The following is a 59422-nucleotide window of genomic DNA, read 5'->3' as shown; positions in this document are numbered from 1 at the left end:
ATAAAACTGTAGTGTGGGAGTTGCCCAGGGTTAACTCTGCTTTTGAGCGTGAGCTCCTTTGTCAAACTGTTTGCAAACAATAAAATCGAGTTGGACCAGGCCTGAAGTTGACTCTCCTCTTTGGGGCAAATTGGACTAGCCTCCATGGAGTGAAACTAGCATTTTGTGCAACAATCTGGAGAGCATCCAGGAGTCCCCTTGGACCACTCCAGGGTCGAACGACAAGACCGGCGAAGGTGCCTGTGGGGCATGCCGGACCGCCTTTGAGGTCTGCCACGGCACCAGAGAACAGGTGTCAGGACACCCGGGAGATTAAAGGCGTGGACTCCATTGATTGAGTCAACCAGGCTGAATGGGTCCAAAGGGATGGCGCCAGGGTGCTGGGTGGAGTAAGTATTGGATCTCCCTTGTGTCTTTCTGTTTGAGTTGCCTTCGGAGCATCTGAGGTTTCTCAGGCTCTGTGTATGGTTTTGAATAGAGGCAGGCATAATGGGGTCGGGTAGCTCCCGTTATGAAAACTCTGCAACCCCACTGGAATGCATGCTCAAGAACTTTAGGAAGTTCAAAAGAGATTTTAGAATTAAGATGGCCAAGGGTAAATTGACCTTCTTTTGCCAACTGGACTGGCCAGCATTTGGAATTAGGGGTGGACGAAAGTCACTTACCTTTTCTCGCAGCTTGTTCGCGGTGGGGGGGAGCGCTTCGCTGCTCCCCCCGCGAAGTTCAGGCCAGGGGGGGAGGCTTCCCGCCTCACCTGGCCGAAATTCAGGCCGGGGGGGGAGGCTTCCCGCCTCGCCCGGCCGAAATTTAGGACGGGGAGGAGGCTTCCCGCCTCGCCCGGCCGCGAACACGGAAGTAAAAAAAAAAAAAAACAACGTCCCCTGATAGGCTACGTGATGATTCACGTAGCCTATCACGGCTAGATCTGGAAAGTCAGCCGTGATAGGCTACGTGAATCGTCACGTAGCCTATCACGGGTGACTTTAAAAAAAAAAGCGCGTACGCGAATGGCGGCCCCCATAGGGAGCCGCCATTCACGTTCCTTATTTAGTTGCTGTAGTCTACGTCAATGTTTACGTAGACTACGGCGAAAATAAGGGCAACGCAAATAGCGTTGCCCTTATTTTCGCCGTAGTCTACGTAAACATTGACGTAGACTACAGCGACCAAATAAGGAAGGGGAATGGCGGCTCCCTATGGGGGCCGCCATTATCCGTACACACTTTTTTTTTTTTAAGTCACCCGTGATAGGCTACGTGACGATTCACGTAGCCTATCACGGCTGACTTTGCAAATCTAGCCATGATAGGCTACGTGAACCATCACGTAGCCTATCAGGGGATGGTTTTTTTTTTCCTTTCATTGCAATGGCGGGGGCGGCAGCCGGTCGAAAGACCGGCTTATGCTCCCGCCCCGCTCGAACACCGGATGAACCGCCAGCCGGACCCGCCGCCGGGAGGGACATTCAGGGAAGGTAAGTTCCGTCACGGGGGGGGCGGGGGGCGGGGGTGTGCAGAGGATTTCTCCCCAAAACTTTTTCGGGGGGCCGAACACGTTGGCGCTCGGCCCCCCGAAGTTTCGGGGAGAAATTCTCCGCCGTCCCTATTTGGAATTAGTGGGCCAGACATAGGATCCTTCGATGTAAATCTTATAAATGCTATATATAAAAATGTGGTGAATAATGGGCAATGGGATCAATTCCCCTATATTGATTGTTGGTTGAATTGGTGTGGAAAGAATCCCCCTTAGTTAGAGAAGTGTAAATGTGTAAATGTGTTACTGGCAAAGGACCTCAGGGGCAAGAGACCCCGGGTGCTGTCTGAATCAAGTAGTGAGATAGATTTGCCTCAAGGAAAGTGAGGTTATCGGCATTTGGATAAGTGCTGACCAAAATCCACTGAAGGTGAGAAAAGGTTGAATATAAAGTTCAATATTGTAAAGTCATGATGGTATGCTCCGAGGTAAAGCCCAAAGCCCCTGTTCTCCCCAATTCAAGCACCATGGAAGGAGCTTGAAGATTGGGAGACCCTGCCCAACGTGCCCTGAGCTCCCCCCCATCTTATTTGGTTTGTTAGGTTGGGAGGAGAGGTTGTTGGGGGAGGGAGGGGGCCTTCCAGAGACAATTTGTCTGCCACCATATCCAAGTTTGTTAGAAGAAGCAAAAGCAGTTGAAAAAGTTGCAACTGCTGAAGAAAGAGATTTGTTTAAAGACTGTGGCAAAATCAAGAAACAAAGAGCAAGTTCTTAAAATATCAGAGTCTGTGTAAGCTTATCTCTGTCAGCCTGCTCAGAGCAGAGCCAAAGGGGAGTTACCTAACCCCCCTCACTGATGCTGGTTTAGCCTTAGCAAGCAGAGAGGCTGGAAGGTGTCTGTGAGGACCTGACAAAAGAGTGAGATTTGTAAAAAAAAAAACAAGAAAAGCATCACAGCTGGAAAGCTGAGAAGCACTGCTCTGTTCTTATCTGTGGAGGAATCTAGAAGAGGTGTAAGGTTACACCTTCCCCATTTGAACTGATGAAGAGACAGACAGGTTTTGTTAAAAACATCCCATTTTTATGGCCCAAAGCCTTCTTTGTTTAGATCTATCATCGTTCAGACTTTTGAGAGGCACTCTGCACATGGACTGGAACTTTGGAAAGTTAAAGACTTGCCGTAAAAAGTACTGTGAGGCTTGTCATAGCCTTAAACTCCCGTTGTTGTAGATGGTGTGTTTGTCTGTGATCAGCTCAGTGTACAGTTTGATTTGTGATTTCAACAACCAGATAAAAAGCTGCATTTGACTGAAAGAACTGGGCATATTTAGCCTTGAGAAGAGAAGACTGAGGGGAGATAGGATAGCGCTCTTCAAGTACTTGAAAGGTTGTCACACAGAGGAAGGACAGGATCTCTTCTTGATCATCCCAGAGTGCAGGACACGGAATAATGGGCTCAAGTTACGGGAAGCCAGATTCCGGCTGAATATCAGGAGAAATGTCCTGACTGCTAGAGCAATACAACAATGGAACAATTCCCTAGGGAGAAGGTGGGCTATCCCATGCTGGAGGTATTCAAGATGAGGCTGGACAGCCATCTGTCAGGGATGCTCTGACTTGGATTCCTGCACTGAGCAGGGGGTTGGACTCGATGGCCTTGTAAGCCCCTTCCAACCCTGCTATTCTATGATTCTATGATTTCCAAGGCTTTGATTTCATTTACCTTGCCAATCACCTTGACTCGAGTACGGTGCACCCCCAAGGGAAGTATTAAATTGACAGCCTTTAAACATTATATAAGCGCCCACCTCAGATATTACCTATGGCTGATAGCTTAAATGTGAATTTAGAAGTAAGAGTTTTAAGATTCAAGAGCATGTTACTGCCTTGCAGTCTGTTTTATTTTCACAGGTTTGCAACACCTCACCAATCCTGGACTTTAGATGCTCCAGTGCATAATCTCAATCCCAGTGACTGGGTGCTAATCCAGTCCTAGAAAGATCCACTACCTATTGAGAAGCAGAAGGGTCTGTTTCAGATCCTACTTACGACTCCCATTGCTATAAAAGTCACTAAAGGGAAGAAGTGGATTCATCACACTGAATAAAGGCATCACCTGCACCAGAGAGGATCACACTGGAAGCTGACCCACCTGAAGGCAGCCGCTGGAATAATGAACCCCTGGAGGGACTCAACTATTTGTTCCTGAGAGAGCTTTCTCCTAACGCTTACACATGCACATTATTCTCTCCTTCTTAAGTTTAGTTGTCTCAACACTCCCCACTCAAGTAAAAAACAACAACGAACAATTAGTTTAAGAGGCATGTTGACCTCATGTTTAAGCAGAATAGAGATAATTTTGCTCTCTATTACGAACACCCATCAACTGTCAGAAACTTTACTTTGTTGCCTGCCTTAATTAGAGAACCACAGGTAGCTCTACGGAAAGAGGGCGCTCTCGTTTCAAGGGTTCCCGATGAACGGAACAAAGCTGAGTTCCAAAAGTTCAAATTCCAGACTTACACCAAAAAATGTGTTTTTGTTGTCAACATTCTAGTAGGGATGTACGAAACACCTACCTGGTTCTATGCTGGGGCATCTGTGGGGGGGGAGGCACTCGGTCCCTCCCACTGGAATCCTCCCCGGCCAGCTCCGCTGCACAGCAGGTCCGCAGAGCCACTGGCTGGGGCCAGGCGCAGCCAGAGTTCCGGCCATGGATGGGCAGCTGTGGCCGCAAAGAGTGGCCGTCATAGTGGCCACCATTTGTGTCCTTCCAGGCTGCCATGATAGGCTATGTAAGTATTTATGTAGCCTATCACGGCAAAGAGCAGGGATGCAAACAGTGGCCGCTACGCTGTTTGCACCCCTGCTCTTTGCCGTGATAGGATATGTAAGTATTTACGTAGCCTATCACAGTAAAGGCCGCTACAAAAACAGTGGATGCTACACCATTTGCGTGGCTACCTTTACCGTGATAGGCTACATAAATACTTACGTAGCCTATCACGGAAAGAGCAGGGGTGCAAATAGCGTAGCGGCCGCCGTTTGTGCCCCTGCTGTTTGCTGTAAATGCTTACATAGCCTATCATGGCAGCCTGGAAGTACGCAGATGGCAGCTTCTACGACGGCCGCCATTTGCGGCTGCAGCAGCCAGCCGAGAGACCAGCCTCCGCTGCTGCCGCCAGAGCTGCCACTGGAGCCACCGCCATCTCCACATCTGCTCCAGGTAAGCTTCGTCCCTGTGGGATTCAGCGGGGTGTCAGGGGGTGGGAGGCCATTCCACCATGGGTTTCAGGGGGCTGAATGCCAGTGCATTCGGCCTCATTGAAATCCGTGGCAGAATTCTCCATCATCCCTACATTCTAATTGCTAAAACAAAGGTTTCCTAGGCCTCACTTGCTGTTTAGAGAAATCCGTCAATGCCACAGCAATAATAGTTTGTGTCTTTAAGTGTGTAGTCCACCCCTGGACCAATGAGAGTATAAATTTCAGAAAAGCCTTTTGAGGGGGGAATTGTAGTAAAAATGTAACCTAAAAGCCATTGTATGTGCCTTAAGCAGCACGTAGTATCGTAAGAGCTGCACATGCCTGGAATGAGTGAGCAGTAACCCTAAGATAAGGTAGCTAGGCAAACTGCTAGCAAGCAACCAAAGTGACATGCTAGCTAAGAAATGCAAGCTGAGGTGATAAAACTGTAGTCTTGGAGTTGCCCAGGGTCGACTCTGCTTTTGAGCGTGAGCTCCTTTGTCGAACTGTTTGCAAACAATAAAATCGAGTTGGACCCAGCCTGAAGATGACTCTCCTCTTTGGGGCAAATTGGACTATCCCGCAGGGGGTGAAAATAGCATTTTGTGCAACAGTTCCTTATTCTTCTCTACCTGTTTGGGGTATAATAGGCCTGGTGTGCCACATTTCAGAGTGTCCTGCATTGAGATAACAGCTTGGGCCAGACTCAATCCAATGCCATCACATAGAAGACACTCTCCTTGGTCTGTGGGTGTATCATACGAGGGGTCTCAAAGCTTATTGTGGGGTTGATACCTCCATTTCCTTATTGGTCATTGTCATTACCACACATTAATCTCTGTTGCACAGACGTGATGGTTTTGATTGGAAGGCATTGTTTACCTTGAAGGGGACAGTCTCCCCATCATGGAAATGTATCATATGGGATGGTCCTAAGTTAGGTTTTGGTGCAGGGCCATTTTCACTTCAGGACCTTATTCAGTTTACTGATTGAGCTCGCTTTCTAAGTTTTCCACAGATAAGGAACTGGGAACTACGAACCAAGTTCGCCATCATTTCTCAGCCTGAGATGTTATGGAACTGTTTCCTCTTGTAACAGACAATATTGGCACAAGGTGACTCCACTCAGTAGAAGGACATTTCATCTGTTGACACAGGACAGGCCACAAGTGCATGGAGTTGTGTGCCTCTTATGATGGTGCTTCTCTGGCAAAGGCCTGGCCAAGCTCAATCATCCAATGACTGCCTCCCTAACTAGGATATGGTGCAGCTCCAGTGACTTTGCACAAACAACTTTTCCTCCATCCATACATCTGTACTTGGAGTCACATGGAATTGAAGAAGTTGCAGAGCAGAAGTTTCCTTCCCTTAGAATGATCAGATTCAGTGACTTATTCTTGTTCTTGCCAAAGTTTAAGGGGATCCCCCCAAAGGTTGTCTTTCGGGATGTACAAAACACTTACCTGGTTCAGCCCTGCGGTGGGGGGGAGGCGCTCCATCCCTACCCCCGGAATCCTTCCCGGCTGGCTCCACTCTGTGCCAGGTCCGTGGAGCCACCAGTCAGGGCCAGCCGCAGCCGGAGTTCCAGCCACGGCTGGGCTGCTGCAGACGCAAATGGCGGCCTTTGTAGTGGCTGCCATTTGCGTCCTTCCAGGCGCAAATCCAGGCGCAGATCATCAGGGAAGGGAGCAGGGCTGGGAAAGTGTCCCAAGTTGTGTGCACATCCACTGACATCAGGGATGGGGAAGGTGTGGCCTTCTGGTGTTCTTGGCCTGGAACTCCTATCATCCATCACCATTGGCTATGGTGTCGAGGGCTTGCAGCCCAATAATCTCTGGAGGCCCACATGTTCCTGACCATTGGTATACATCAAAAGTCATTTTCTTGATCCTGGCTCTTTTGTACATCTTTCTTTAAGAAAGGTCAGGCCAAACTCACCTTCCCCCCATCGCTGACCCTTGTCAGAAGATGGAGCCACATCTGGACTTCTTGCAAACATGTTTTTCTCCAACTCGGCACCTGCGTCTTGAGCCACACGGAGACTTCATGAAGTTGCAGAAGTGACACTTCCCCTCATAATTATCACAAACATAGTGTTTTGTTCTGGTTCTTGCCAAAGCTCAAGAGATATATTTTTTTTTATTTTTACCAGAGATTGCCTTTGAGACCGATGACCTAAACATTAGAATTGAACATAACATAATGTAACTTCTAGCACTATGACTGAAAAAAAACACTGGTGCATATAATATCTCATGTGCCACGGAGAGCTTGGGCTGAGATCCCGGGCAGGCTGGGATGACTATGCTTGTGGTGTAGTACAGAACTCCCCTTCTGCTCGGCACTCGCTGTATTTGGAGAGACTCAGCAGCCTCGGCTTTGCATGAGATTTGTGCCTTCTTCTGACCAGCTGGCTTGGGAGGTGTGAGGAAGGGTCCCAATGGTGGTTTAGCAGGGAAACCCAAAATGATATCACTGCTTCTGCTGCTGGTGCTCCTGCTGCTGCCTCCTGCAGCCTGTGAGATGCAGAGTTCAACGTGTCCCCCAAATCTGATGAGACATCAAAAGGGAGCATCGAATTACTACCGGCCAGGAGACATCCTCATTAGTGGAGTCATATCTTCACAAATGTTTGAGTATCACGACCCTTACATCTTTTCAGAGTCCCCTTTAAACAGGCGTGATTGGTAAGTAATGATGATTTCTTTGCTCCCAACTTGCAATCCAATTATCCCCATTTTTTGGAGACCATCCCTGGGAAATCACTCTCCCTGCTTTCCCCACTTCTGTCTTCTGAAGGAGGATTGGGAGCTCAGTTAACATGAAGGCAACATTTAAGTATGATTGCCCATGATTGGATAATAAGGGTTTCCTTGCATGGGGTCAACCAAAAGAAATAAAAGATCCCATATCTAATCAATATTAATGTTACCTTGACTGTCTTCAAGTTAATATTATTTTCTTTATGAAGGTCATAATATTTTTAGTCATTATCAATAAACTGATTGATTTCTTGCAATTGAAATGTATGGGTCTGTGGACTTTTATGCTGGTCTGTAACCCGCAGGTGTGATGTATGCCTCCTTCAGGTCTGCCTGCCTCTGCTTTGGGACAGCTGTCCTCACTGTCCCACCAGCTTCAGCCCCCAAATTCAGCAGGTAAAAGTGACACCTATGCCTAGCTGGTTCCCTTTACCCAACCAGGAGAAGTACCCAGGAAATATGAATGCTATCGGTAGCACAGAAAGATGTACAAGATGTGTGGTTTTATCATTTAAAACAAACCATTTAAAGTTTATTTAATACAAGATAAGTTATATCTTATCATTAATCACGCAGTTGTCAGCCTTATCCTGCCCCTTCTAACTCCTATTCCCGCAACCCCACTATCTGGACGTAGATCCCGAAGGCCTGTCTCCAAACCCCATCTAACCAACCAACCATCTGCTCCTGCCTTATATAACCTCGGTCTCCCCTCACACACAAGCCCCTCCCACCTTTCCCTCACTTTCTGCCAAACAATTCACCTGAGCTCCCCTGGTTTCTGTTTAACACAGCAAACACATATAAACATCACTATACACTCGACATTGTGATTCTGGCACAGCACTCTTTTTGTTTAATGAATGTCATGGTTTTGTGAAATGGGCAGCTTGATATTCTCCAGTTCACAACCAAACCTGTGGCAACCAGGAAGTGACAACGTGTCAACGTCTAATATAAAAACAAGGGCAGGTTCATGACTTCAAAGTCATTTTTAGATGAATAAATGACCCCCAGAACTTGTGGTCTGCCTGCCTTGCAACTTGATGATGCTCATTTGAACTTTTCTGTAGCCAGTGTCAGAAGGAGATTTTGGAAGGAGCATTTAGATTGTGCCTCATAAGAAGGAATCATTTTTCCCTTTGTGTATGAGTTTAGAGATGCTGAGATTATTGTTGTCCTGGAATTAGGGATGGCAGAGAATTCTGCCATGGTCTCCAATGAGGCTGAATTCCAGGGAATTTGGCCTCCGGAGTCCCTGGTGGAAGATTCCCACTCAGCTCCACTTCCTGCCGGATTGTTGCAGAGCCCAATCATCCTTGCCGGCAGCTCCATTCCTCAAGCAATACGGCCGCCATTGCCATCCGTATCACTGCGGATGAGAAAGAGGAAGTTATCCGGATGCAAATGGCATCCGCCATGTCATTTGCGTCCCTGTTTCTTCTTGCGATAGGCTAGGTGTCTGTCTTTACGTAGCTATTTATGTAACCTATCATGTGAAAAAATAGGGACATTTTTTCACGCAATTTAGATGAATCTATAGCCCATGAAAAGGGCTATAGATTTAAAAAAGAAAGGAAGTGACATTTTGTTTACTTTGCATGAAGGATGACGGTGTGACACATATCTGTTAATTTCTATTTATTGTTTTCCAGTCGTGTACGTCTGAGGTACTGGCACAGCTTGTCCTTCTTGTTTGCCATCCAGGAGATCAATCAGAATCCCAGGCTCTTACCCAACATCACCCTGGGCTACAACATCTATGAGAGCCATTATTATGGAAGAACCACTTCCTATGACATGCTACACCTGCTTATGGGTGGGGAAAGCAATCTTCCGAATTACAACTGTGGAAGAAGGAATAACCCGCTGGTCCTTGTTGAAGGGGTTGAATCAGACCTCTCCATCCTGATTTCAGTCATGTCAGGCATCTACAAAATCCCACAGGTATGAATGGGGAGGGGAGGGGAGGCCAGCTGCATTTCAATGGGAGCTGGCCTCTGTCAGCTTGGACTCCATTCCAAAGCATCTCTGCTCACTGGGGAAGCAGGTCCTCTGGAGTGTAAATTGGTGGGAGGGCGCTTGCCAAGACCTCATGGGCTCAGAGCGGTCCATCCCCCAACCCTGTCCATTCCTGCTTCTCTCTTTTTGGCTGTGATTGAATGGAGGTGAAGCAAAGCAGAACTTGAACGCAGGGAAGTCGGCACAAGCCAGATGACGACACAGGTGTTGCTCAAACAGGGGTGGGCAAGAAGCAGCCTGCAGGCCATATACGTCTCCCCTGGCAATTGTTGTTAATTGTTGGCCTATGAGGTCATTGAAATTGGGCTCTGGCAAGTGGGCCAAGCCATTCTTTGGCAGGCTAAGGGGAGCCCAGTTCAACTGGGAAGTAACATGCTCTCTCCCTGCACAACGTGTTCCCAGCACTCTGGGATTTGAGTGCTGTGGCCATATGTGGTGGTATCGGTGGGGTGCAGCCACTGCACCATTTGAGGGATGGCAGTGTACCCACCAGACCTATGAAGCTGCCCACTCCTGAGCTAGAGGCACAGACCTGCTATCAATTCTGCTCATGTTGCCCCTTCTTCTCTCTGATTCCTGAAAAAGGCTCCAGTGTGCCTCAAAAACAGTATCTGGAACACTCTTGGGAGGGGAGCTTACATCTTCCCATTCTGGTGAGCTAACTCATGGCAGGGAGCAGGATTAACCTTTATCTCAAGGTGTCCTCAAGTGAACTGCTCTATGGTACTTGGAATATCTGGAAGGTTTCCATTCACTCCTATGGGGAAAAGAAAAGCATTGCCTTTGGGGTGTGCTTTTCATATGGGGTAGCTTTGCTTGTGTCTCAAGTCCCCCCACTGTCAAGGACCCCACTGTACCTCCTTGAGCAAATCACACAAAGAATGGAAGCACCACAAAGGATCCTTTGGATATTTTAGGATTCCACCCCCATTTTTGTTAGAGATTAATGATTTCAGGTTAATAAAAACCTGATCTTATCCTGAAAACAAATCAGTGTAAACTACCAGTTTCTTCCTTTCCTCACTAGATCAGTTATGGTGTTGCAAGTCATGTTCTTAATGATAGAAGTCAGTTCCCTTTCATCCACCGGATGGGCCCAAGGGAAGAAACCCAGTACCAGGGGATTGTCCAACTGCTCCTGTTTTTCAGGTGGACATGGATTGGTCTCTTTTCTCCAGGCAATGACAATGGAGACAGGTTCATGAGAGCCATGACACCTCTGTTGTCCAGGAGTGGAATTTGTGTTGCTTTCTCAGAAAGACTACACATAAGAATCAGACACGAGAGTAAATTGTCTGTTGTGTGGAGACAAGTCAATGTAGTTGTACTGTATGCAGATGTTCAATATGTATTTCAACCAGTTATCAATATGCAAAGAATGCTTGAAAAGAAAGAAAATGGAGTCTGGATCACAACAACATTTCCAGACATTAACTACAACCTGTTTGCTATTCCTCATAACTTCAAGTTCATCCATGGTTCTTGGACCTTCAAAGTGACTACACAAAAAAGGACAAAATATGATTACTATCAACCATTTACCTCTCCTCTGCATCTGTTTTGGGATAAATCCTTTGATTGTTTGTCTTCAGCCCATGTGTTTTCCAAGAGAAGCTGGAAAAGATGCACAGAGAAAGAGAAACTGAGCACTCTGCCGCTGAAGGAGGTTGAGAGGGCCCTGTCCCAAGACAGCTTCAGTGCCTACAACAGTGTTCAAGCAGTGGCCCATGCTTTAAATGCTGCATATTTATCCTGACCAAAGCAGATGATGCTGATGGTGGGTGGACGGGACAGGCTGAAACATCGAAAGTTGCAGCCATGGCAGGTATTGAATTTTTATTTTGCAACACCACCATAGTGGTGAAAGACGCTGTGTGGAGATGTAATGTGCACATAATCATTCTTCGTGCATTACTGAATGGTTTCTGTGCCTGAGAGATAGCTTGGTATCCTGTTCTAGACAGGCTACATTCTGTATGTAGGACCAGGTTCATAGTCTGTGGTACTCCTACATCCATTATTGTTGCTGGAGTTCTCAGTGACCTCAGTTGCTTGTGGGGCCTTTTACAGCTTTGTCTGCTTTTCCAGCTGCAGCCACTCCTAGATGGGTATAGTTTGGCCACAGTGGTACCGATATTGGAGACTTCAAATCTGGGCTGCCAGCTCTATGTGAGGATACCCCTAAGACCAGTCCAGAAGGTACAGGCAATGCAGAGTGTGACTGCCTGACTGTTGTCATGTGCCACTCCAAGACAGCATGTAACCCTTCTGCTGAAAGCATTGCACAATGCCTATTTGATACCAGGCCTGGATTAAGGTTTGATCAAGGTCTGTAAAGCCAAGAACAACTTTGGACCAGGACACTTGTGGACATGCCTTCTTCCTTATCATCCTGCTCGTAGGGATGTACGAAACTCCTCTTACCTGGCTCCGCCGGGTTCTGCTGGACGGCTCCGCTCTACGGGGATTCCATAGAGTCGCTGGCCAGCTCCTCCAGCAGCCAGACATCCGGCCGCTGGCTAGCAGGGACACAAACAGTGGCGGCCGTAGCCGCCGCTGTTTGTGTCCCTGTATCAGCTGTGTTAGGCTACGTAAAGACTTACGTATCCAATCATGTCTGGCTTAAAAAACAAAACAAAACATGCATAGGCAAATGGCAGCGGCTACAGCTGCCATTTATTTATTTATTTATTTATTTCTATACCACCCAATAGCCGAAGCTCTCTGGGTGGTTCACAAAAATTAAAACCAAACAACACACAGTAAAACAATTTAAAATATATAGAACATTAAAACCATAATATAACAATACAACCACAATCAAACCTAGCAGCAGTGCAGAAGTTTAAAATATAGATTTCAAACAGCAAAGATAAAAATTTAGAAGGCTAAAATGCTAAAATGCCTGGGAAAATAAAAAGGTCTTCACTTGGCGCCGAAAAGAATACAATGTAGGCGCCAGGCGAACCTCACTAGGGAGCTCATTCCACAGCCGGGGTGCCACAGCAGAAAAAGCCCTCCTCCTAGTAGCCACCCTCCTCATTTCCTTTGACAGGGGCTCACGGAGAAGGGCTGCTGACGATGATCTTAAGGTCTGGGCAGGCACATATGGGAGGAGGCGATCCTTCAGGTAACCTGGCCCCAAGCCATTAAGGGCTTTGAATGTTAACACCAGCACTTCGAATCGGGCCCGGAAATGGACTGGCAGCCAGTGCAGCTGGAAAAGTACTGGCGTAATATGAGCTCACAGGCCAGTCCGTGTTAACAATCGTGCTGCCCTATTTTGGACCAGCTGAAGTTTCCGGACCGTTTTCAAAGGCAGCCCCATGTATAACGCATTGCAGTAATCCAGTCGAGAAGTTATCAGAGCATGAATCACTGTAGATAGGCTATCTCTGTCCAGATAAGGGTGTAGTTGGTATACCAGCCTAAGCTGATAAAAAGTGCTCCATGCCACTGAGTTCACCTGTGCCTCAAGTGACAGTTCTGGATCCAAGAGCACCCCCAAACTATGAACCTGATCCTTTAGGGGGAGTGCAATCCCCTCCAGAACAGGTTGAATATCACATAGCCGGGCAGACGAACCACCCACTAATGGTACCTCCGTCTTGTCTGGATTGAGTTTCAGTTTATTGGCCCTCATCCAGTCCATTACTGTGCCCAGGCACTGATTCAGAACAGCCACTGCCTCACCTGGTTTTGATGAGAAAGAGAGGTAGAGCTGGGTGTCATCTGCATATTGATGGCACCTCAGCCCACACCTCCGGATAACCTCCCCCAGTGGTTTCATGTAGATGTTAAACAGCATGGGGGATAAAATTGAGCCCTGTGGAACCCCATGGCACAATTGCCATGGCACAGAGCAATAATGTCCCAGCACCACCTTCTGGAATCGGCCATCCAAGTAGGAGCAGAACCACTGCAGTGCAGTGCCTCCAACTCCTAACCCAGACAACCTATCCAGAAGGATACCATGGTCGATGGTAGGGATGGACGAAAGTCACTTACCTGATCCCAAAGCTTGCTTCACGGTGGGGGGGAGCCGCCCCGTCCCTCCCCGCCGAAATTCTGGCCGGGGGGGAGGCACCCCATCCCTCCCCACTGAAATTCTGACCGGGGGGGAGCGCCCCGTCTCCCCGACCGCAAATCTCGTCTCCTGCCGGGACGCAAATGGCAGCGGCCATAGCCGCCGCCGTTTGCGTCCCAGCAGTCAGCCAAGATAGGCTACGTAAATCCTTAAGTAGCCTATCACAGCTGACTTTGGGGGGGGGGAAAAGCGTGTACGCAAATGGTGGCACCCATGGGCGCCACCATTTGCGTTCCTTATTTGGGCACGGGTAGTCTATGTAAATATTTACGTAGACTACGGTGAAAATAAGGGCAACACTATTTGCGTTGCCCTTATTTTCGCTGTAGTCTATGTAAATATTTAGGTAGATTACCCGTGCCCAAATAAGGAACGCAAATGGTGGTGCCCATGGTTGCCGCCATTTGCATACACGCTTGTTTTTTTTTCCCCCAAAGTCAGCCGTGATAGGCTACGTAAGGATTTACGTAGCCTATCATGGTGTTTTTTTAAAATCTAGCCATGATAGGCTACGTAAATCTTTATGTAGCCTATCAAGTTTGTTGGGTTTTTTTTTTTTTTCACTTGGAAATGGTGGCGGAGGCAGCTGGTTGGAAGAGCGACTGCTGCTGCCGAAATGCCACCGAAACGCCGCTGGAAGCCGCCACCACGAGGGACAATCGCCAAAGGTAAGTCTCATCCGGGGGGGTGGGGAGGTGGCGGACCGTTTCCCCACCAATTTTGGGGGGCCGAATGCATTGGCATTCGGCCCCCCGGCGATTTGTGGAGAAATTCTCTGACATACCTAGTCGATGGTATCGAAAGCCGCTGAGAGGTCCAGAAGAATCAACAGGGTCGCACTCCCGCTGTCCCTCTCCCGGCAGAGGTCATCCCACAGGGCGACCAAGGCAGTTTCCATTCCAAAACCAGGCCTGAAACCTGACTGAAATGGATCTAGATAATCTGTTTCATTCAACAGTGCCTAGAGCTGTCCTACAACCAGCCGCTCAGGCACCTTGCCCAGGAAGGGGATGTTGGCCACTGGCCTATAATTGTTAACATCCTCTGGGTCCAGGTTAGGCTTTTTCTGGAGTGGTCTAATTACCACCTCTTTTAAAGCGGCAGGCACCACTCCCTCTCTCAAGGAGGAATTTACAGCCTCCTGGACCCAGCCAGACATCCCCTCCTTGTTTGATTTAATAAGCCATGAAGGGCAAGGGTCAAGCACACAAGTGGTCGATCGGACTTGGCCAAGCACCTTGTCCACATCCTCAGGCCTCAGTACCTGAAACTCATCCAATCAAACTGGACCAGACGGTGCTCTGAACACCTCTACCAATGGAACTGCATTAATGGTGCTGTCCAATTCATGACAAATCTGAGCGACTTTATCCTCAAAGTGCCATGCAAACTTGTCACAGCATGCTACCGAGGGTTCCACCATCTCTCTCCCTAGCCCAGAATGTAACAGGCCACAAACCACTTGGAAAAGCTCTGCTGGACGACACTGAGAAGATGCAATGCTGGTGGAAAAGAACTGTCTCTTTGCCACCCTCACCGCCACAGAGTAGGCTTGATAGTGGGCTCTTACCTGTGTTCGGTCAGACTCAGCACGAGTTTTCCTCCACCTACGTTCAAGCCATCTCCCCTCTTGCTTCATTGCCCTCAGCTCAGGTGTATACCAAGGAGCTGGCCAGGCTCTGCTAAGAGGGAGAGGGCGCTTGGGCATAGTCATGTCAACCGCCCGAGTCATCTCTGCATTCCACAGAGCGACCTGGGCTTCGACAGGAGCACCAGCCATACCAGCAGGAAAATCCCCCAGAGCCCTCTGGAATCCATCGGAATCCATTAATCTCCGGGGGTGGACCATTTTAATAGGTCCCCCACCCTTGCAGAGGGGGAAGGCTGCCAGGAGTCTAAACCTCAGCTGGAAGTGATCTGTCCATGACAAAGGGACAGATGTTAATTCCTCCACTTTCAGATCACCATCCTCCTGCCCAGTCGAGAAAACCAGATCAAGCGTGTGTCCTTTTATATGCGTTGGTCCGATGACATGTTGGGACAGCCCCATGGTTGTCATGGCAGCCATGAAGTCCTGAGCCACCCCGGATACAGCGGCCTCAGCATGGAAGTTGAGATCCCCCAGGACCATCATCCTAGGGGTCCTCAACACCAAGTCCGAGACCACCTCCGTCAGCTCAGGCAGGGAGTCTGATGGGCAGTGGGGTGGGCGGTACACCAACAGAATCCCTAATCTGTCCCGGGTACCCAACACAAGGTACAAACACTCAAGATCTGCACTCGAATGAGCAGGAAGCCTGGAGAGGGAGATTGAATTCCTATAGACCATGGCAACCCCCCCTCCCCGACCCTCAAGTCGGTGTTGGTGCTGCACCGAGTACCCAGGAGGGCACAGCTGGGAGAGAGTGACCCCTCCCAGTTCCCCCACCCAGGTCTCAGTAATACACGCCAGGTCAGCCCCCTCATCCACAATCAAATCATGGATGAGAGAGATTTTATTTTGGGCCGACCTGGCATTCAGCAGCAGCACCACCAGACCCGAGGGCAGACTGGTAAGGCCGCCAGGAACCATCAGGTTGGGGGAAGAACCAGAAGAGGGGACAGCTGTAAGGTGTCTAGCCCCTCTTCTCCTCGGCTGGCCTGTTAATCCCCCAATGCCATACCTCCCCCTGCCCATGACCACAGTTATAGTGGCACCTCCCCGCCCCCCTGAGTTGCCCAATAGTCCTCCCAGGCACATATTAAAATGTTAGAGTATAAAATGCCATTTGCATTCCTTGTTTTTGGCCATCTAGTATACGTAAATATTTACGTAGACTAAGACGGCCAAAAATAAAGAATGCAAATGGCGGCATTTTTTGTCTTTTTTTAAGCCAGACGTGATAGGCTACATAAGTCTTTACGTAGGATATCACGAATGGGGGGGGAAACAGACTGTAAATGGCAGCGGCGGCAGCCATTTGGAAGACCAGGCACCACCACCGCCGCCGCCGAAGCCACCACCGTCCAGAACATCCGCCGCAGGTAAGTCTCATCCTGGGGGGATCCGCGGGGTTGGGGCGAGGGGACAGGCCATTCCGCCATGGAGTTCGGGGGGCCGAATGCACTGGCTTTCAGCCCCACTGAGATTCGTGGCGGAATTCTCTGACATCCCTACCTGCTTGATCATTGCTGTTTTAGGCACAGGCCCTCCAGAGGGGCCCACTTGGGTTTGGTATCTGCTTGGAAACCACCAGGAGGAGATTCTTTGAGTGTGTTGTCTCCCAAATAGAGGAATTGCCTTCCAACTATCAGGCATACCCAGACAGCACTTTGTTTTCAGCAGTTGCTGAACACTTTAGCTTGGAAAAAAGGAAGAACTTCTCTAGACAGCACATAGTGAAACTATGGAATTCACTACCACAGGATGTAATGATGGCCACCAATTTGGATGGCTTTAAAAGAGGTGTAGATACATTCCTGGAGGAAAAGGCTATTAATGGCTACTAGTCTTGATGGCTACGTGCTACCTCCAGTACCAGAGGCAGTGATCCTGTTTGCACCACTTTCTGTGGAACATGGGCGGGAGGGTGCTGTTGCAATCATGCCCTGCTTTTCGGTTCCTGGTCAACAGGTGGTTGGCCAATGTGTGAACAGAATACTGGACTAGATGGGTCCTTGGTCTGATCCAGCATGGCTCTTCTTATATTCTTATGTTCCTATGTTTTCTTTTCAGGCAAGCATTTTGTGACAAATGAGCTTCTACTCAGACCAGATGAGGACAAATCCAGCCTTTTTAACTGAAGTTGGACTCTCTTCTGCATCTCTCTCTCTCTCTGTCTCTCTCTGTTGGTCCCATTGCATAGGCTTCCCTATTCAGAAAGGGCCCATCTACGCAGGGGTTCTCTCAGACAGGGGAGCTCTCTCTGGTTCTGTCTGTCCTTTCTTCCTCCTTGCTCATATAACCCTTGGGTCCAAAGACATGGCAGTGATCCAGACCAGTTTGATTTATTTATTTATTTATTTATTTATTTATTTATACACCGCCCAATAGCCAAAGCTCTCTGGGTGGCTCACAAAAATTAAAACCACAAAGCACGGCATAAAACAATATAAAATATGAAAGCTTAAAACCACAATATATAAATTTATTCTAGGTTTTATTCTGGTTTAAAACCAGAAGAAAACCTAGCAGCAATGCAGAGATTTAAAAATAAAAATTTAAAACACCAAAGCTAAAAGACCGGGAAGCTAAATGCTAAAATACTGGGAGAATAAAATAGTCTTCAACTCTTACCAGAAGGAGTACAATGTAGGTGCCAGGCAAACCTCTCTAGGGAGCTCATTCAACAACCTGGGTGCCACAGCAGAAAAGGCCCTCTTCCTGGTAGCCCCCGCCTCACTTCCTTTGGCAGGGGCTCATGGAGAAGGACCGCTGAGGATGGTGTTCAGACCCAGGCAGGCGCATATGGGAGTAGGCGATCATTCAGATAAGCTGGCCCCAAGCCGTTAAGGGCTTTGAATGTTAACACCAGCCCTTTTATCAGGCCTGGAAAAGGACTGGCAGCCAGCACAGCTGGGAAAGCAGCCACCCCAGAGCGTATCAGGGAAAAACCCGGATTTCCAGAGACTGGTTAAAGTCTGATTCTTTTCCTTTAGTTGGGTGCTACTCAGGATAGTTGTTGTATGCCCCACCCCCTGCATTTACCTTGGGTATGCTAGCCCTCTGCAGCAAAGGAGATCATTACCTTGTCGTAGTGCTGGAGCTTGAGCACCTCAATGACGTCAGGAGATAAACCATGAAGGGACATCCAAGACAGGAAAGTCATAGCAGAAAGGTCAGACTGAATACGATCCCTGGGGAAGGAAACGGCAACCCACCCCAGTATTCTTGCCATGAAAACTCAATGGATCAGTACAACCAGAGATATATCAGTAGATCGGAAGATGGGACTCCCAGGTCAGAAGATGGTCAAAATGCTACTGGGGAGGAACAGAAGATAAGTTCAACTAGCCCCAGATGTGATGACGCAGCTAGCTCAAAGCCGAAAGGACGGCTAGCAGCCGATGGTGCTGGTGGTGAATGACAAATCCGATGTTCTAAAGATCAACACACCATAGGAACCTGGAATGTAAGATCTATGAGCCAGGGCAAATTGGATGTGGTTAATGGGGAGATGTCCAGATTAAAGATAGACATTTTGAGTGTCAGTGAACTGAAATGGACTGGAATGGGCCACTTCACATCAAATGACCACCAGATCTACTACTGTGGACAAGAGGACCACAGAAGAAATGGAGTAGCCTTCATAATTAATCATAAAGTGGCTAAGGCAGTGCTTGGATACAATCCAAAAAATGACAGAATGGTCCCAATTCGAATTCATGGTAAGCCATTTTACATCACAGTGATCCAAATATACGCCCCAACCACAGATGCTGAAAAAGCAGAAGTAGATCGGTTCTATGAGGATCTGCAGCACCTCCTGGATAGTATGCCAAACAAAGAGGTTATTTTCCTTACAGGAGACTGGAATGCTAAGGTGGATAGTCAAACGACACCTGGAATTACAGGCAAGCATGGTCTGGGAGAACAAAATGAAACAGGACATAGGCTGATAGAATTTTGCCACGACAACTCACTGTGCATAACAAACACTCTCTTCCAACAACCCAAGAGACGACTTTATACATGGACTTCACCAGATGGTCGACATCAAAATCAGATTGACTACATCCTTTGTAGCCAAAGGTGGTGGACATCTGTGCAGTCGGTAAAAACAAGACCTGGAGCTGATTGTAGTTCAGATCACAAACTTCTTATTGCTGAATTTAGAATCAGACTCAAGAGAATAGGGAAGACCCACAGCTCAGTTAGATATGAGCTCACGAATATTCCTCATGAATATGCAGTGGAGGTGAAGAATAGATTTAAGGGACTAGATTTAATAGATAGGGTCCCAGAAGAACCATGGACAGAAGTTTGCAACATTGTTCAGGAGGCGGCAACAAAAAATGTCCCAAAGAAAAAGAAAACCAAGAAGGCAAGATGGCTGTCTGCTGAGACACTGGAAGCAGCCCAAGAAAGAAGGGAAGCAAAAGGCAACAGTGATAGGGGGAGATATGCCCAATTACATGCAAAATTCCAGAGGTTAGTTAGAAGAGATAAGGAATTATTTGTAAACAAGCAATGTGTGGAAGTGGAAGAAGATAATACAATAGGAAGGACAAGAGACCTCTTCCAGAAAATTAGAAACATCGGAGGTAAATTCCAGGCAAAAATGGGTATGGTCATAAACAAAGATGGCAAGGACCTAACAGAAGCAGAAGAGATCAAGAAAAGGTGGCAAGAATATATGGAAGATCTGTATAGGAAGGATAATAATATTGGGGATAGATTTGATGGTGTGGTCAGTGAGCTAGAGCCATACATCCTGAAGAGTGAGGTTGAATGTGCCTTAAGAAGCATTGCTAATAACAAGGCAGCAGGAAATGATGGTATATCAGCTGAACTGTTTAAAATCTTGCAAGATGATGCTGTCAAGGTGATGCATGCCATATGCCAGCAAATTTGGAAAACCCAAGAATGGCCAACAGATTGGAAAAAATCAACTTATATTCCCATACCAAAAAAGGGAAGCACCAAAGAATGTTCAAACTATCAAACAGTGGCACTTATTTCACATGCGAGTAAGGTAATGCTCAAGATCTTGCAAGGTTGACTCCAGCAATTCATGGAACAAGAATTGGCAGATGTACAAGCTGGGTTTTGAAAAGGCAGAGGAAATAGAGACCAAATTGCCAATATCTGCTGGAGAATGGAGAAAGCCAGGGAGTTTCAGAAAAACATCTATTTCTGTTTTATTGACTATTTTAAAGCCTTTGACTGTGTGGATCATCACAAATTGTGGCAACTTCTTGGTGAGATGGGGATACCAAGTCATCTTGTCTGCCTCCTGAGGAATCTGTATAATGACCAAGTAGCAATGGTAAGAACAGACCACAGAACAACAGACTGGTTTAAGATTGGGAAAGGAGTACGGCAGGGTTGTATACTCTCACCCTACCTATTCAACCTGTATGCAGAACACATCATGCAATGTGCTGGGCTTGATGAAGCCAAGGTTGGAGTTAAAATCACTGGAAGAAACATTAACAATCTCCGATATGCAAATGATACCACCTTGATGGCTGAAAGCGAGGAGGAGCTGAGGAATCTCATTACGAAGGTGAAAGAAGAAAGTGCAAAAGCTAAGTTGCAGTTAAACCTCCGAAAAACCAAGATTATGGCAACCAGCTAGATTGATAACTGGCAAATAGAGGGAGAAACCATGGAGGCAGTGACAGACTTTGTCTTTCTATGTGCAAAGATTACTGCAGATGCTGACCGCAGCCAGGAAATCAGAAGACGTTTACTTCTTGGGAGGACAGCAATGACAAATCTTGATAAAATAGTGAAGAGCAGAGACATCACACTGACAACAAAGGTCCGCGTAGTTAAAGCAATGGTGTTCCCCGTAGTAACCTATGGCTGCGAGAGCTGGAGAGCCATAAGGAAGGCTGAGCGAAGGAAGATAGATGCTTTTGAAGTGTGGTGCTGGAGGAAAATTCTGAGAGTGCCTTGGACTGCCAGAAGATCAAACCAATCCATACTCCAGGAAAGAAAGCCAGACTGCTCACTTGAGGGAATGATATTAAAGGCAAAACTGAAGTACTTTGGCCACATTATGAGAAGACAGGATACCCTGGAGAAGATGCTGATGCTAGGGAAAGTGGAAGGCAAAAGGAAGAGGGGCCAACCAAGGGCAAGATGGATGGATGATATTCTGGAGGTGACGGACTTGACCTTGGGGGTTGCGACGGCTGACAGGAAGCTCTGGCGTGGGCTGCTCCATGAAGTCACGAAGAGTCAGAAGCAACTGAACGAATAAACAACAACAACAACAACATGCTAGCCCTGCCCAGGGGTGTTTCCTCCCATTGTGCTTAATGAGGCTTGCTTTCTTAAGGCCCACAGGACTTACAGAGATCCCCCTTCAATTGACATGGCATAGTTTAAAGCCCAATTAACTAATTTCTGTAAAGCATGATCTCTATGCTCCAATTCTCCTTTGTTTGGTTTCTTGCCTAAGGAAGAAATTACTTCCACCCTTTGTTATGGAGATGCTGCAGGTTAAATGGGCATTGGTTTCCATCTTTGTGTTTACTGCTCACTTTCCCAGCATAAGCATATGTGTGTCTACTCCCACTGTGGTCTATGAGGCTTGCTCCTGAAATGCAGGTGCATCTGGACTTTCAGAGGAAGGGAGAATGGGGGGGGGGCAGAGGAGGAGAGGGGAAGCCTCTCTTATTGGTTGAGCAGCCCTTGCCAGTCAGATGATGTTCACTCCAAGCCCCCAAGCCCCACCTGGAAGTATGTTCTGTGAAGAGATTTTTATTGCTCCGGTGAACCTGCTCGTGGAGGCCTGAATAGACCTCATTGCAGCAAAATTGATTCCTTTAAAAAAATCTGGGACTCCTTCATAAGCTTCTCCTTCTGTTGTCATATAAACAGCGCCCCTGTTAACAATCTTGCTGCCCTGTTTTGGATCAGCTGAAGTTTCCAGTCCGTTTTCAAGGCACCCCACCTATAATGCATTGCATTAATCTAGACAAGAGGTTATCAGAGCATGGACAACTGTCGATAGTCTGTCTGTCCAGATAAGGGTGTGGTTTGTATACCAGCCAAAGCAGATAAAAAGCACTCTGTGCCACTGAGTGCTTTTTGCTTTACTCACAGGTAATCCAAAGAAGGAAGCTGTTATTGGGTTGATTTCTTTATTACATTTATGTCAAGAGGGAAAAATTGAGTGTGTTACAGGAGATGGTGCTTGTGGTTTCACTTGGTCGAAAAAATGAACAACAAGAACCCTGAGTGCACTGCAGTATATTTTGGTCCAGTAAGTAGGATGGAAGTTGTAGTCCAAAATGTCTGGAGGCACCAGGTTGGAGAAGGTGACCAGATTGGAGACCTGGTAGGAGAAGGTGGCTACCTGGTTCGAGAAGGTGCAGCTTAATGACTCTGGACTTCCCCAAAATGCTGAAGCAGAAAGAGGAGACTCAAGAAGGTATCTCAACTGTGACTGAAACAAAAGACTGTCATCCACTCTGAGTTTAGAGGGGATGTGTGTTGGCCCCATTTTGTAGAGGATTAGAGCTCGAAGAGAGAATGACTAAGGTATTGAATCTGCTTCCATGTTTTCTAAATGCTGTTTGTTTTCTCTGTTGTTCTAGTTTCACACTTTCTTAAGAGAAGGATGGCTTTCTAATACTTCCATGGAGGGATTGTATTTGGATGAGAATGGGGAGCTGGAACCTGACTTTGATATCGTGAATTGGGTGCTATCTTTCAATGACGAAAAGGGTAGAGTGAAAATTGGGAGTATACATAGACAGGCATTCACAGACATAAAGCTCACCATGAAACCAGAAGCCATTGTGCTGCCCAGGCATTTTAACAGGGCAGGGGAAATTATTTGTGTCACCTTACTGATGTGTTAAATTCTAATACTATGTTGAATATTACATGGAGACTTCCAGTACAATTCTATGCACAACTATCTTATTTGAGCTGGCAAAGAGGAGCTGGCGGAGTAGATCTAAGAAGTGGTGAATGTGTCTTTGCATGATGGAGTGGTGCCTGCCACCTTGAAGGAGGTGTTGGTGTGTCTCCTGAGAAAACCCTCCCTAGAGGTTTATATGAATATATATGAGCCACTAAACCCCCGTTCTGGATAAGGTGCTTGAGAGGGTGGTGGCTGGGCAATTGTAGATGTTCTTGGAGGATACTGATTATCTCACCCCATTACAGTCGGGGTTAAGGCCTGCTTTGGGGAAAGAGTCACTTTTTGGTCACCCTGGTGGCTGACCTCTTGTGGGAGAGTGACAGAGTTAGTACAGCCCTGTTGATCTTGCTTGAACTCTCAGTGGCTTTTGATACCCTTGACCACAATAGTCTTTTGGATCATCTCCATAAGCTGGGAACTGTGGGCATTGTTCAACAGTTGGTATGCTCTTACTTGCATAGACAGTTCCAGAAAGTAGTGGGTTATCAATCTATCAAATAAGTAAGTAAGTAAGTAAGTAAATAAATAAATCCTTGAGACCGCTTAATATCTCCCAAAACTTGTCTTGCTCCTCCTCAAACTTTGCCACTTGGACCTCCATGTCTCATTCTTCCCTATTTCTTGCCTGTTTGTCTCTCCAATGCCATTTATATAGCAGATTATGTGTGTGGCTTTACACACCTCTCCAGAATGCCATAATCCTATTCAGATGGAGCAGCATTAGGAGCAAACCCATCCAGGTCTCCATCCACACTCAGACTCTCATACTTTCTCCTTGCCACCATGCTCTGCACTGCAATAGTACAGGAGGTTTCACGTTACTCTAAACTGGAGTACTCCAGAGATCAGACTGGAAGCTTGGAGGGGCCAGATGGGGCCACCTTTGAAGGTGGGCACTGGGGCAGGTCATAAAGGCAGCATCACATCTATTTTAGAAGCACTTCATTGGCTCCCACTCAACTTCAGGATGCACATCAAGGTGCTGAAACAATTGAAGCACTGCACAATTTAGGGTCAGGGTAGTACAAGGGACGTCTTCCGTATAACTCATGTATGTGTTCTCTCAGAACAAGTGATGAAGCCCCCTCCAAGTAGCACAACCATGTGAGGTTTGGCTGGTCATTCCAGCATTTCCACCTTCCCCTCCCCTGAATGCCTTGTTCTGGCTGCTCCGTGCTCCTCTTGCGAGCATGGGGCTGTTCCATGCAAGGCAGTGTGAAAGGTGGGGGGGAAGGCAAGGTCCCAGAATACCAGATATCCTGTGGCGATCTAGCTGCTGATTAGCGGCCATAGGAGTAGTCCCTAAACAAATAAAATCAATACATCTAGATTTCAAAGGGGCTTCCAGATGAAGCTTTTATTGTGCAATTCCCCTGCCTGACCCAAAGAAATGGGGGGGGGGGTCCGTCCACATGATGGCATCTTCTATTTAAAAACAACCCCATGTTTTCCTAACCATTTCTTCTTCCTTATTTTGTTTCACCTGGGGCTGCTCTACATGAGGTTTGATTTTTTTTACCAACATTGTATTGCATAGCTGACTTGCGTATCACGCAACATGCACCCGAAACAGTCCTCCTCATGCTGTTTCTCCCTCTTTGACATTCTTTTCTATCTGCTTTGCCACTGAGGATCAAAAGTGTCACACAAAGAAGAGAAGGGTGTTTCTGTAGTAGCCATATTTAAGGCCAGACTGAGGGGTCTTATATTTCTGCAACGTTAGTATAGTTTAGCAACAGATCAGCAATGAAGAAACTGCCCTTTGTCAGCAAGCTTGATTGCACAACCTAGTCATGCCTGTAACATTTTGCTTACTGCAGGCTGTAACCATGTCTTAAGATAGAACATCCTGTGGCCCACTTCCTGTACTGTAAACAACTGTGCTAACTGCAAAACCACGAAAGAGGGGACGGGAGAAAGGGTCGCATGTATGTCATCATTACTATAAAAGAAATGTGTAACCATAGTTCAGGGCTTCTGGCTCTTTGGAAACGATTCCAGCCTTAAGCCCGCGCGTTAAATAAAGAAACTCTCATTTTCCTTCACTCCGTGGTCTCTCTGACTTTGATTTCTGCTACATAAATGGTGCCGTGACTCGGATGTGGCAGCTCTAAGCCAGACAGGTGGCACTTGCCTGCTCTTCTTCGCCGCACCAGGAGGGAGACCTCGGCGCACATTTTCCCTTCTTGGCGCCACCGACCTTTTTGTCGGGTGAACGGGAGACCGCTTGCGCTGGGATCTCCTGAACGGCTGTGAGCATCAAGGGAACCCCTGCGAGCGGAGAAAGGAATTTGAGCCCTGCCTGTATCGCAGCTGAAATTGCGTTGAAACCCACATTGGAAGCCTTCAGGAAAAAGGCAAGTATATGAGAAAAGAGGGCCCCGCCTTTAGGGAGAAAGGCCACTGGGCAGAAAAAAAGAGGGCCCCGCCTTATGAAAAAGGTCAGTGTTGGTGGTATACGTATACAAAAGAACCTACTCCTTGCGAGTAGAAGGGGGGCCTGATCACACCCCCAAGTGGGCGCCAGTACCCAGCACGCCAGTACTCAAGTACTCAGTAGGAAGCTGGGGAAGCCGTTTTTCGCTCTGGTACAAAGTGGGAAAAGTGGGTGGCAGGGACATATGGATGTAGTGGAGAGAATGATGACTGTGTGAGTGGCTACTGCGGTTTCTGAAGCATACCGTTGACCGTCCGGGTGCCCAGGCCAGTAGCAAAGTGCGTGGTGTATAAAATCCTCTTGTGTCGGCCAGTGAGACCCCTTACTCACTGACCAATCCCTATTCCCTAATTGTGTCTGTTTTCAATTTAGGAGGGAGGATATGGGTGGAGGGGGAAGCAAACCTTGCACCCCCTTGGGATGTATGTTAAAGAATTTTAAGAAGGGTTTCAGTGGAGATTATGGTGACCCCCCCATGACTCCACAACGGTTGCGAACCTTGTGTGAAGTAGAGTGGCCGTCTTTTGGTGTGGGATGGCCCACTGAAGGCTCTTTAGATCTTAGCTCAATTAGTCGTGTATATGCCATTGTGGTAGGGGAGCCTGGGCATCCAGACCAATTTCCCTACATTGACTCATGGGATTCTGTGGTCCGCACCTCTCCCCCCTGGCTTAAGAAATGCTTAGAAACCCAGGCCAAAATTTTAGTGCTTAGAAAGGAAAAGATAGCCAATAAAATGCAACCAGTGTTAGACGCCCCAAATGAAGACTTAACAGAGCTAACGGCGTTGCCACCCGCCTATGCCCCACTCCCACCGCGGGCCCATGTCACCGTGAGGCCGCCGCGTCAAAACACAGGAGTTCCTGAGCCTATGTCGTCTCCCCGGCCTCCCCGCAGAAACCGTACCATAGCCCCACGTTTCGATTTGGAACTGTCACCATCGGCTTCAAGCCTAGCAGGCAATAATTCGCCGCTTTCAACTACTGCCCCCAACTCCCCCATGATGCCTGCAGAGACGTCTGTTTCTGTAGGGTCTGAAGGTTCTCTTTTATCGCCTCAAACAGCGTTAAGTAAGGAAACTGAAGAACTGGAAAGTTTAAGGAATTGGGCTGCAGATTTAGTAAAATCAGCAAATGCCCTTAAGAAAAGATGTTTGTTCCAACAAAGTGACGAAGAGAGCTCACCTACTGTTCGTCAGTCGGAAAACGAAGCTCAACTTTTATTTCCCCTGAGGCAAGTAACCCAGATGGTGCATAACCCGGACCCAGAGGCAGAGGCGCATTATATTCCAGTTCAAGCTTATACCTATGCGCCTTTTACAACCTCAGACTTATTAAATTGGAAAACCCATTATGCCTCCTATACTACAAAACCTCATGAGTTAGTAGAGCTATGCTCTAGTATTATGGCCTCGCATATGCCCAATTGGCAAGATTGCCAACAGCTTCTATTGACATTATTCACCACAGAAGAAAGGCGACGAATCCATCAACAGGTAGAGCGTATCGCCTTAGAAAGGGCTCCTGAAAACCATGTAAACCCCCAAGGATGGATGAGAGAAAGAGTGCCCTTAGAGAATCCCCATTGGGATCCAAATACCCCTGCGGGATTAGAGCGTCTTACCCAGTATCAAACCCTGCTGTTGCAGGCTATGAGGGCGGGTATGAAGAAGTCTATAAATATGACCAAAGTCTCCGAAGTGCTGCAAGGCGCAACCGAAGCCCCTGGAGAGTATTTAGAACGCCTCTTAGATGCATATCGCCAGTATACCCCCCTCGACCCCGAAGCCCCAGATAACCTGAAGGTAGTCAACATGGCTTTCGTAGCCCAAAGTTACAAGGACATCCGGAAAAAGCTTCAAAAGTTGACTGGGTTTGCAGGAAAAAATTTGACAGAACTCTTAGAAGTTGCTCAGAAAGTGTATGTGAATCGAGACCAAGAAGAAAAGAAAGAGAAAGAGAAGAGAATGGTTAAAAAGGCAGAACTACTAGCTGCAGCACTAGTAGGGCCACAAACTGGAGAAAGAGGCAGGGGAAGAGGCAGAGGGCAAAGAGGACGTGGAAGAGGAAGAAGAGAACTTTTGAGGAGAAATCAGTGTGCACAGTGTGGAAAAGATGGACATTGGTGGCGTGAGTGTCAAGGTGGACCATCAATGTACCAAGAAGGGAATCAAGGAGAATACCAAGGGCGAGCAGGGGGGCAGCCAAGCTGGCAGCCTAATAATTGGCAGAGGCAAGGAGAGTCCACAGAGAGATATGAGATGAATCCTTTCACGGGGATGGCCGTGACAGAAAGTCTCGAATAGGACAGACCGGGCCCCCTTCATCTTGGCCCCGGGGAGCCCTTGGTCACCGCCACTGTTGGGGGCCGAAATATTAATTTTATGATAGACACCGGAGCGGCCTCCTCTGTAATAACCTACCCAGTGGCACCCCTCACCCATCAAAAGGTACGAGTAGTAGGGGCGACTGGAGTAGTAGAGGAAAGGCATTTGTTACAACAAAGGACTTGTCAGCTTGGGAGCCATATAGTAAAGCATCAGTTTTTATATCTGCCCGAGTGTCCAATGCCATTATTAGGACGAGATTTGTTATCAAAATTAAGGGCCCAAATATCCTTTGAAGAAGACGGAACAGCGACTGTAGCCTTTCGGCAGCCTCAGAAGGGCAAGCTTTTGACACTCACTTATCCGCAAGAGGAAGAGTGGAGACTACATTGGACCATGCCAGTTCTTGATGAAGAGCCATGGCAAGCCTTTCAGGTGCCTGGAGTATGGGCGGAAGATAACCCTCCAGGAATGGCCAGATGTGTGCCTCCAGTTGTAGTTGAGTTAAAACCAGGAGCAATACCAGTACATGTGCGACAGTATCCACTGCCACGCCAGGCGATACTAGGAATACAGAAGCACCTAGATCGTCTACTAAAATATGGGAAACTCCGAGAATGTCAGTCACCGTGGAATACACCCCTTCTGCCAGTGAAGAAGCCCGGCACTGAAGAATACCGTCCAGTGCAAGACCTGAGGATGGTCAACCAAGCAACCGTGACAATACATCCAGTCGTCCCAAATCCCTATGTCTTGCTAGGATTAATTCCATCCGAAGCTACTCATTTTACTATTTTAGACCTGAAAGATGCTTTCTTCTGCATCCGACTGGCCCCCACAAGTCAAGCTATCTTTGCATTTCAGTGGGAAGATCAACTGACAGGGAGAAAAACCCAGTTAACTTGGTGTCGTTTACCACAAGGTTTTAAAAACTCCCCTACGTTGTTTGGGACTGCCCTAAGTCAAGACCTTCAAAATTTCCATTCGGAACCGGGAAAAAGAGTTCTGTTGCAGTACGTAGATGATTTGCTTCTTGCAGCATCATCGGAACTTGAGTGTTGGCAAGGGACACGAGAATTGTTACACCTTTTGTGGGAACGGGGATACAAAGTGTCCCGGAAAAAGGCGCAGCTATGTAAAACCCAGGTGCGATATCTAGGGTTTATAGTGTCTCAACATCAGCGAGAATTGGGCCCCGAACGAAAAGAGACTGTGTGTGCCTTGCCTGAGCCGGCCACTAGAAAACAAGTGCGAGAGTTTCTGGGAGCCGCTGGATTCTGTAGAATTTGGATTCCTAACTTCGCTGTCATGTGCAAGCCCTTGTATGAAGCTACTAAAGGCCCCGAGACGGCACCGTTTCAGTGGGAAGAGTCCCAGAAAAAAGCTTTCAAAAATATTAAAACAGCACTACTCCAAGCGCCAGCTCTAGGACTGCCTGATGTGACTAAGCCTTTTCTACTGTATGTGCACGAGCGAGACAATGTAGCTGTAGGAGTACTAACACAGCAGCTAGGCTCCTGGCAGCGACCTGTTGCATATTTGTCTAAGCAATTAGACCCGGTCGCAAAAGGCTGGCCAGCATGTTTAAAGGCCATTGCAGCAACAGCCCTCTTAGTCCAAGAAGCAGATAAATTATCAATGGGACAAAAATTAACTGTTCGAGTTCCACATGCAGTACTCACTCTGATGGAATACAAGGGGAATTATTGGTTCACCAATGAGCGCATGACCAAATACCAAGCCATGCTCTGTGAGAACCCGCGTATCAAGTTAGAAGTGTCATCCAACTTAAATCCAGCTACGTTACTACCAATAGCGCCAGGAAGTCAGCCCGAACACGACTGCATCAAAACTATGGATGAAGTTTACTCCAGCAGTCCAGACTTGCGTGATAGTCCTTGGCCACACCCAGATGTCACTTATTTTACCGATGGAAGCAGTTTTGTCCAAAATGGAAAAAGGTATGCCGGCTATGCAATAGTAACAAACGACAAAGTCATTGAGGCCAATCCCTTGCCTGTAGGAACCTCAGCCCAAAGAGCAGAATTAATTGCTCTTATTCGAGCTCTCACATTAGCCGCTAGACTTACCGTCAATATTTACACGGACTCCAAGTATGCCTTCACTACCCTCCACGCCCATGGAGCATTGTATCGTGAAAAAGGATTAATAAATTCAGTTGGCCAAGGTCTCAAAAACGTTGCAGAAATATCTGCTTTATTAGATGCTGTATGGCACCCTAAACAAGTAGCGGTAATGCATTGCCGCGGACATCAAAAAGGGACCAGCGATGTAGCAAAAGGAAATAGATGGGCAGATCAAGTAGCGAAACAGGCTGCCCTCCAAAAGGGACAAAATATAGAAAGAGAAGAAGTAACAGTCATAGCAACTCCGCTGTTCCAAGTCAACTTGGTGGATATGTGTCCAGCATATACTCCAGAAGAAGATCAGATGGCTGTTAATTCCCTCCAAGCTAAAAAAACAGCCAAAAAGTGGTGGGAGTTGCCAGATGGACGAATCTATGTACCTCATCGGCTCGCTTGGAGTATTGTACAAATGGCACACAAAGCTACTCATCTAGGAAAAACTGCCCTGGCAGCCTTGCTACAGAAGCAAGTTTACATCAATGGCATGCACGGCCTTGCCAATTCAGCGTCTGCGCGATGTGTAGAATGTTCCAAAAATAATCCAAGACAAGGAAAAGGGCCTCCACCAGGAATTCAGCAATATGGTTCTCTCCCATTTGAAGCCCTAGTGGTCGATTTCACCGACATGCCCAAAGCAGGACATTATCGCCACTTATTAGTTTTTGTATGTACTTATACCAAATGGGTAGAAGCCTATCCCACCCGGACTGAAAAAGCTAGAGAAGTTATAAGGGCCTTAATGAGGGACATTATCCCTAGACATGGCCTACCTCTATTCATTGGATCTGATAATGGTCCTGCTTTTATTGACAAAATATTACAAGAAATTAACTCGTTACTTGGCATTCAATGGAAACTCCATTGTGCTTACCGTCCGCAAAGTTCTGGACAAGTAGAGAGGATGAATCGAACCCTTAAGACCCACTTAGCCAAGTTATGTCAAGAAACTAAGAGAAAATGGACAGAAATGTTGCCCTTAGCTCTGTTTAGAATTCGCTGTACCCCTCACAAAATTACTGGTTTGTCCCCTTTTGAGTTAATGTATGGCAGGCCTCCTCAAATATTAGTTGGGTTAAGAGGAGACCTACAAGAACTAGCGAATGTCAGTCTAAGGCAAGAAATTCAAGCACTGGGCAAAGTTCTCCAGGATCAACGCCGGTTTGTCTTGGAGAACCGACCCCCAATTCCCATTACAGAAATTCATCCCTTCCAACCAGGGGACGAGGTGTGGATCAAAGAATGGAGAGATGACCCTCTGATTCCCAAATGGAAAGGACCAAATACTGTTATACTTTCCACCCCTACAGCTGTAAAAGTAGCTGGAATTAAGCCCTGGATACACTGGACGCGAGTCAAGAGGGCAAGGGAGGGGGAATGGACTATAAACAGGAATCCTGAAAATCCTTTAAAGATCACTTTGAAAAAACAGTAAGAAGATTCAGACTAGACCCTACTGTGGACACACCGGGAGACTGTCCACCCAGCGTACGGTCAGATCTGCAACTGGAGAATTGAAAAAGGGGACTAGGCCTTACTGCAGCTAACCAGGGAATTAGCTGTCCAGCGTACGGTCAGATCCCAAGAAGATCAAGTATGGGTGCTGCTAAGCTAGTAATATTAGTAGTAGTAAATTATGTTTCTCTAACAGCATGTAAAAAAGGGGGACCTGGTGTAGATAAAAGAGAGGTTCTAGAAAGTGATGTCCCAAATTTCTTGCCTGATATAAAAGAAAAAAAGAAATTCCCACAAGGCGGTGTCTTTAAAGAAGAAGGTCTGCCCCATAAATTAGCTGAAAACTATTGGCTACACTTAGCTAACATCACTGGAATCATCCACTTCTGCCTCCCAAAGAACCTACCCACCAGTAAGCTCATTAGCACATGTCTAATACCTGTCTGTAGACAACCTGATAAAATAGAAATTAGGGGTTATACTACAGATTTGTCTTATTCTCATAATCCTTCATGGGGTACTGTCTCAAAAACTCTACCCCCTGCAGAGTTCTATTTAAACACCCCTATTGTCGCCGCTACAAATGCTACGTGTGCACGAATGATTAATTGTAAAAAAAGATGTAAAATTGTCCCTGGTCCATCCATAAATTGCAAAACAGTTCAGGATATTCCCTTTAATTTTGCACATGTACTTTTACCTGATGGATGGTTTTGGACCTGTGGTTCCCGTACGTGGTCATTTATTCCAGCCAACTTGTCCGACAGCCAACCATGTTGCCTCAGTCGCCTAGCCCCTTTTCTTCCCCCGTGGCCGATAAAGAAAGCCCATCACCGACAACGTCGAGCTTTAAAGCTGACTGAAGATTGTAATAGCCATTTGCGACTTTACTCCGATTCAGAAAAGCTGGCATTAGCAGTATCATTAGTTGGGATTGGGGGGCTAGCCTTAGAAAATGGTCTAGAGGTTAACCGGTTGGCCTGTGCCATGGCAAAAAGTATAAACGCCACCTCACAAGCTCTGTCCTTGCTCAATAAAGAATTCCATGACCTAAGAGGTGCCGTGCTAGAAAACAGGGCTGGTATAGATTACCTCTACCTCCTTCATCATTTAGGTTGTGAAACCCATCAGAACCTCTGTTGTTTCAATTTATCTGACAATAGCAATGCTATAGATAAACAAATCAACAGACTGCACCAAATTGTGGCCGATATCACAATAGGGAAAAATGATTGGCTTGATTGGCTGACCTCTTGGATTCCAAATCTTAATTGGCTCAAGGCGGCATTTGTTCTAATTCTGCCTGTAGTGTTAATGGGAATACTGTTATGTCTCTGTACCCCCTGGTTTATACGTTGCCTAAAAAATATGCTGAATGCCTTAACCTCAAAGACTGCTGCCCGCTATACGCTGTTAGCACTGCAAGATATAAAATAACCTAGGTTGCTGAGAAATGCTATAATTGTAAGGAAAATTATGCATTTAAGGAGGGAATGTAGTAGCCATATTTAAGGCCAGACTGAGGGGTCTTATATTTCTGCAACGTTAGTATAGTTTAGCAACAGATCAGCAATGAAGAAACTGCCCTTTGTCAGCAAGCTTGATTGCACAACCTAGTCATGCCTGTAACATTTTGCTTACTGCAGGCTGTAACCATGTCTTAAGATAGAACATCCTGTGGCCCACTTCCTGTACTGTAAACAACTGTGCTAACTGCAAAACCACGAAAGAGGGGACGGGAGAAAGGGTCGCATGTATGTCATCATTACTATAAAAGAAATGTGTAACCATAGTTCAGGGCTTCTGGCTCTTTGGAAACGATTCCAGCCTTAAGCCCGCGCGTTAAATAAAGAAACTCTCATTTTCCTTCACTCCGTGGTCTCTCTGACTTTGATTTCTGCTACATTTCTAGTTGTGGTGCCAAGGTTATGCCGTTGCCTGCGTAAAAAGGCTAATTCCCCTCCCCCATTTTAAACCTGAACTTAAAACTGTAGTAGTAGTAGTAGTCCTTCAGCATGCTCGTCTTTTGCAGTATCTGGGTCTCCTTTGTGCCCACCTACCTGAGCACGAAGGGGAAATACATGGTGGCCATGCAGGTCTTCTCTATCTTGGCCTCAAGTGCTGGGTTGCTGTGCTGCATTTTTCTTCCCAAGTGCTACATTATTGTATTGAGGCCAGATCTGAATAGAACAGAGCATCTCTTCCTGAAAACTAAAGATGGTATCTTATCAGAGTTAGAGAGATGGAAGAATTCCACCTCCACTTAGTGATGTATGAACATTATGAAATCCGTTCTGTTTCTTTTTCATAGCTTGTTAGGGATCTTTCATTCCATCATCTGCAGTGATTTCAGAAAGTGTGTTGAATGCAGTCCACATTTTCTGGTTGGCCCTTTGCAAACTCCCGAGATTGGGCTGTGTCTGCCTCTGTTCAAGGAGGGAGGGAAATCCCACTGAAAGCAAATTGGCTTCTGATTTGGAGCTGACAGGCACTGCTTTCCCACCCAAGCAGTAGTGCCTAAAGCAACTGCTTAAAAAAAAATTCTTAAAAGATTTAAGGTTTAAGATCTATTTGCGTTGCCCTTATTTTCGCCGTAGTCTACGTAAACATTTACGTAGACTACAGCGACTAAATAAGGAACGCGAATGGCGGCTCCCTATGGGGGCCGCCATTAGCGTACGCGCTTTTTTTTTAAAAAGTCACCCGTGATAGGCTACGTGACGATTGACGTAGCCTATCACGGCTGACTTTGGAGATCCAGCCGTGATAGGCTACGTGAATCGTCACGTAGCCTATCGGGGGCATTTAAAAAAAAAAAAAAAACTTTCGCGTTCGCGGCCGAACCCTACTTAGGGCAAACTTGGTCTGGGGTGGATTCCAGGTGCTGACTCAAAGAAGGTAGGAATGGTTTCCATTTATTTCGTGATGTTTTTATCCCCTCCCCAAGGGGGTTACAATGAAAAAATTTCAGCGGTGTTCGATACCACTGACCATGGCAATGTTCTGGACTGGCTCTGTGAGTTAGGCGTTGAGAGCAGGTTCTTTCGGTGGTTCTGGTCCTCCTTACAGAGTCATTCTGAATGTTGACCTGTTCAGTTAATGAATGAATGAATGAATGAATGAATGAATGAATATGTGTTTATTATTTTAAATACGTATGTCTTGGTCTGGGTTCATCTGAAGATTAGTGTATCTCACCCCACGGGCTAAGGATATAAAAAGTAGAGTCCTACTGCTTTCTTTTCTAAATCAGCCAATGGTGGAAGCTTGTGTTTTGGGGAGTCCTAGGAAAAGTATGGATACACACAGTGACTTCTATAGGGTACTCCTCCATATGTCTAAGTCTCGAACACTGCAGTTCTTCCCTGCAGGATCCAGCCAACCCTAAACAGGAGCAGTGAAGAATCTCAGTAGGCACAACCTCCCTCCATTTCAGCTAATTAGCCAGCCCCACAGCCGCGTTTGAAGCTTTCTTCTAATATGGTGAGGGGATCAGGGTGGTGGTGGCACCTCCCTTGAGCAGGGAGTGATGCCATCAGCCCTCAAGGAAGCAGTGAAAAGACCACTCTTAAAGAAGCCCTCCTTGCATCCCCATGTTCAGAACAACATTTGCCCAGTTTCGAATCTGCCATTTTTGGGCAAGGTGATTGAGTGGGTGGTGGCGATGCAGTTAAAGGCACACTTGGAAGAAGTCAGTTATCTAGACCCATTTCAGTCAGGCTTCAGGCTTGGGCATGGGACAGAAACAGCCTTGTTCGCCTTGGTGGATGATATGAGGAGGGCTCTGGATAGGGGAGAATGCTCCTTCCTTGTTCTCCTCGACCTCTCAGCAGCTTTTGATATCGATAACCATGGTATCTTCCTGGACCCCCGGGAGGGGTTGGGCATTGGAGACACCGTATTGCAGTGGTTCCAGTCCTTCCTCTCCTGCAGGTATCAGAGGGTAGCACTGGGAGAGGAGGTTTTGGACCCATGGCCACTCACTTGTGGGGTGCCACAGGGTTCCATCCTCTCCCTGATGCTATTTAACTTCTATGTGAAGCCACTGGGGGCTATCATCAGGAGGTTTGGGCTGTGGTGTCATCAATATGCGGATGACACACAGCTCTACCTCTCATTCAAATCTTCACCAAGGTTGGCTGTAGAATCCCTGTCTAAATAACTTGAGACGGTGAGTGGCTGGATGGGGAGGAATAAACTGAACCCTGACAAGACCGAGGTACTTTTGGTGGGAGACAAAAGGAGGCTGGGGGATGTTTACCTGGTGTTGAATGGGGTACGGCTACCCTTGAAAGACCAGGTTCGCAGCCTGGGGGTCATTTTGGACTCCCAGATGTCCATGGAGTCTCAGGTGTCAGCTGTGATTTGGACAGCACTGTCTCAACTCCATCTGATACGGCGGTTCCACACCTTCCTTCCCAACCATCTGCTCCCATCGGTAGTACATGTCCTGGTCTCCTTTCGTTTAGACTACTGTAATGCGCTGTACATGGGGTTACCCTTGAAGATGGTTTGGAAGCTGCAGCTGGTACAGAACGTGGCAGCTCGCGTGATTAAAGGCAGCTGCTGGCAAGATCACATTACTCCAGTGCTGAAGGGGTTGCACTGGTTACCAGTTGTTTTCTGTGCCAAATTCAAGGTGTTGGTTTTGACCTTTCAAACCCTATATGGTTCCAGCACAGCCTACCTTAAGGAGTGCCTCCAGCAACACCAGACAGGCTGCTTAACAAGATCAGCCTCAGATGGCCTTCTCTCTGTCCCATCAGCCAGGACAGCTTGACTGGTGGGGATGAGGGAGACGGCCTTCTCTGTGGTGGCCCCCACTCTGTGGAACACCCTCCCTAGGGATCTCCGCCATTGTTGTTGTTGTTGTTCAGTCATTCAGTCGTGTCCGACTCTTCGTGACCCCATGGGCCATGGCACGCCAGGCCTTCCTGTCCTCCGCTCTCTCCCGGAGCGTGCTCAAGTTCATATTCATTGCATCAGTGATGCTATCTAGCCATCTCATCCTCTGCCGTCCCCTTCTCCTTTTGCCTTCAGTCTTTCCCAGCATCAGGGTCTTTTCCAGAGAGTTTTCTCTTCGCATTAGGTGGCCAAAATACTGGAGCTTCAGCTTCAGGATCTGTCCTTCCAATGAGCACTCAGGGTTGATTTCCTTTAGGATGGACTGATTTGACCTCCTTGCAGTCCAGGGGACTCTTAAGAGTCTTCTCCAGCACCACAGTTTGAAAGCATCAATTCTTCGGCGCTCAGCCTTCCTTATAGTCCAGCTCTCACAGCCATACGTTGCTACTGGGAAAACCATAGCTTTGATTAGACGGACCTTTGTCGGCAAGGTGATGTCTCTGCTTCTTACTATGCTGTCTAGGTTTGCCTTAGCTTTCCTCCCAAGGAGCAAGCATCTTTTATTTTGATGGCTACAGTCACCATCTGCGGTGATCTTGGAGCCCAAGAAAGTAAAATCTGTCACTGCTTCCATTTCTTCCCCTTCTATATGCCAGGAAGTGATAGGGCCAGATGCCATGATCTTAGTTTTTTAATGTTGAGTTTCAAACCAGCTTTTGCACTCTCCTCTTTCACCCTCAACAAGAGGCTCTTTAGATCCTCTTCTCTTTCTGCCATTAGGGTGATATCGTCTGCATATCGGAGGTTATTGATAATTCTCCCAGCAATCTTAATTCCGACCTCTGATTCATCCAACCCGGCATTTCTCATGATGTACTCTGCATATAAGTTAAATAAGCAGGGTGACAATATGCAGCCTTGTCGTACTCCTTTCCCAATTTTGAACCACTCGGTTGTTCCATGTCTGGTTCTTACTGTTGCTTCTTGACCCTCGTACAGGTTTCTCAGGAGACAGGTCAGGTGGTCTGGTACCCCCATCTCTTTCAGAATTTGCCACAGTTTGTTGTGATCCACACAATCAAAGGCTTTAGCATAGTCAATGAAGCAGAAAGAGACATTTTTCTGGAATTCTCTTGCTTTCTCCATGATGCAGCGAATGTTGGCGATTTGATCTCTAGTTCCTCTGCCTCTTTGAAACCCAGCTTGTACTTCCAGTAGTTCTCGGTTCGCATACTGCTGAAGCCTAGCTTGTAGGATTTTGAGCATTACCTTGCTGGCATGTGAAATGAGCGCAATTGTGTGGTAGTTTGAACACTCTTTGGCGTTGCCCTTCTTTGGAATTGGAATGTAAACTGACCTTTTCCAGTCTTGCGGCCACTGTTGAGTGTTCCAAGTTTGTTGGCATATTGGGTGCAGCACTTTAACAGCATCATCTTTTAGGATTTTAAATAGCTCAGCTGGAAGACTGTCATCTCTGCTAGCTTTGTTGTTAGTAATGCTTCCTAAGGCCCACTTGACTTCACTCTCGAGGATGTCCGGCTCAAGTTCAGTGTCTGCACTATCATGGCTATCAGGGACATTCAGGTCTTTCCTGTATAGTTCTTCTGTGTATTCTTTCCACCTCTTCTTAATCTCATCTGCTTCTGTTAGGTCCCTGCCTTCTTTGTCCTTTATCATGCCCGTCTTTGCACAAAACGTTCCCTTGAGTTCTCCGATTTTCTTAAAGAGATCTCTAGTCTTTCCCATTCTGTTGTTTTCCTCGATTTCCTTGCATTGTTCATTTAAGAAGGCCTTCTTGTCTTTCTTTGCTATTCTCTGGAACTTTGCATTCAGTTGGATATATCTTCCCCTTTCTCCCTTGCTTTTCGCTTCCCTTCTTTCATGAGCTACTTGTAAAGCCTCATCAGACAGCCACTTGGCTTTCTTGCATTTCTTTTTCTTTGGGATGGATTTCGTTGCTGCCTCCTGAACAATGTTACGGACCTCCGTCCATAGTTCCTCAGGCATTCTGTCTATCAGGTCTAATCCCTGAAATCGATTCCTCACCTCCACTGTATATTCATAAGGGATATGATTTAGGTCATACCTGAATGGTTTAGTAGTTTTCCCTACGTGCTTCAATTTAAGCCGAAATTTTGCAACAAGAAGCTCATGATCTGAGCCACAGTCAGCTCCAGGTCTTGTTTTGACTGACTGTATTGAGCTTCTCCATCTTTGGCTGCAAAGGACATAATCAATCTGATTTCGATATTGACCATCTGGTGATGTCCATGTGTAGAGTCATCTCTTGTGCTGTTGGAAAAGAGTGTTTGCTATGATCAGTGTGTTCTCTTGGCAAAACTCTATTAGCTTTTGTCCTGCTTCATTTTGCACACCAAGGCCATGCTTGCCTGTTGTCCCAGTGATTTCTTGACTTCCTACTTTAGCATTCCAATCCCCTATGATGAAGAGGACATCTTTTTTGGGTGTTAGTTCTAGAAGGTGTTGTAGGTCTTCATAGAACCGATCAACCTCAGCTTCTTCGGCATCAGTGGTTGGGGCATAGACTTGAATTACTGTGATTTTTAATTGTTTGCCTTGGATTCATAATGAGATCATTCTATCATTTTTAAGATTGTACCCCAGTACTGCTTTTCCCACCCTTTTGTTGACTATGAGTGCTACTCCATGTCTTCTAAGGGATTCTTGCCCACAATAGTAGATATGATGGTCACCTGAACTAAATTCGCCCATGCCTGTCCATTTGAGTTCACTGATTCCCAAGGTGTCATGTTCAATCTTGCCATCTCATGTTTGACCACCTCCAGCTTACCTTGATTCATTGATCTGACATTCCAGGTTCCTAAACAATATTGCTCTTTACAGCATCGGATTTTCTTTTCACCACCAGACACATCCACAGCTGAGTGTCCTTTCGGCTTTGGCCCAGCCGCTTCACTCTTTCTGGCGCTACTTGGAAATGCCCTCTGTTCTTCCCCAGTAGTATATTGGACACCTTCCGACCTGAGGGGCTCATCTTCCGGCGTCATATCTTTTAGCCTTGTGATACGTTCCATGGGGTTTTCTTGGCAAGAATACTGGAGTGGGTTGCCATTTCCTTCTCCAGTGGACCACATTTTGTCAGAACTCTCCACCATGACCTGTCCATCTTGGGTGGCCCTGCATGGCATAGCTTATGGCTTCACTGAGTTATGCAAGCCCCTTCGCCACAACAAGGCAGTGATCCATGAAGGGGGATCTCCGCCATGCCCCCTCTTTAATGAGCTTCTGCCATGCATTAAAAACGTGGTTGTTCAGGCAGGCATTTGGGGTGGGTTAGGGTATTTTAGAAAATGTTTTTATTGTAGAATTTTAATGTTTTAAACTGTTTTATTATATGCTTTGTACAGAGTGGCTTGGTGACCAGCCAGATGGGCGATTAAGAAATTTAATAAATACATACATACATACATATTGTTGTGTGCTTTTAAGCTTGGAGCAACTAATGCTCCTAAATCAAAGGACGGAGCAATCCTATGGTCCCTTGGTTTGTGTTCCAGGGATCATAGGAGAGGTTGGAAAAGCCCTCTGAGGTTGGAGATCACTCTCCAACCTCAGAAGGGGGCATCAGAGAACCACTTCCTGCCCCTTTGCAGCTGGTATGGAAAGTACCGTACCAGCTCCTTCTCCAAGATTGGAAAAGCGACCTCAGAAGAGGAGGAAAGGCGTGCTGGGCAGGGAGGGGAGGAGACCAGAGTGGCCAGAGTACGATTTATCCTGAGCCTCCTCCAGCCTCCTTCCCTCCCCTTCTGCAGTGCCCTCACTAGATGGCCTGAAAAGCCCATTTAGTGAAAATAGAGGACATCAGAGGACAGGGAGGCAAAGATCACCTCTGTCAGGGGTGTTTCTGAGCACAGGGAGTGGGATAGCAGTTCAGATTCTGAAGGAGAACCACCAGACACGGGGGAGGTGTTTTCCCAGGCTAGTCTAGACATGACTGGGCCGGCTTCTCAGGTTACAAACATCCAGCTGGCTGAGGATGAGGGTCCCTCTACACCCCCCCCCCATGAGCGACAGTGAACAGAAGGAGACGGGGTTTGGGGAGTCTGATCAAATAGATTCCAGACACAGATGCAGAGCAAAGAGAGAGAAGGCAGGGGCGGAACTTTGACGGTCTGCCCGATTGGCCTTGCATGAAAAGCTGTGCTCAGAGGTCTCACGAGAGAGAGGGACCTCTCCCCCCACTTAAGTTAGACCTCCTTCCCACTTAAGTTAGACTTTCGAGTGAGACCTCCTTCCTCTTCAAATGGCAGGTAACTCTCATAACTTCCTTTTGAATCCCCTGAAGGCATTCCTTTGTAGACTGAGAGTCACTGAGAATTTGCATCTGTATGACCCTGTGAAGTAATGGATTAAAAGCTGTACACTGAAGCCTCTGACCTGTGTTTGTTTTTGGCATTGAAATAAAGTGGGGGCTAAAGGAATCCTGACAACCTCTGCCCCCCCTTCCTGCCCTGCTGCTTGCAGAGCAGCCATGAAGCGGAGCCAGCCACGCAGGATTCCAGGGGGGAGGACCGGATCGCATCCCCCTCCATCGAGGATTCTGGGAGGAGGGACGGAACACCTCCCCTCCCACCATGAATCAATTCCGCAAAAAGGTAAGTGAGTTTAATACATCCCTCCAGCTGGGGGGGGGGGTAGGTGGTGTTCTCAAGCCTTTCTTTTTTTCCTTTGGTTTGCCATCCTCCACTTTCAAAAGCAAAGGAAGCAAGTATAATTGCAGAAACAAAAACAAAAACAACAAACACGCAGATTTAATTACAAGTCCTCAGATATTGCCAGTAGTTTAAATTCAGATATACTATTTGGAGCCGTTTGTCCTTATCTCTCCTAATTGCTTAGGAGTTTCAAACAGCTTTCAGTAGATGACACTCCGGCATCTAATCTTAGATTTCAGCTCCTCTGTTTCTCCACAGGAGCAGCTGTGCTTCCAAGATTTCATCCTGATGGTCCTGTCAGGTTCCCCTTTTAATTCCAGCGGAAGATAAAAAGGTTTCTCAACCTCCTAGCTGTTTGAGATAAACAACCTGCAGAGCTCTCCAAGTCACTGCAGGATGCCATGGCTCCAATGGGGTATCCCTCTTTGAATGTATTGTTGTCTTACTTGTAGACCACTTTGCTCGGGGTTGACACTGGAAGGCGGTATATAAATAATGGTTAAGCATAAATTAATATCTCACAAAGGAACAACCCTGTGGTTTAATCTGTTCCTGATAAAAACAAAGATGCTACATTTCTTGCTCTTTCAGACAGTAAATACCAAGCAACACCTGAAGCCTTCATCCATTCACGTCATTGTGTGGGGGGCCATTGGGGAACATCATGTAGCTCTCCGATGATGATATGAAAACTTGTCAACTAAAAGTAATTTAAAATAAAAACATTTCATGGCCCATTTGGTCCCCCCTCTGAGGTCATCCAGATGCACACTTGCTTTTGTTATGCACAGTGCCAAAGTATTAAAGAACACCGCAGACTGACACGTTGACCCCGTGCCCTCACCAAGAAGAAACATTTCCCCATTTTCCCTATTTAAAAAGTAAGATACAATAAAACCATAAAAAGTCAATCAATCAAACAAACAAACAACTAAAAAAAATAGCTCACTTGCCTCTACCCCCGAAGCATGCCCAAATAAATAGGCCTTTAACAGGCATCTAGGGATGGATGGACTCATGTTCATCCAGGGTGGGGGGAGCTTGATGAGCTGCTGCCCCCAGCTTCTGTGGCCCCCCTCCTCTCTGCACCAAGGACTCCGGCAGCCACCAGCCTCAGTGCGGCCAGCCCCCAGCTCTCTCCCCCTGGCCTCCTCAGGAGGAGGTCAGGGCAAAGTGCTGGGTTGCTGCAGAGGCCCTTAGTCCCCACATCAGCTGTCATGGGCTTCCTTAACAGCCAAGGGAGGCAGGGTGGATATTGGAATGGCCAGCTCCCAGTGCTCTCACCCTGGCCTCCTCAAGAGGAGTCCAGGGGAAGAGAGCTGGTGTGCTGCAGTGCTCCCAGCTATTCTCCAAGCTCCGGTGTGCTTGGTGGCCAGGCCCGTCAGCACTCCAGGGCTCGGTGAGTGAGGTCTGGAAGGCTGGGTGGGTGGGAGTTGGTCGGACTCCACCCCCTTTTCAGACACCCAGGATATCCCTGCAGGCATTGAAATGGCAGCAGAGTGGGGAACATCCAGTATGCAATTTGCCATTCTTGGAGAAGATGCTGGAACATGTTGAACCTTCGCAGCAGCTCTAAGTGCTTTTGGATGACGTGGATTATTTAGATCTGTTACAATTATGGGATAGAAAAAGCCTTTGTCACCCTGGTTGATGACTGACTCTGGGGAATTGCTGAAGGGAATGCAACCCTGTTGATTCCTCTGGACTTCTCAGTAGCTTCTGACAATGGTTCATCTGGGTTGGGCTTAGATGATGTTAAAGTAGTTCTGGTCCTTCCTGGAGAAGCAGTCTCAGAATGTGGTGTTGGGGAATTTCTGCTCCACACCATGGCTATTAGACAGTAGGATGTTACAAGCTTCCATATTGCTCCACACCTTTTTGATACATCTATATGAAACCACTGAAGGAAGTTATCTGGAGGTTTGGGCTGAAGTGTCAGATATATTAGATTGGTAGCCACCCCCCCACCCCCCCGTGGCTGGTAGGCAAGACTAACCTATCTAGCAAGAGATGTACAGTTGGCGGGTTTATTTGGTATTGCTGCCTCTCATTAGAAAGGAAATTTAGTAGAGAAAGGCAAATCAGAATGAGCGCTCACCAGTCCCACTTCCATGCAAAGAACCAAGAATAAATAGAGACCACAGTTGCCATTATTTAAGAAAGAAAAACAGCTTTACTCATGGGTATTCTTGCATAAAATGCAGGTACAGCTTACCGTTTCAAATAAGAGCGTGTTCGGTCTATTCCTACAAAAACAGCAGGCGAGAGAGCGTAAGTACACCATGTGCTCCTAGCAATGGAGGAAGGCAGAGAGAGAGAGAGAGAGAGAGAGAGAGAGGAAGAAGGAATGTGTGGAGCAGGAAGCTACTGCTGCAGAGTTGCTGAGGCTAGCTATGCCCCCAAATCCCTATGCATTAATTTGCTAAATGCCAAACTGCCCCCCTTCCTGTTGCTTGCAGATGAAGTTGCGATATTGTAGGGATGTCAGAGAATTCCACCACAGATCACGGGGAGGCTGAATGCCAGCACATTCGGCCCCCCAAAATCGGTGGCGGAATGGTCTGCCCCCCCTGGGATGAGACTTACCTGGGGCGGATCTTCCTGGCGGTGGTGGCGGCTCCGGAGGTGGCTCCGGAGGCAGTTCGGTGGAAGCTGTTGCGGCAGCCGGTCTTCTGACCGACTGCTGCTGCCGCCACCATTTCCAGTTAAAAAAATACAAAAAACAAAAAAACACGATAGGCTATGTAAAGATTTACGTAGCCTGTCACGGCTAGATTTTTAAATAAACACCGTGATAGGCTACGTAAATCTTTATGTAGCCTATCACGGCTGACTTAAAAAAAAAACAAAAACACGCGCGTACACAAGTGGCGGCGGCCATGGCCGCCACCATTTGCGTTCCTTATTTTGGCATGTCTTAGTCTACTTAAACATTTACGTAGACTAAGGCAGCGAAAATCAGAGGAGCGCAAATAGCGTAGACGCTACGCTATTTGTGTTCCCCTTATTTTCACCATCTTAGTCTAGCTAAATATTTACGTAGACTAAGACGTGCCAAAATAAAGAACGCAACTGGCAGCGGCCATGGCCGACGCCATTTGCATACGCGCATTTTTGTTTTTGTTTTAAATCAGCCGTGATAGGCTATGTAAACATTTACGTAGCCTATCACGGCTGACTGCAGGGACACAAATGGCCGTGGCTATGGCCGCCGCCATTTGTGTCCCTGCTAGCCAGTGGCCGGATGTCCGGCTGCTGGTGGAGCCGGCCGGCAGCTCCACAGAATCCCTGCGGAGCGAAGCCGGATGGCCAGGATTCCAGGGGGGAGGAACGGAGCAACTCCCCCCCACCAGGATTCCGGGATGAGGGACGGAACGCCTCACCGCCAGCATCAGCATAATCCGTGGAAATCCGTCCCGGCGGCAGTTCGGCGGGTTTTCATCAAGGGCGGGGGCGGTAGCCGGTCTTTCGACCGGCTGCCGCCGCCGCCATTACAATTGAAGTAAAAAAAACACAAAACCCCATGATAGGCTACGTAACGATTAACGTAGCCTATCACGGCTAGATCTCCAAAGTCAGCCGTGATAGGCTACATTAATTGTCACGTAGCCTATCACGGGTGACTTTGAAAAAAAAAGCGTGTACGCAAATGGCGGCCCCCATAGGGCACCGCCATTTGTGTTCCTTATTTGGTCCCTGTAGTCTACATAAAGATTTACATAGACTACGGCGAAAATAAGGGCAACGCTATTTGCGTTGCCTTTATTTTCGCCATACTCTATGTAAATCTTTATGTAGACTACAGGGACCAAATAAGGAATGCAAATGGCAGCGCTCTATGGGGGCCGCCATTTGCGTACGCGCTTTTTTTTTTTTTCAGTCACCTGTGATAGGCTACGTGACGATTTATGTAGCCTATCACGGCTGACTTTGGAGATCTAGCCGTGATAGGCTATGTTAATCGTTACGTAGCCTATCACGGGGGTGGTTTTTTTTTTTTTTACTTTTTTTTTCGCGGCCGGGTAGAAAGGGCGCTTCTACCCGGCCTGAATTTTGGCTGGGCGAGGTGGGGCACCTCCCCCCCCTCGCCTGAACTTCGGGGGGAGAACCGAAGTGCCTCCCCCCCACCGCGAAGCAAGCTTCGAGGACAGGTAAGGGACTTTTGCCCATCCCAAGCCACAAGTGCTTGGATTTGTGTGCCTCTTATGATGGTGCTTCTCTGGCAAAGGCCTGGCCAAGCTCAGTCATCCAATGGCTGCCCCCCTGACTAGGATGTGGTGCAGCTCCAGTGACTTTGCACAAACATCTTTTCCTCTATCCATACATCTGTACTTGGAGTCACATGGAATTGAAGAAGTTGCAGAGCTGATGTTTCCTTCCCTTAGAATGATCAAATTCAGTGACTTGTTCTTGCCAAAGTTTAAGGGGATCTCCCCAAAGGTTGCCTTTCGGGATGTACAAAACATTTACCTGGTTCTGCGCTGGGGCATCCACAGTGGGGGAGAGGCGCTCCGTCCCTCCCCCCGGAATCCTTCCTGGCTGGCTCCGCTCTGCAGCAGGTCCACGGAGCTGCAGGCTGGGGCCAGCCGCAGCAGGAGTTCCGGCCGCAGCTGGGCTGCTGTGGCCACAAATGGCAGCTGTCGTAGTGGCCACCATTTGCGTCCTTCCAGGCTGCCGTGATAGGCTAGGTAAGTGTTTATGGGGTTCCATGGGGTTTTCATGGCAAGAATACTGGAGTAGGTTGCTATTTCCTTCTCCAGTGGACCACATTTTGTCAGAACTCTCTGCTGTGACCTGTCCATCTTGGTTGACCCTGTGCAGCATGGCTTATGGCTTTACTGAGTTATGCAAGCCCCTTTGCCATGAAGGGGTCCAGACCATTGGTATACATCAAAAATGAAAAATCATTTTCTTGATCCTGGCTCTTTTGTACATATTTCCTTAAGAAAGGTCAGCCCAAGCTAAGCTTTCCCCTATCGCTGACCCTTGTCCGAAGATAGAGCCACATCTGGACTTCTCGCAATCATGTTTTTCTCCAGCTCGGCACCTGCATCTTGAGCCACATGGAGAGTTCATGAAGTTGCAGAAGTGACACTCCCCCTTATAATTATCACAAACATAGTGATTAGTTCTGGTTCTTGCCAAAGCTCAAGAAATATTTTTTTATTTTTACCGGAGATTGCCTCTGAGACCAATGACCTAAACATCAGAATCGAACGTAACACAATGTAACTTCTAGCACTATGCCTGAACAAAACCTGGTGCATATAATATCTCATGTGCTACGGAGAGCTTGGGCTGAGATCTCAGGCAGGCTGGAATGACTGTGCTTGTGGTGTAGTTTAACAGAACTCCCCTTCTGCTCGGCACTCGCTGTATTTGGGGAGACTCAGCAGCCTCGGCCTGGCATGAGTTTCCCAGCTTCTTCTGACCAGCTGGCTCGGGAGGTGAGAGGAAGAGTCACAGTGGCAGTTCAGCAGGAAACCCGAAATGGTATCACTGCTCCTGCTGCTGGTGCTCCTGCTGCTGCCTCCTGCAGCCTGTGAGATGCAGAGTTTAACATGTCCCCCAAAGCTGATGAGACATCAGAAGGGAGCATCGAATTACTACCGGCCTGGAGACATCCTCATTAGCGGAGTCATATCTTCACAAATGTTTGAATATCACGACCCTTACATCTTTTCAGAGTCCCCGTTAAACAGGCGTGATTGGTAAGTCATGACCATTTCTTTGCTCCCAACCTGCAGTCCAATTACCCCCATCTTGGGGAGATCACCCCTGGTAAATCACCCCCCCTGCTTTTCCCACTTGTGTCTTTTGGAGGAGGATTGGGAGCTCAGTTAACATGAAGGCAACATCTAAGTATGATTGCCCATAATTGGATAATAAGGGTTTCCTTGCATATTTTCAACCAAAAGAAAAAAAAGATCCCATATCTAATAAATATTAATGTTACCTTGGCTGTCTTCAAGTTAATAATATTATTTTCCGTATGAAGGTCATAATATTTTTAGGCATTAAGTATCAATCAACTGATGGATTTCTTGTAATTGAAATTTATGGGTCTGTGTCCTTTTATGCTGGTCTCTGACTAATGGAGTTGCAAAGGTGAACATTTCAACTTAAAAAGGCAGAGGTTGTGAGGTTGTGGAGAACTGATGATGAATAACTTAGTGCCACCCACTTCTCTCTTTTTTAGAGCAGCCTTCCCCATCCTGATTCCCCCAGCTATGTTGGACTGCAATCCCCATCATCGCTAGTCAGTATGCCCAATTATCAGGAATATTGGGGGTTGTGATCCCAAACATCTGGAGAGCAGCAGCTTGAGGAAGGGTGTTCTGCATCCTTACCAAATACAGGGCTTCTGCCAATCTCTCTCTCTCACACACAGCACCACCATTGATGGCAAAAGGGGTGATGAATCAAAGAACTTGAAATAGAGCGTGTGTCCTAAGCCAGGCACTTTCAACTTTTTGTGAATGTCCTGCCCTTCAAAGAGCCAATGTTTGTTTGTTTGTTTGGTTTTTTAAAAGGTGTTTATACAAAAGTTACTGTCCTTTCCCCGCGCCCCCAAATGACAGAGGAGCAGAAAAACTTTAGTTCGGCTCTCATTAACTCCTTTCAGAAGAGAGTAGTTTGTAATCTGATACCACTTACTTCGGAGTAAACCCCATTGAACACCAGGCCTGGATGCCTGACAACTCTTTTTGCAGGGAGTCACCATTTTAAAAATGGAGACTCCCTGGAAGAAGATGAGTCACCACGTGTCCAGGCCTCAGGAGATGCCGGTGGGTGGTGGCGGACAAGGCAGAGGCAGTGAATTCGGTGACAGTGAAGTTAGCAGCAGCAGTGCCGTGGCAGAGAAGGCGGAGAAGGCGGAGAGGGCAGTGGTGGGGGAGAAGGCGGCTCAGGTAAGGACCTGGGGGGCTAGGGCTGGGGCCGAATCTCCAAAGCTCACCGAGTGCTTCAGTGAGCCCCTGACCTGCTCTGGGTCAGTTCATGCCCCCTCCGCTTCACCTCAGAAAGGGCACAAAGTGACCCAAAGCTGCCCGCTTCGACTCGGGCTTTGGGCCTTGGGCCGAAGCGGTCCACAGCCCTAGTCCCTGGCATTGGATATCTAGGCACACTTGAAACAGCCTCAGCTTGGTCCTGATGTTGTAGGTGATGTTCCTTTGGGGACTGAGATAGAATGTTCACATTCACTCAGATTTATTTAAATTGTACAAATAAGGACTAAAACAAGGACATAAACAAAATGCATTTGGACTCGATAGCCTTGTAGGCCCCTTCCAACCCTACTATTCTATGATCATTTATTAAAGAAAGATAAAGAAAGATAAAGTTTAATACACGTGCAAACCTTCAGCCAAGCAAAGCCATACTCACACATCCTGCATATGTATGCCTACTACTCACACCTGTACTTTACCAACAAGGGGATCCTCCTTTTTCTGGCAAAGATTTGGAACTTTTATTACAATACAGGACTTCCTTAGAGGCCCTGTAACCAGGAGAAAGACCCCCTGTCCCATTACGCATGGACTTTAATACCCTTCCAAACTTGGGGACTTCCTTCTTACTACACATTCTAAAATCTTTATACCTATTGGTCCATGTTACATTATAGGTCATCCTGTAACCAGAAAGTCCAACCTTTTCCCAAATTTCTCTCCCCTTTATCTAAATCATGTTGTTTGTGACTTTGTTCTGCTTTCATGTGGTTGGTAACTCCTTTTTCTTCCCTTTATTTCCAGACAGGGGAATCCCAAACCACAGCGTGTTCTTTTCTATGATCCCTTGTCCTTTACCCAGTTTCCTTATAAGGAAGAGACAGTTGATAACCTCCCAACTGACATGACATCACGTATCAGTTTCTATATGACATCTAGCAAGCTTCCAATTCAGTAGATTCTGCTCCCCTACTTGCCCCATTACACATCAGCATTAATCCCCCTATAAGGTCCATCTCTTACCCCTTAAACTTTAAACTCCCCATACCCCATATTGTACCCAAATGTGAATTGCAAGGCCCAAGCAAATCCTTACACTGAGATTTAGATAGCATGAAAACAGCTAAAGATTTAAAAAAGAAATGAAGTGACATTTTGTTTTCTTTGCATGAAGGATGACAGTGTGACGCACATATTGTAATTTCTATTTATTGTTTTCCAGTCGTGTACGTCTGAGGTACTGGCACAGCTTGTCTTTCTTGTTTGCCATCCAGGAGATCAATCAGAATCCCAGGCTCTTACCCAACATCACCTTGGGCTACAACATCTATGAGAGCCATTATTATGGAAGAACCACTTCCTATGCCATGCTACACCTGCTTACGGGTGGGGAAAGCAATCTTCCGAATTACAACTGTGGGAGAAGGAATAACCCACTGGTCCTTGTTGAAGGGGTTGAATCTGACCTCTCCATCCTGATTTCAGTCATGTCAGGCATCTACAAGATCCCACAGGTATGAATGGGGAGGGGAGGGGAGGCCAGCTGCATTTCAATGGGATCTGGCCTCTGGCTCAGCCTGGACTCCATTTCAAAGCATCTCCACTCACTGGGGAAGCAGGTCCTCTGGAGTGTATATTGAAAGTGAATAGTGACCATGGTGACACTGTCGAATGGGAGCCAAGGCAGCAAAATGTGCAGCTGAAGGAGGACCATAATCAGGTATCAGCATGGGGGGGGGGGCGCTTGCCAAGACCTCAAGGGCTCAGAGGGGCCCAGTGCCTGTCCATTCCTGCTTCTCCCTTTTTGGTAGGGGTGTACAGACCCCACCTATCTGGGTCCGCTGGGGGTCTGCAGGGGTCCGTGGGGGGGCAATCCGGTCCTACCCCCTGGAATCCTCCCCAGCCAGCTCTGCTCCATGGCATAGCAGATGCCATTTGTGTCCTTCCCTTTTTGCCTTGATAGGCTATGTAAATCTTTATGTAGCCTATCACGGCCAAAGGGAGGCATGCAAATGGCATCCTCTATGCCGGACGTCATTTTGCATCCGCACGGGGCAGCGGATGGAGCCGGCCAGATCCGGAGCTCGTGGTGCCAACCTGCAAGGTAGGATCTGACCGGGACAGACTTCACGGGGTGGTGTGGTGGGGTGGTCCATTCTGCCACGGACTCCACAGGGCCAGATTCTAAGACTCCAGCCTCATTGGAGTCCATGGCGGAATTCTCCGCCATCCCTACATTTTGGCTGTGATTGAATGGAGCTGAAGCAAAGCCAGCACTTGAACACAGGGATGTCAGCACAAGCTACATGATGACACACGTGTTGCTAAAGCAGGGGTGGGCAAGAGGCAGCCTGCAGGCCATATACGTCTCCCCAGCCAATTGTTGTGGATGCCTATGTGGTCGTTGAAATTGTGCTCTGGAAAGTGTGCCAATCAGTTCTTTGGTGGCCTGAGGGGAGCCCAGTTCTACTGAGAAATAACATGTTCTCTCGTTGCACAATGTGTTCCCAGCACTATGGGATTTGGGTCCTGTGGCCATATGTGGTGGTATTGGTGGGGTGCAGCTACTCCACCGTTTGAGGGATGGCAGTGTACCCACCAGGACCATGGAGTTGCCCACCCCTGAGCTAAAGGCATGGACCTGCTATCAATTCTGCTCATGTAGCCCCTTCTTCTCTGTGATTCCTCAAAAAGGCTCCAGTGTGCCTCAAAAACAGTATCTGGAACACACTTGGGAGGAGGGCTTACATCTTCCCCTTCTGGTGAGCTAACTCATGGCAGGGAGCAAGATTAACCTTTATCTAGTAGTGTCCTCAAGTGAACTGCTCTACAGTAGGGGTGGTGGAGAATTCCACCATGGACTCCAAAGTGGCCGGATTCTTTAGAATCCGCCCCCCCCCCAGAGACTGTGGCAGAATGGACCATTCTCCCTGGCAACCCAGCGAACTTGGTCCTGGACAGACCCTACCTGGCACCGGCCAGGTCTGGGTCTGTCCATTGAGTCCTTGCGTCCACTGCAGGTGTGCTGATGCAAATGGTGTCCGGCGTAGCAGACGCCATTTGCATCCCTGGTCTTTTCATGATAGGCTATGTAAATATTTAAGCAGCCTGTCACAAAAAGACCAGAGACGCATATGGCATCTGCTACGCTGGACGCCATTCCTGTCCGCACACCACCAGGGCAGCGGACAGAAGTCCTGCTGCAGCTGGGCCTGGCCGGTGGCTCTGCGGACTCACCGCGGAGTGGAGCTGGCCTGGGAGGATTCTGGGGGGAGGAACGGAACACCCCCACGCACCCCCCAGGTGGATCGGTGAGTGGGGTTCGTACACCCCTACTCTATGGTACTTGGAATACCTGAAAGGTTTCCATTCACTCCTTAGGGGAAAAGAAAAGCATTGCCTTTGGGGTGGGACTTTATATGGGGTAAGGTTGCTTATGTCTCCTGTCCCCCCACTGTCAAGGACCCCACTGTACCTCTTTGAGCAAATGACACAAAGAATGGAAGCACCACAAAGGATCCTTTGGATATTTTAGAACTCCACCCCCATTTTTGTTAGAGATTAATGATTTCAGGTTAATAAAAATCTGATCTTATCCTGAAAATAAATCAGTGCAAACTACCAGTTTCTTCCTTCCCTCACTAGATCAGTTATGGTGTTGCTACTCATGTTCTTAATGATAGAAGTCAGTTCCCTTTCATCCACCGGATGGGCCCAAGGGAAGAAACCCAGTACCAGGGGATTGTCCAACTGCTCCTGTTTTTTGGATGGACATGGATCGGTCTCTTTGCTCCAGACAATGACAATGGAGACAGGTTCATGAGAGCCATGACACCTCTGTTGACCAGGAGTGGAATTTGCATCGCCTTCTCACAAAGACTACACATAAGAAACAGACATGAGACTGAACAATCAGTTGTCTGGGGACGAGTCAATGTAGTAGTATTCTATGCAGATGTTCAATATGTATTTCAACCAGTTATCAATATGCAAAGAATGCTTGAAAAGAAAGAAAATGGAGCAAAAGTCTGGATCACAACAACTTTTCCAGACATTGATTTCAACTTGTTTGTTGATCACGGTGATTTCAAGTTCATCCATGGTTCTTGGACCTTCAAAGTGAATACACAAAAAAGGACAAAATATAATTACTATCAACCATTTACCTCTCCTCTGCGTCTGTTTTGGGATGAATCCTTTGATTGTTTGTCTTCAAACCATGTGTTTTCCAAGAGAAGCTGGAAAAGATGCACAGAGAAAGAGAAACTGAGGACTCTGCCCCGGGAGGAGGTTGAGAGGGCCCTGTCCCAAGACAGCTTCAGTGCCTACAACAGTGTTCAAGAAGTGGCCCATGCTTTAAATGCTGCATATTTATCCCGATCAAAGCAGATGATGCTGATGGTGGGTGGATGGGACAGGCTGAAACATCAAAAGCTGCAGCCATGGCAGGTATTGCATTGTTATTTTGCAACACCACCATAGTGGTGAAAGACTCAGTGTGGAGATGTAATGCGCATATAATCATTCGTAGTGCATTTGTGAGTAGGGATGTACGAAAGTCACTTACCTGGTCCCGCAGCTTGCTTCATGGTGGGGGGGAGGCGCTTCAGTTCTCCCCCCGAAGTTCAGGCCGGGGGGGAGGCACCCCGCCCCGCCTCTCCCGGCCAAAATTCAGGCCAGGGAGAAGCACCCCATCTCCCCGGCCCCGAAATACAAAAGTGGGGGGAAAAAAAAACACCCGTGATAGGCTACGTAACGATTAACGTAGCCTATCACGGCTAGATTTGCAAAGTCAGCCGTAATAGGCTACATGAATCGTCACGTAGCCTATCACGGGTGACTTTGAAAAGAACAAAAAAAAAGCACGTACGCAAATGGCGGCCCCCATAGGGCGCCGCCATTCGCGTTCCTTATTTGGTCCCTGTAGTCTACGTAAAGATTTACGTAGACTACGGCGAAAATAAAGGCAACGCTATTTGCATTGCCCTTATTTTCGCCATAGTCTATGTAAATCTTTACGTAGACTACCGGGACCAAATAAGAAATGCAAATGGCGGCGCCCATAGGGCGCCGCCATTTGCATATGCACTTTTTTTTTTTCAAAGTCACCCGTCATAGGCTACGTAACGATTTACATAGCCTATCACGGCTGACTTTGGAAATCTAGCCGTGATAGGCTATGTAAATCGTTACGTAGCCTATCACGGGTGTGTTTTTTTTTTTTACTTTATTTTGTAATGGTGGTGGCGGCAGCCGGTCGGAAGACCGGCCACCGCCCCCGCCGAACCGCCGCCGAACCGCTGCCAGGACCCGCCGCTGAGAGGGACATTCACAGGAGGTTAGTCCCATCCTGGGGGGGGGGTCCGGAGTATTTCACCGCCAATTTCGGGGGGCCAAATGCGTTGGCATTCGGCCTCCCTGAGATTCATGGAGAAATTCTCTGCCATCCCTATTTGTGAGTGGTTTCTGTGTCTGAGAGATAGCTTGGTATCCTGTTCTAGGCAGGCTGCATTCCGTGAGTAGGACCAGGCTCATAGTCTGTGGCACTCCTAGATCCATTGCTGTTGCTGGAGTTCTCAGTGACCTCAGTTGCTCGTGGGGCCTTTTACAGCTTTGTCTGCTTTTCCAGCTGCAGCCACTATTAGGTGGGCAGAGCTTGGCCACAGTGGTTCCGATATTGGTGACTTCAAATCTGGGCTACCACCTCAATGTGAGGAAACCCCTGAGAGCAGTCCAGAAGGTACAGGCAGTGCAGAGTGTGACTGCCTGACCGTTGTCATGCGCCGCTCCAAGGCATCATGTAACCCTTCTCCTGAAAGCATTGCACTCATGCCTATTTGATACCAGGCCTGGATTGATTGATAAAGGTCTGCAAAGCCAAGAACAACTTGGGACCAGGACACTTGAGGACATGCCTTCTTCCTCATCATCCTGCTCAATCACTGCTGTCTTAGGCAGAGGCACTCCAGAGGGGCCCACTTGGCTTTGGTATCTGCTTGGAAACCAGCAGGAGGAGGGCCTTTGAGTGTGTTGTCTCCCAAATGGAGGAATTGCCTTCCAACTATCGGGCATACCTGGACACTGCTTTGTTTTCAGCAGTTGCTGAACACTTTAGCTTGGAAAAAAGGAGGGCAATGGAGACATAATACAGGTCTACAAAATTATGCATGGTGTAGAGCATGTGGATATGGAGACATTGTTCTCCCTCTCTCAAAATGCTAGAACTCGATGTCATGCTATGAAGCTGATTGGTGGGAGATTCAGGACAGAGAAAAGGAAGAACTTCTCCACACAGCACATAGTGAAACTATGGAATTCGCTACCACAGGATGTAATGATGGCCACCAATTTGGATGGCTTTAAAAGAGGTCTAGATACATTCCTGGAGGAAAAGGCTATTAGTAGTAGTGAGCAGTGAGCCTGTTTGCACCACTTTCTGGGGATCATGGGTGGGAGGGTTCTGTTGCCATGCTTGTTGGTTCCTGGTCAACAGCTGAATGGTCAGAATGTGAACAGAATTCTGGACTAGATGGATCCTTGGTCTGATCCAGCGTGGCTCTTCTTATGTTCTTAAGTTCCTATGTTTTCTTCTGCTCAGACCAGAAGATGACAGATCCAGCTTTCTTCGCTGAAGTTGGACACTCTTCCTCATCTCTCTCTCTCTGTTGGTCCCATTGCATAGGCTTCCCTATTCAGAAAGGGCCCATCTATGCCGGGGTTGTCTCAGACAGGGGAGCTCTGTCTGGTTGTGTCTGTCCTTTCTTCCTCCTTGCTCATATAACCCTTGGGTCAGAAGACATGGAAGTGACCCAAACTTTCTTTCTTTCTATACCACTCAATAGCCAAAGCTCTCAGTGCGGCTCACAAAATTTAAAACCACAAAGCGCGGCATAAAACAATATAAAACATGAAACTTTAAAACCACAATATTCTGGTACAACCAGAATAGAACCGAGCAGCAGTCCAGAGATTTAAAATACACATTTAAAACACCAAAGGTAAAAGATTGGTAAGTGAAAACACTGGGAGAATACAAAGGTCTTCACCTGGCACTGGAAGGAGTACATTGTAGGTGCCAGGCAAACCTCTCTAGGGAGTTCATTCCACAGCCTGGGTGCCACAGCAGAAAAGGCCCTCTTCCTGGTAGCCCCCGCCTCACTTCCTTCGGCAGGGGCTCACAGAGAAGGACCGCTGAGGATGATGATAGGGCCTGCGTAGGCAGATATGGGAGTAGGTGATCCTTCAGATAACTGGCCCCAAGCCATTAAGGGCTTTGAATCTTAATACCAGCCCTTTGAATTGGGCCAGGAAATGGACTGGCAGCCAGCACAGCTGGAAAAGTACTGGCAAAATGTGATCTCATGGGCCAGTCCCTGGGGATGTCTCCACTAGCAATTTACCCCGAGCCGGCAGCGTGTTGAGGTCGTTAGAGATACATGATGTCGTGGCCATCCAGCAGCCACCCCAGAGCTTATCAGGGAAGAACCAGATTTCCTGAGACTGGTTAAAGTCCAATACTTTTCCTTAAGTTGGGTTCTCCCCAGGATAGTTGCTGTATGCCCCAACCCCTACATTGACCTCGGGTATGTTAGCCCTGCCCAGGGGTGTTTCTTCCCATTGTGCTGAACAAGGATTGCCCTCTTAATTCCCACAGAACTTACAGAGATCCCCCTCAGTTGACATGGCACAGTTGAAAGCCCAATTCCCTAAGTGCTGTAAAGCATGATCTCTATGCTCCAATTCTACTTTGTTTGGTTTACTGCCTTAGGAAGAAACTACTTCCACCCTTCATTATAGAGGCCCTGCGGGTTAAATGGGGGTTGGTTTCCATCTTTGTGGTTACTGCTCTCTTTCCCAGCACAAGCATCTGTGTGTCTACTCAGAAGTAATTCCCATTGTGGTCAATGAGGCTTGCTCCTGAAATGCGGGTGCATCTGGACTTTCAGGGGAAAGGATAATGAGGGGGAGGGGAAGCCTTTCTTATTGGTCGAGCAGTCCTTGCCAGTCAGATGACTTCACTCCAATCACTCCACCCCTACCAGGAAGCATGTTCTGTGAAGAGATTGTTATTGCTCTGGAGAACCTGCTTGCGGAGCCCTGCATGGACCATGTTTATTGGCCCTCATCGAGTCCATTACTGTCCCCAGGCACTGATTCAGAACAGCCACTGTCTCACCTGGGCTTGATTAAGAAGAGGTAGAGCTGAGTGTCATCTGTATATTGACGACGCCTCAGCCCACACCTCTGGATAACCTCCCCTAGCAGTTTCATGTAGATGTTGAAGATCACAGGGGATAAAACAGAGCCCTGTGGAACCCCATGACATAGTTGCCAAGGCACAGAGAAATAATCCCCCAGCAACACCTTCAGTAATTGGCCATCCAAGTTGGAATGGAACCATTGCAGGGCAGTCCCTCCATCTCCCAGCTGAGACAACCTATCTGGAAGGCTACCATGGTTGATGGTATCAAAAGCCACTGAGAAGTCCAGGAGAATCAACAGGGTCACACTCCCCCATCCCTCTCCTGGCAGAGGTCATCCCACAGGGCGATCAAGGCAGTTTCCATTCCAAAACCAAACCTGAAGCCCAATTGAAATGGATCTAGATAATGTGTTTCATTCAAAAGTGCCTGAAGTTGTCCTACAAATCGGGGTGGCGGATAAATCTGCCATGGACTCCAATGAGGCCGGATTCTTTGAAATCTGGCCCCCCAGAGTCCATGGCAGAACGGACTACCCCCCGCCACCCACCAAAATCCCCCCGGGATGGAACCTACCTGGAGGCAGCTGGTCCGGGTCGCCGTCTTCGTTCCACAGCAATCTTCTGCCTGGCTGTGGAACAAAATGGCGTCCGGCGTAGCAGAAATATTTACGTAGCCAATCACGGCCAATGGCAGGGATGAAAATGGCATCCACTATGCCATTTGCATCCCTGCTCTTTGCCGTGATAGGCTACATAAATATTTACGTAGCCAATTAGGGCCAACAGCAGGGATGCAAATAATACCTAGTAGGATAGGACTCCTTGCCTCCCCTGACATGCGGACCCATGCTACGGACCCCAGGTAAGGGCATCCGTACATCCCTACCACTATAGCAGCTTGCCCAAGATCTGGATGTCTGGGTAGCTGCACAAAACACCCCCAAGTTATTACCAAACAAGAGTATTTATTGACATTAATAAATAGCAGTAACAAAAGCAACAAACATTAGCATAGACAAAACAACTATATCCCCAAGTTCAAAAACCCTTCCCATTTTGTCCCAAGATCTAGATGTGCCTTGGATCATCCTTTTGCTTTCCTCACAGGTAATCCAAAGAGGCAAGCTGTTATTGGGTTGATTTCTTAATTCCATTCATGTCAAGAGGCAAAAATTGAGTGTGTTATGGTAGATGGTGCTTGTGGTTTCACTTGGTCCTCCAAAAAACCAAAAACAAGAACCCTGAGTGTACTTCAATATATTCTGGTCTGGTAAGTAGGATGGAAGTTGTAGTCCAAAATGTCTGGAGGCACCAGGTTGGAGAAGGTGACCAGATTGGTGACCTGGTCGGAGAAGGTGGCTACCAGGTTAGAGAAGGTGCTGATTAATGTCTGTGGACTTCCCCAAAATGCTGAAGCAGAAAGAGGAGACTCAAGAAGGTATCTCAGCTGTGACTGAAAAAAGAAGACTGTCATCCACTCTGAGTTTAGATGGGACGTTCATTGGCACCATTTTGTAGAGGATTAGAGCTCGTAATGAGAATGACTAAGATACTGAATATGCTTCCATGTTTTCTAAATGCTGTTTGTTTTCTCTGTTGTTCTAGTTTCACGCGTTCTTAAGAGAAGGACGGCTTTCTAATACTTCCATGGAGGGATTGTATTTGGATGAGAATGGGGAGCTGGAACCTGACTTTGATATCGTGAATTGGGTGCTATCTTTCAGTTGCCATAAGGGTAGAGTGAAAATTGGAAGTATACATAGACAGGCATTCACAGACATAAAGCTCGCCATGAAACCAGAAGCCATTGTGCTGCCCCAGCATTTTAACGGGGTAGGGGAAATTATTTGTGTCACCTTATTGACATCTTAAATTCTAATAATATGTTGAATATTACACATGAGACTTCCAATACAATTCTATGGAGTATTACCTTATCTGAGCTAGCAAGGAGGGGCTGGCGGAGTAGATCTCAGAAGTGGTGAATGTGTCTTTGCATGATGGAGTGGTGCCTGCCACCTTGAGGGAGGTGGTGGTGTCCCCCCTGAGAAAACCCTCCCTGAAGGTTTGTATGAATAAACTAATACCCCCATCACTAATACCCCCGTTCTGGGTAAGGTGCTTGAGAGAGTGGTGGCTGGGCAACTGTAGATGTTCTAGGAGGATACTGATTATCTCACCCCATTGCAGTCTGGGTTAAGGCCTGCTTAAGGGACAGAAACACCTTTGGTCACCCTGGTGGCTGACCTCTTGTGGGAGAGTGGCAGAGTTAGTACAGCCACACTGATCTTGCTAGAACTCTCAGTGGCCTTTGATGCCCTTGACCACAATAGTCTTTTGGATCGTCGCCATGAGCTGGGAACTGTGGTCATTGTTCTACAGTTGGTACGCTCTTACGTGCACGGACAGTTCCAGAAAGTAGTGGTTTATCAATCCATCAAATAAATAAATAAATCCTTGAGACAGCTTAATATCTCCCAAAGCTTGTCTTGGTCCTCCTCAAACTTTGCCACTTGGACCTCCATGTCTCGTTCTTTCCTATCTCTCGCCTGTCTGTCTCTCCAATGCCATTTATATAGCAGATAATGTCTGTGGCTTTACACACATCCCCAGAATGCCACAATCCTGTTCAGATGGAGCAGCATTAGGAGCAAACCCATCCAGGTCTCCATCCAGACTCAGACTCTCATACTTTCTCCTTGCCACCATGCTCTGCAGTGCAATAATACAGGAGGTCTCAAGTCACTCTAAACTGGAGTACTCCAGAGATCAGACTGGAAGCTTGGAGGGGCCAGATGGGGCTTCCTTTGAAGACAGTTGAGGTGGGCACTGGGGCAGGTCATAAAGGCAGCATCACATCTATTTTAGAAGCACTTCATTGGCTCCCACTCAACTTCAGGATGCACATCAAGGTGCTGAAACAATTGAAGCACTGCACAATCTAGGGTCAGGGCAGTACAAGGGACATCTTCTGTATGACTCATGCATGTGTTCTCTTAGAACAAATGATGAGCCTCCTCCAAGTAGCCCAACCATCTGAGGTCTGGCTGGTAACAATCTGCAGGAAGGTATTTTGTTCTGTGGCATCATCCTTGGATAGTTCGGTCTACCATGAGTATCAAGTAAGAAGTCCAAGGGTCCTTTTGGTCATTTCGATGGGATTTTTTATGATGTGATACTTCAGTGTACTT

General features: G+C 47.4%; 1 protein-coding gene across 1 annotated transcript; it reads left to right on the top strand.

Annotated features, from left to right (window-relative positions):
- Window positions 1-489: 489 nt before the first annotated feature.
- On the top strand, window positions 490-46170 carry LOC146356344 (uncharacterized). The gene is made up of 8 exons (XM_084830062.1): window positions 490-595; window positions 7130-7406; window positions 7787-7953; window positions 26208-27613; window positions 27917-30748; window positions 41337-41379; window positions 42313-42477; window positions 46118-46170. The coding sequence occupies exons 1-8, from the start codon at window positions 490-492 to the stop codon at window positions 46168-46170; spliced, it is 5049 nt and encodes a 1682-aa protein (XP_084686188.1).
- The last annotated feature ends 13252 nt before the right edge of the window (window positions 46171-59422 follow it).

The sequence above is a fragment of the Heloderma suspectum genome, chromosome 2, assembly GCF_057233095.1.
Source record: "Heloderma suspectum isolate Gila_16-S chromosome 2, 16-S_ref, whole genome shotgun sequence".
Taxonomy (NCBI): domain Eukaryota; kingdom Metazoa; phylum Chordata; class Lepidosauria; order Squamata; family Helodermatidae; genus Heloderma; species Heloderma suspectum.
The sequence above is the reverse complement of the archived record's forward strand: the minus strand, read 5'-3'. Positions and strand labels throughout refer to the sequence as shown.

Bases quoted from the DNA above. Each gene is read 5' to 3' on its own strand.
- LOC146356344 (XM_084830062.1), top strand. From the start codon at position 490: ATGGGGTCGGGTAGCTCCCGTTATGAAAACTCTGCAACCCCACTGGAA. The intron at 27,614-27,916 runs GTAGGGCCACAA...AGTCTCGAATAG, and splicing joins AACTACTAGCTGCAGCACTA to GACAGACCGGGCCCCCTTCA. The intron at 30,749-41,336 runs GTATGTACTTAT...GTTTCTCCACAG, and splicing joins ATCGCCACTTATTAGTTTTT to GAGCAGCTGTGCTTCCAAGA.